Consider the following 72,089-nt stretch of genomic DNA (forward strand, 5'->3'; position numbering starts at 1 on the left):
AATGTGAGAAGGCTCAGATGGGGGCCGGCAAAATAAATAAAACATACATACGGTTTTAAAAACAGCTAGATTTAAGAATTTATTCCCATATCTCAAAGTCAAAATGACAATGTCCCCAACTTTTGCAAAGTGTATCGCACAGATTTTAACTCACACCGGCACAGAAGGGCACACCGACCATTTTGACCTTCAAAACTAAAGGACGGAAGAGACAAAACCGTGTAACATGGTTTAGGATTTAAAATTAGTAATAAGTAAAAACAAGCCACGTCGTTATATCCTTTTTTTTTTAAAAAAAAAAAAAAAGAACTTTTTGACAATCTCACTATATTTTGTACAAGTAAGTATTCCTTGTCTGAAATGAGAAAAACAGCTTTTCTGCAAAGAAGACTGGGAAAAATCGCATTGTTGATATAAGTGAAGAAGACCCACCTGTCCACACAGACAACACTGGATGTTTCGCCCCCATGTGGGCGCTGTTGATATTATTGTTGCGGCTCTATACTGCACGAACATGACGTGCGCACTGATCGTGTACAAAACAGCGCACACCGCCCCCTGTTTGACCAATCACAACCTTTTACTCTTCATGGAGGCTGCACAGAGTGTTCTCACTCTGCCACTTTTTTCGGGTACCTCAGGGAGTCGACAATATTCTCCTTTCCCCAAAGAGCCTGTGTAATATTTTAGACGGCTTTATGTAAGAAATTACAATATTCAAATAAATTACCATCAACAAGTAGTTCTCAAAATACAAAGATGTATTACACCACATATTGTTCGAAGCCTCAAAGGGATATTATTTTACATAAAAACGTATTTTATTTCGCAGGTGCGAACACAGCGCTGGTCAATACAGCAGTGAACTAAACATTGGATCAGTCCAAACTGACAAGGTCCGGACAAGAAAGAGCAGTGAGTAGGTTTGGGTCTGGGCTTGATACCGGAATATCTTCCCACTTGAGGGCCATCGCTTTACTAGACGATCTTCACTCTGTTCATTTTGTCCTTCCGGGCTGGTTTGTCATAACAACAGTGATGGCGGCTGCTGCTCGGTTCTTTATCCGAAGTGCAAACTCAAAACTTTCCTTCACCGGTTTTGGCACCGGGGGTCACAGCGGTTTTGGAGCAGCTCTGCTGAAACTGTGGCCGAGCTGCAACTCCCGCAATAAAACACAGCGACGACATGTGGCGCACTTCAGCTTTCAGCCCGACCCCGTTCCGACACAATATGGTGAGTAGAGGTCCCGGCTAACGCAGGTAGCTAACACTGCGGTGGGAGGAACAACTGGAGGGTGCAGCTAAGACTACTAAGCTACTAAGCTAAGCTTCTCAGAGGTCACCAGCACTGTGAACACTTCATGGCTGGAAGAGTTGTGTTTGCATCGAGTGCTCAGGTGTCAACATGAACACAGACATTAGATAAGACCCGGGTTACCGCTATGTAAGTCAGAAAACTGTGGTGTTTGAAACCCAGCAGGGAGGCAGGACCTGAACCACGGTGTTGGGAGGTTCTTGGCTGAACAGCATGGACTTCTGTAACTTTGTGGTGGTAGAGAAATAAAAAAGAAAACAACTCTATAGAAATATCAGTAGTTAACTTGCGATGAGAGGTCAAATGGGCTTGCATTTTGGAGTTAAAACAGATTAGTTCTGCAACTAATCATCTGCACTGGGGATGGTACTGTGTCCAGGTGACCCACATAGGGCTCCCATAAATTCATGGAGGGGAAGAAACGAGCAGCAAAAGTTGACAATTCTGGCTTATCCCACAAAAAACCTCAATAATGTAATACTAATGTAAAGGATACTATAGCAACAAGCATCAAACACTATTTTCCTTATTATTATTATTGTATTGTACCATAAACTATATACTATGCATACACACACACACACATATACATAGATGCCCCTGTGTTTTATCATATCCAAAAATTAGCATAGCTACCCTCAAACAGCCAAGACCAACATTAATTTATACAGATGTATGTTTTCCAATCTTTGTGAAATAATCTGATCATTCATATTACATTCCTAACACTTTATGGAAGTCCACTTAACTTCTTAAGTGGACTTAATTGTCCACAAAACACATGTAACCTGGATGGACAAACTCCCATGACCCCTCCAGTAGCCTTGCAAGGATGAAGAGTTGGTCCATTGTTTCTTGGCCAGGGTAGAGACTCTTTAAAATGTGTGTTTCATCATTATTTCTTTTAACTTGTAGGTCCCACCCAGAAAATGAACTTGTTCCAGTCAATAACAAGTGCCTTGGACGACACTCTTGCCAGTGATCCTACAGCAGGTAGGATGGGACTCCTGATAACAACCATGCAGTCTTTGAAAGTACACATTAGCTGACAGTTGGATTGTGTATCCAAGTCCATTCTGATGTGTGAATGGAAATCACGTTATTTACACACGCTCTTCCTTTTAATGATGTAAATGGTGTTATTGTAATGAATTTGATAGCCCCATTTAAAATTTTGGACACACTTTCTGATTCAGTGCTTTTTTTCTTTAGTCTGTTGAAAAACATGAATGAGCTTTTCAACCTTGGAACTATGTGCTTTTGAGATGGTATTCTCGAGAGCCTGTTGTTGCAAAGAGGAAGAGCTGTTGTGGACACCCTGTTTCCAAAAGTGAAAATCCCATTCATGGCTTCTGTGACTGATAGTTGAGCTTTTCCTGTCTTGGGTTGCCTTGATGCCTCGTTAGTGCAAAAGATGAACAATACCTGCAGCTTAAAAGATTTTAAATTTGGATTCTGATTCAGTTTTGGAAATTAGGTGTCATGTGCAAGTTCAAAAAGGAAGTAATTTAAATACATGACTGCCTCTTTTCACATTACTGACTGGCTATATCTGCATCTCATCGGTGGGCTCTCTTATGTACTGCACTGTACACTCGGATCACTGTGTTGTCTTTTATTTTTTATCTTGCAGTTATCTTTGGGGAAGATGTTGCCTTTGGTGGAGTATTCCGCTGCACAGTTGGTCTGAGAGACAAATATGGTAATATGTTTCATTCTTCTTCAATCCCTCACCCTAATTCAAAACTCACAATCCCTGAATCTGATGAGCATCCTGTTCTGACTGTGCTATACATGACTTTGCCACTAGGTAGCAGTAAAGGACCATGAGGAATCTCACCAACAAGCTGTCTTGCAATATTATATTACTCCTCATTGTTCACCTAAAGTACCATAAGGATCTGTTTGCACTTATTTGTCCATTGTAGCAATGAAGCCTTTCATGAGCATTGTATGACAGTGCTCTTTGCTGAGAGTTTGATATTGAGTTTGCTGTTTTCCCTCCAGTGCTCTAAATATTTCCTATATTTGAAATGTAATATCCAAAATCTTCAAGTTGGCCATCTTTCTAACGAGATCGACCTCATTTTATAGTTACAGTTACTACTTGATCCCAGGTTGTGGTAATGTGCTTGGCTGATATGACTTCTTGGGGCACTTAAATACAGAAGAGCCATCCATCACTATTGTGATTTAATAAAACCTGTGCTTTGCCTTCTATGTCAGTTTTGAAGTCCCTGCTTGAAGTGTAGTTGTATCATGATTCATTATACTACAAAGTAATATTAGTTTGTTTAGTGGTGACGATACTTTCTACATGGACTTGATATTAGATCGCATTATGCTGTAAGATGCTTAAACTCTATGAAGGCTTCAGAGGGTAAATCACCACTGAGTTATAGTATATCAGGCAGAAGCGGTTACTATGCTCCGTTCTTTCTCACAGCAGACATTTTGACTTTTTATATTAGCAAAAGCACAAGTGTTACTAATAACAATATGATGGCTCTGTTCCATTTAAATGTCCTGGTAAGAAGCCGTACCAGGACATAACACCAGGACCCTGAAACTGAAGTAGCTACATGGAATTCAGCCATCATTCATTGTATTAATCATAACTGTGAGTATCCTGCTGTGATATGTCAAATGTGAAAAATGCTCATTGGAATGTAGCCTCTAATGCAACCTGTTGAGAGCAATGCATCTGCAGTTTATTAAACTATTAATTCACGTATCTGCCCAGTGTTATTCAGTGATGATTTTACTTTAAAATAAGCTGGCTGCTCCAATTTGGTTGTATAGTTGACTATATGACTATATTAAAAATGAAAATACCTTGGGCATTGAAATTATTAATGATAATGGCACCAATAATATCAAGAGGTTTCTGTGTAAAGTAGAGTATGGGTATGCCCAGAATTGGCACTAAGCAGAACAAGCAATGGTTGTACCTAATAAAAGACTTATTGAAGAATATTCAGCATTATAAATCAAAATGTTGCTGTCATGTCAAAACATTCATTTGGAAAGTGCCACTGTATCTTCACTGAAAGTCAGATCCCCCAACACCTGATTGACTAAATATAATATGGGAATTGCTATTTTTTTCATTTATCATTTTTTGTAAATGTAGTGTAAAATAATTGGATCTGAGTGTTTTATTCTCAGTGTTTTTTTTGTTTTTTTTAATAGCGGGGAGTCAAATCCATCCTACAGTATCTGGCTTTGCCTTTTGTTTTCATTGACATCAGAAGTGTTGACCTTTGGAGAGGGATCATTATTTTCCATCTCATCCTTGTGTACAGTGATGCTCTCAAAGCTGTTTTTATCCCCCTTAATATTGTAAGGGATGTTGCACACCTCTGCCACCTGCAGCCATTATGCAGAACAGAGGTTAATGCAGGGTGGACACTATATGAATGGCTTTTTTGCAAGGCACCCAGCTCTCCTGCTGTTGAATGTTAGCTACTCCTGAGTGCTGTTTCCCTGAAAACAGCAGCACAATGACTTAACTCTGTCCTCTGAGTAGGTCCCCCTCTCACTGATGTTTTTTTTTTTTGTTTTTTTTTGCTAAGACAAGTGTCTGTTTAAAATAGACACTAGACTTGTTCCAAGGCTGAAGATTTAGCACATTTGATGTCCACAATATGTTAACACTCCTTTGATTGTGATTTTTTTTTTTTTTTTTTTTAAACAGTTGACTTACTACTCATTGCTATGATGACACGCATAAGCGTGCGCAAACGTTATTTATTGTCACTTTCTCTTGAAGCTGCATATTTGGGGTTGGCTTCAGTCTGAGTGGCAGGGCACTAAATCTTGTTCACTTAATTGTTCAGTCCTCCAAGGGCTTGTGGTGCTGTGGTTGCTAATTGAACTTTCTGAGCACAGAGCAGGGCACATAAGGGCAAAGTTTCACTGCTGAGAAGAATGCTTGCCAGCAAAACAGAAAGACCGGATTGGCAAATACACAAAGATGAGAGCAAAAATAACACACTTGATCCAAATTTAGAGACCCACTCTTGCGGCTCTGTCAGATTATAGGGTGGAGAATGGAATTTTTTTTTCCTTCTGTTTTAACTCTGTGGGGGTTGTGTTTGCATCACAGACTTTGTTAGTTGGTGATGGAGTCATCAGTTTGTCACTTAATTTGGTTTATAACTTATTGGCATTTTAAGTGAGTGTATTCTTTGCAGTCGCTCAAGTGTGTGGCATGGACCTTGTTCTGTCATCACAGAAACCCAGTTACTCCTCAGATAACCACTAGATTGAGGACATGAGTTAACCCTTCACCCAGTAGCCACTAGTTGCTAACTTTGTAATCTTTTTTCCACCTGTTATCTAATTTCTCCCCAGGTAAGGACAGAGTCTTTAACACACCACTTTGTGAGCAGGGGATTGTGGGATTTGGTATTGGTGTAGCAGTTGCTGGTGCCACAGCCATCGCTGAGATCCAGTTTGCCGACTACATCTTTCCTGCATTTGACCAGGTAATGTCCAAAGAGACCTTTCCAAGGCAGCCATCTAGCATGGCTTAGCAGGACAAGCAAGGGTGTAATTCAGAATGTTAAAAATGACTGCATTCTATTAAAATGAGCTGTTTTTATTTTGTCAATGCAATTTCTTTGCTTTTCCTTTTGTGACAAGTCAGAGTACCTGCCATATAAAGGCTTATGATGCCGGATACTACGGTATAAGAATTAGTTGTGTTTGTAGAGTCAAGAAGTCTCAAAATATTTTACAGTACTTGCAAAATAACACTTGGGAACCCAGTGCTTGCTTTATTGTTTACATGGTCCAGGAGGATCCCAAGTCTTAGCAGTGGATCGCACACTGGATTCACTGGCACTTTGTAGATGTTTGGTTGGTTTGATTAAATGGGTAGGGGTTAGAATGAGAAAGTATCTTTTTAATTTCTGTTGTTTGCATGACCCACAGCATGAAATGTATTGTATTGACATACATTTTTCCTTGAGTAAAAGCAAAGGTGCAAAATCCATGGAAATTAGTTTATATAGGACCTATATATTAATACATTATATGCCAATATTAAGGCAAATTATCTCCTATTAGAATTACATTTAGATATAATGAAAGTATACAGTGGTCTAATTGTTTAAAATAACAATATACAGCCAGCCAAGACATGGAGCGACTACTTAACCTAGCCTGCTGAAACATACAAAAAAAAAGCCTTTAAATGGTGAAAGAATGTCAACAAGAAAATTCATTGGAAAATATTTATAATCTAAATTTGTGTTATGTGTAAACTTGGCGAATACAGTTTGACATCACTATGCTACTCCCTGATACTAAGATGATGCACCTGCATGAATGCAGTGTGTAGAATTATGTTTTATTTGTTGTACGTGCCTTGTGTACTAGTGCACACACACTGTTGCAGGGCTATAGACTGCATGCACCAAAGAGCGCAATCACACAAACAAAAAAGAGTAATCACCAAAACCTGAACATCAATTCAGCAAAATAACAAATTGTGTGATTATGTAATATATCTTTGGTTTGTATTCATGTTTCCTAGTACTGTTAATGGGATAATACCCTGTGGATGTGCAGTTTTGTTTGTGTAGAAATAATGAGAGTGGGAAAAGATGAAATGCTTTTTGCTAGCTTGTTAGCCAGCATGAAATAGTATGTGATAATAGAGTTGATTAAGTAGATTAAATCTGGTATCAGGTCTTGCCCTTTTGTGCTCTTGCTTAAAATGATGGAGTCCAAACTGAGCGAGAGACATAAAGCTGAATTAACAGCCCCCCAGAGTTTGAAGGAGGAAAACTTGGGACAACTTTTTGGAGGAGGCTTGTTATCAGAAACTGTAGGCGTATGTAAAGTAAAGTAGGGTTTTTCCCCAGTGTGTGTTTGCTGAATATTGATTATAAGAAATGAAACCTGTGATATGTCACAGTGTTCTGTTTTTTTATTAATTGTGAAATGTACTGCTTTTGCTGTTGAAACAATTTAGATGTTACATAAGATTCTGTAAAGTTTCATCTTCTTCTAACTTTTGTGGTTGTATTAACCTGAATCACATTGGTCTATTTTCAGATAGTCAATGAAGCAGCCAAGTATCGCTACCGTTCTGGCAACATGTTTGACTGCGGCAACCTCACCATTCGGGCTCCATGGGGGTGCGTTGGCCATGGATCGCTATACCACTCTCAGAGTCCAGAGGCCTTCTTTGGCCACTGTGCTGGCCTCAAGGTCAGACATCAAGTTTATTATACATTCTGACTTGTAATTGTTTTTCCTGTCTTTCTATAGTTTTTCTGTTAGTCCAATTTTTAAATGTCACATCTTGCTCCAAAACACATTCAGAAGTATTTTGGCAGAACGCTGAGATTTAGGAAATGTGCCAGTTGCAGTCCAAGTTTACAGTCATTAATTAAATTCATCCTAATACATTCTTAATGTAGTCTGGCAGACAGAACAGAACATTGTGCATATATACAAATGTTTGCGCCATAAGACATTGCTTTTCTGAGGCTGATAGTGAATCAGTTTTCACTGGAGTTAGAGCCTCATCCTGCCGTGCACCCAATTCTGTTTTCATCCAAACTCATAAATGCAGAATCCGACTGCATTTACACTGGAATTTCTAATTTTTAAAATACTATTTTTGACTTGGATTCACATTAGTTTTACCATGTAGTTAAAAGTAAAAACCCCTGAACAACACAAATATTTAAATCCCTTCTTCCTCTTATCTCTTAGTAAAACAGATAAGAGAATTCCATCATCTGGAAAGGAGTAGGACAGCCAGACATCCAGCTGAACAAATGGTTATTTTATGATTGTAATGTCATCTTGATCTGGAGTACAATATGCTCAGAACACTGATGGTGTTACAGAGATTGAATTAACAGCATCTGCTCAGTGTAAACAAGTGGAAGTTGAAATGCCAAATGCAACATCCATCGCTGATTTTTTTTTTTTTTTTTTTTTCCTTCCAAAATACTGTGCAAACATTTAATCATCATCATAAACGTTTCTCACATCATGGACCATGAAGGATTCTATAGTTTATAGCTACAGTTCATCTACTGTAACCAGTACTGAGAGCAGTGAACTTCTTGTCTCACACTATCAGCATTGTTGCTTTCATCAGATGGTCAGTCCCACACAGCATGACAGGCCTGTTACAGCCTTGTCCAGTATTACCACAATAGCCCAACTTTGAACCAAATGCCATTCAGAGGTTTGATATCTAGTCATCAGACTAAAATAGGATGCAAAAAAAGAACAAATATTGTTACAGTAAAAGACTTATGGAGAATTTGTAGTCACTCGCTGATTTTGTGTTAATCTATGTTAGATTTTGGGTTTAGCTTTGATATTACTTGTTATTGTCTTTTTCTGATTAGAATTAAACATTTATGAAACCCATCAGGACACTTGATATTTTTCTGCAGTATAAACTAATGAATGTGTCTTGTGTTCCCCAGGTTGTAATACCTCGTGGTCCTGTGCAGGCCAAGGGTTTGCTCCTCTCCTGCATTGCTGACAAGAATCCCTGCATATTCTTTGAGCCCAAGATCCTATACAGAGCAGCAGGTGAGATGGGTTGTATGTGAGTAGAAATCAGACGTCAACATGTAACTGGGGCCTTGTTAGCTTTGAGCATTTGCCCCCCTCCCTAATGTTCAGCTTCCTCCAGCGTTGTGTTTTGCTGGCCCTGTAATTATTTGCCTGCTTTTCCTTTTGAAAGCAAATGTTCTCCCTTTTAAAAGTGTGAGACAAGATAAACAATATGCCTGGCTGGAAACAGTGTGAGAGAGACCAGTAGGATTACAAGTGTGAAGTAGATTGTCTAAATGGGCTGTAGTGTTGACTGTGCAGACCTGAATCCTCTCCCCCTCCTCTTTCTGTTTAAAAGGGGCATTAGTGCTTAAGGTAGTGTGGTTAAACATGGGCAGTGTGCTGTGCAGAAAAGGTGTCCAACAAAATTGAATAAACTCAGAAGAGTTGTTCGCAGCTTTTGCAGAACAGTGCTCCCTCGGCTACATAAAATTATTGGTATTCACGGTTAGGACAGTGTTGAAGGATTAAAAATGATGTTTAAATTCATTATTCTAATAAAAGACAGAACAGGAACAGATTTGGACTACCAGCTTCAAAGCGAGGCCTCTCATTTTGTTAGTTATCCTCTTTGATAAGAGCCAGATAAGATTGTGAAACGTTACTCCTGACATTGTTTCAATTATAGGAATAGGTTTGTGATCATTGTCCAGAACATTTTCTCTGTTATGTTGTAGCCTAAAATTAAAGCCTCTCATCACCTCTCAAGCAATGACTCCATTTACATATCTCTCATATTGTTTCTGGAAAATTATTTTTTTTTAATAAAGGCAAAGACAAAATGGTGAAGATTTATGGTACATTTACATTAGAAACGCTAAATGTATCCACATGTACTAATGAAATAAGGGCTAATAACTAAAACAGTGGCAAGCTTAGAAAGCATTGCTCACTTTGTCCAACAAAACTGATAAATTAATTACAATGGGCCCACAATAATATGAAACATCTTGCTTTTTTCTGCTTTCTTTTTTAAAACACACTCTGAACATAAAATATAGAACAAAATGTGGAGGCACACTAAGTTGTATTTAGTGGCTGTGAAAGAATTGACATTTGATTGCTTGCATTATCATCATATCTTCAGAAAATAGGTAAAGCACTGCTTCATAGCAAGTCTTTGTGAATCAAATATTAAATGACAAGCTTCATGTCTCAGAGGTGATGTGGTTCAACAGGGCAGGTGTATTGAGTTCCTGGCAGCGTTTCTATTTGCATTCTTGCTTAGTTGACATTAATATTGGTTTATTAGTCCTTTGGGGAGTGATGATTCAGTAAATCAGTAATGTGCTGTATGTAAAGTCTTGATTACTGTGTTATTTCTTGCAGCATATCCAGATGGAAAATTTTAAGAATAAAGTAGATACATTTTTAAGAATTAAGATGAGGGCTGGCTAGTGTATGAGATTCTATTTTTTACTTTAAAATCAATAAATTAAATTAAATCAGTAAATTATTTTATAGTTCCACCCTCATTATTGTATAGACTTTGCTTTTGTTTCTGGTTATCCTTTTTTTTTTTTTTTTTTTTTGGTAATTCATTATGTTTTGACTTGTTTTTCCATATGCCAAATGACTCATCTGTGTCACATGATAGGTAAAGTAGTGGTAGCTTTTCAGATGTTATTTTGAGGAGCAGAGTGAACTAGCTCTTGTGCCAGGTCCACACTCTAATGATCTCTGCCTGCATTATGAGGTCATGTTTTTAATTGCAGAAGCCTTTTTCTTTTCTTATGCAGATGTTAAAAATCACAAAATTGTCTCAAGGCCATACTGTCTTTTCAACAGTGTTTGAGATTCCACTTATTAAACCATAATGTAGTTTTCATAATTCAATTTTAGCATTTTATGAAATGCTATTACTCTACTCCTATGGCATATTTTTTTTGTCTCGCCTAGAAATCTTAACCAGAACACTGAATCACTGTGTTGTATTAGCATAGTAACTGACTGAGATCTGTTTTTCTTTCCTTTACGTCTTTTCTATTTTTAAAAGGATCATTTAAGCCATTCAACGTGTGTAGAATGGGCTCCATGTCTCCCCACAGTGTAGCTACTCTACATTATTACAATTTTGACTTCATGCGTTGTCGTGTAAGAGTGCTTGTAGCTGTTCAGATCCCCCAAAATCTACTCTCTCCTTTATCCTGCAGTTTTTTGCAGCCATGAAGGTGAATGAGATTCAAAAAGTTATTAAAATGCTGCATATGGTACATTTATACTGTGCACTATAAATCTTGCTACATGATTAAAAGTGATGGCAATTTAAGTGTATGATAAGTTTTTGCATTGTAATAATTTCCATGGCTGTACGTCAGTTTTCCAAGACATTATTAACTGTTATTCAAACCATATACTTACGTGCACTCTGTCCTGGACTTTGTTTCGAAAATAGGTTGGCTGTGAGGCTCTACCATGTTTGGTCTGATATCCTATTTATGTGGCCTTTTCTTTTGATGGATTGATATTTCGTCCCACCAATGTCTTGTTGTCAAGATTAATCAGGGTTGTGGGCTTGTAGCTGGCAGAAGCTACCATTAGATCATCCATTAAATTGTGCTGATAAAAGCACACTCTCCCTCTAGTGAGAGATGAGGTTCTGGAAAAAGCATGAAAAAGAATTTTAAATGGGCCAGATTAAATGTTCTAGAGTAGCAATTTGTGTTCTTGGATGGTCTATCATGTCACCAGTTTGTCAGAGGTCTGGTCAGTTTGGAATCTGAGGATTTTACATAAAAACCACATGGTACATAGTGAAATGATGGATGAATGTGTTCACAGTAGATCCTCATTTGTTTTACATGTGACTCCGGCTTCCTCCCATAGTCCGAAGACATGCAGGTTGGCGTTAGGTTAATTGGTGACTCTAGATTGTCTGTAGGTTTAAATGTGATTGTGAGTGTTTGTCTCTGTGTGTCAGACTGGTGATCTGTACAGGGTGTACCCCACCTCTCACCCAGCTTAAGTTGGGACTGGTTGCAGCCCCCTCTGACACTGAAGAGGACTAACTGGTATAGAGAATGGATGGACACTGTGTACAAATGTGTACAATGTGTACAAACACATCTGTTACTGTGTGTGTTCCCTCAGTGGAGCAGGTTCCCGTGGAGCCCTACACTCTCCCACTCTCACAGGCCGAGATCTTACAGGAAGGAAGTGATGTCACCCTGGTTGCCTGGGGGACTCAGGTACGTGATCTCACACACTGACATACGCTCAGTGGGTGACCTGAACAATTTTATGTTGTCGTCTATCTTTTGATCATTCTCCATGGTCACTGGAAAAAAGATGCCCAGTCTCCTGTCCACTAAAGCCACAGAGGAAAGCAGTGGATTAACTTTAAGTCTGTCACAAGCCCCTTCCATCCCAGCAGGGTCCTTCAGTCGGCAGACTGCAGCTGTATTGGCTCAGGCATCTCTATAATATCAAGGCTGTTCTTGGCCTAGTATTAACACTAGGTCTCTGCAGCAGAGTTTCTAGTGTGGCCTTTCTTTTCATCTAAGAAATTGTATTTTCTCAAGCTCTCTATCAAGGTGCCTATAACTCAACATGAGTCATCCCTGACTTTCATTGTACCTAGCCACTTTTACATGCTTATCCAGGGTGTAATGTACCTGCAGCATGGGAGGGGGGTGGGGGGCAGATTACTTTCAGGGGAAAACATGTCCATTAAAGCTAGTATTATTGTTGAAGGGAAGAGAAAGAAGGAGAAGAAAACAGATCCAGTAAAGTAGTTGTAAGTGTCGCCCCTTTTCTGAAATGCCACTCTTCTTTCCTACCTCATTACTCCTCTTATCTCTGAGGAGATGGGGATAAAGAAAACAACTTTGACAGAGTAATAGGAGAAATGCCTATTTTTCAGTGAAGATTTCTGATCACTCAAACAGAGGAAGTTTTTCCCAACCAATATTAAAATTTTCTTCCCCAGAAGTGTCCTTATGTGTCTGCTGACAATTATGTAATGGCAGCAAAATAAATGTTTGCAGTTATTTCATTTATTTGTTAGATGGAGGCCAAGGCCTGTATCTTTCAGACAGGCTTGGCCGTGGAAAACTGTTCTAGTTCTGATGATTCAGATATATCACAGCAGTTCTTACTCAGCATCAGCCAATATCGCCTGCTTATAAAGTCTTACTTTGTGAAACACTTTAGTACTTTTATGATGAACTAATGGGCCAAACTCCCACTCCACGTTTTAAAGTTTAAAATAACTTTTTTTTTTTTAAAAAACCTCATGCTTACCAGTATAGTACTTAAATGTCACTAATGTAGACATTACATTATAAAAATAACAGTTTGAGAAAGGAGTTTTTATGGCTGGAAGTTGAATTGAAGTCATACTACTATGACTTTAGAAATTATTCACTTAGCATCACTTTTTACAGACTTTGTTGTATATATTATTTTAAATAGATAAAAACAGTGTAGCCAACAGTCTACACTCTGAATCTGAAATTTCTCATTAATAAAAGAATTCAGAGTCTTTGCTGTTGCACTCCAAATTGTGGTTAGATACAACTGTTTGCTTTATGGTTGAACTTCGGCTGAAGTCCACTGAACCGATAGGACATAGTTCTAAAAAAGACATATACTGTACATGTGTATATAAAATACCACAGTTCACACTGCATGACTAGGAAACTGGTCAGAACTGAAGGAAAATTGACTGCAGACAAATACAGAGAAGAAAATCTTTCCCAGAGTGACCCAGCTAAGCATTATACTTAAACCCCATTAGGTCCCTAGGGTGAATTCTGTATACACATCACACAATCATCAATTTTGTTATTAAAAATTTTGCAATTTCAGAGCAAATCTGCATGTCACTTATGTATTTGTATCACCTGAGTTTATACTATATTTATATTATATAATGATTCATTTGTGTATTGTAAATTTGGCAACAGCTTTGAAATGTATCTAACACTCAGAAGTTAATGCATGAACTGTGGTGCTTGTGTTGCATTCATCACCTTAGATTTTCTTAGCGTAAGCCTATGAATATCTGAACATATAATGCACAGTAAATGTAAGACAGAGCTTATTTTGTAGCATAGATAAAACCTAAGCTTTATTGTAAACTGAATTAGCTATTTACATCTAAAAGCATTCTGCTTTTTCTTTTACCATTTAGATCCATGTAATGAAAGAAGTGGCCAACATGGCTCAGGAAAAACTGGGAGTGTCCTGCGAGGTTATTGATCTACAGACCATCCTGCCCTGGGATATTGAAACTGTTTGCAAGGTAACACAGTCACGCAGCCTTAGCAAAATAACAATAATAATAATAATAATAATGATAAATAATAACAATCATTTGAATGCATTGAATTCACATTTTTTTAGTTTGACACTAAGATCATCATTTAGCATAAATGCTGTTGCCGCCCTCTTGCTACTGTAAGTGTGTTTATTGTGGTGCAAAATGAGGCAGCATTCCTCTGGACAGTGTGGTTCTCTTTGGTGCTTGATAAACAGGATTCCTTCCACAGCTGTTAAGACTCGACAACTAGTTTGGGTTGTCTCAGCCTTACACAGGCTATGGCACTCAGTAAAGCAAAATATTTAATTTGGGAGGGCTTTGAGAAGGGAGTTGCTTTCCAGTGGGTGTTCCATCTTTTTTGTGTGTGGGTGCTAAGGCAGACCATGTATGCATCTTCTCCACTGGCTGTTACTTAAATGGCCCTTGAATATGTCACATGCCATCTTTCTTTGTCAGCAGGTTGCTCTGTTTCACCAGATGCATTTTAATTTTGCATACTTATTGTCCAATTTTTGCTCTTCTCTGCCAAAACACACAGCTTTGTCAGTGATCACTGTGCTGCACTTGCCCGCCAAGCAAATCTTATAACCGACAGTAAAAGCACAGGATGGAATTGCGGTGGGAGGGTAGTAATTTAATAGGAGTCTATTGGAACTGATGGCTAAGAATGTAGTGTTGTGCTGGAACTAAAAAACTTGCAACATGAAATGTAGTGAGTTAAAGATTGTTTCTTCAAAAGAGGAGACTTCTCAAGTGAATATGGTAATTTTTTTGAAGTAGTGCCCATTAAAACAACTGCCATGAAATTGAATGGTGTGTTTATGTGCCACTTTGTGGGCTTAAAGCCAGGCCTGCCACCTCGAGCTTGTCAACAACATGTCTGCTTGTGATTTATCCAACTAAATGCCCCCTTAAATGTCTGTCAAGCCCATAAACCAATTTCCCCACACACATACACAGAACATGTTCCCTCTTTTGTTTGGCATTCAAGTCACTGTTGCATTATACTGATACACTAATATCTCTAGTGGGTGTTTTTTTTTCTTCCACTGAGACTGTTTTTTTTTCTGGTATGTTCTGCTGGCTGAGCAGAAAAAGAGCCTTTTTAAATCAAGCTTTTATCAAATCCCAGCAATGGCAGAGAATTAATTCCAGGCTAAGCCATTATTATTATCACCAGAACTAATGCATATGAATACACATTAAGAGCTTTAATTTTAGCTGTTGATGAAGCAGATGGCAAATACAAAGATGCAACTTAATCAGAATGAAAACAAATACTGATTACTGGTGAAATAATGATGCATGAAAGTTTTTAAAGTCATGATGGAGACATGACCTGTGGTTGTTGAAGAGTTTGTTTCTGTGCTCTGTCTGTTTAATCTGTTGTACTTGCAATGAAAGTATTCCTAAAAATTAATTATTTGATTTGTGACATTTTAGATATTGCACATATTAATCATTGAGGGGAGGGGAATGGAAAACTCTCAGAAAAAAGTATGTAGAGATTATTAACATCTTACTACAGGTTACCAGGATACAATTTAAAATGAACTGTTTAAGACTCTGTATCTGAAATACGTAAATGCATTGTGCACAGAATTATTTTAATATCCCAGAAATAGGGACACAAAAATCTCCCTAATGACTTTTTGAACAATGGAAAGACAGAAATGCATAAAATGTTAAATGCTGCCCTGCGTGTCCTCAGTAACCCTACACAGTGGTGCCCTAACTACTGGGTGCTACACATCTCCTTTGGGCTGGCGTGACATCTATATGGTTCTGTGGCTGCAGCTTTGTTGGTGGGTTTGTCACACTGCAGTCCCATGCTGATGCATGTTAAATGGAATATTATGTAAAGCACTGTTCATGGCTGAAACTAACAGTTAATTTCAGATCAATTTGCAATTAACTTTTTCATGATGTAATCTAAAAAAATGTTACAAAATTATGAAAAAATGCCCATTATAAATTTATTTACCCTGAGGCCATGTTGTTAAATTATTTGGTTTTGATTCTATTTTTCACAGATGGAGTCTTGTAATATTCTCAATTGTACTGCTCTGGCCTAAATGTTAGATGGTCGTTTTGCTGACAAAGCAAGAATTTTAGACATAGAAGTAAAACATTAAGTGATATTATTAAAGCAGAACCAACATTTGTGTAGCTTGTCACAAACTCTCCTGTCAGGCTGCTGGAATAAGTCAATTATTTTCATTGTTCTTTAAGCTCATCTGTGCTAGCAGTTTTCTTGGCTTTTTGACTGAACTTACGTCCTGCTATGTAATTTCCAGTTAAAAAAATAATTAATTAAAAAAAGAAATCTTGTATTTAATTAAATATGGTATATTTAAACTATTATTTTGGGCCGCAGCTTTTCTTTAGTATTTGTGTCCTCACTGCAGATTTACTGTAGATTAAAGGAGGAAATGAAGGAAATGAAACACAGGCTACGTTTTTTTTTTTTAACAACCACCAAGATTAGCAGTAGTCTAGGTTATAATTTCATCTGAATATTGTGTCATTATGTAGTGGTGTTAAAATCATAGAATTGTTGACAGCTGTGTTTTGGGGTTACTGGAGCTTTTTGAAAATGGTCTTATTCTCTGATTTGAATAATTTTGAGACCAGTGCTATTCTTAGCTTTGGAGAGGGTGTAGCCAAGATATTGTATCAACTTCTTAATTCAAAGGATTGTTTACTTGGTGGCCAGCTTTTGTGGCATGCACACATCCCACTAAAGCTGGCCTTTTATAATGCTTATTAACTGACCGTCAGATGCAGTGAGTGTGCAGACACACATCCGGCTACTCACACCCAATTAAAATTTTTCATGTCCTGTGAGTCACACTTATCTTGCATATTCAGCCAAGGATGTGTGTATGTGTTATACGGTGAGCTGATTTATATGTAGCCATCATGTTGTTTTTAAGTGTGGATATATAAAATAAGTGAAGACTGATGTCTTTCAGCATGAGAGATCATTAAGGTAATTCTCTAGAGGCACATGCTGTCTTTCTCTTTCATCAGGGATCTGTTCTGGCAGACACCAACGATAATTGGATCTAAATATATTCAAACCTCTTGTTAACAAAGGCATTCGTGGTCAGAAATTTCTGTAAAAGTAAAGAAAAAGTGAATGTGTTTTATTTTGTCCTTCTGTCTACAGCAGCCCAGTGAACGTAATAGTCGTTCTTTAAGGTATAAACAAAATGGCTGGTTTACCTCTGCCAGACCCATGGCTCAGATGATATGCTGTGGAAAGGCTCCGTTGTTGTGCTTGGTGCATGCTAGTACATTTGGATGTAGTTGTATATAGATGCTCATGGATTTTTTGATTTGTCACTGAGCGGGGTGCTTCAGTCTTGATAGTTTAGTGGCTTTTCTTATTTTTCATATGTTTTGTATGTTGTTTGGCCAACATAACTTGGCTTTTAAGTTCATCAGTCAGCGGCACAGAAAACAAACCTATTCCCATTATTGTATTAGTCCATCGGCTGTGATTCAACATTTTTCTCAGGTTTTCCAGGCTCCAGATTAAGCCAGTGAAAAATCGGAGTGGCTTGCCAGGGCCGGTCTGCAGTATAGCCACTGGTTCTTTAACCATGACTGAGGACGGCGCTTCACATAGCATTGCACAATTCCTGTTGGGCAAGAACTCATGTACACTGAGTTACCTCATGGATCTCCACAATGGGCTAGTTTTACCCTTGCTGTTTTTGATTGAACATCCCTTGTGTTTTATTGCTTTATCGGGCAGTATGCAGATCTTCTCAAACCTGCTGGCAGCACTTGGCTGATGTGGCCAAAATGAAGTTTCGCGCATGTGTTGACAACTTGGGTTGTTTCACTAATACTTTTAGTAAAAGATAACTGCACAAGATCCATTAAGCAAAGCGACTGTTAAGAGGTAGTATCTTCTGGGGAAAAATAGATTAAAAATGGAGTTTTATTGATTAGGTTGTGTTGCCATGTCTTAGTTACTAACTGAACACAAAGATTATTCATTTTTCTGCTTGTCTACTTTTAACAGTGGTTTTCCCTACTCTGTGTTATTGGACTCTTGAACTTTTTTATCATTTCCACCACTGGGAATAAGTTAGTTGGGACATGTCCTCTTAACAAGTCTGTCTATGAGTTTGCAAGTCCTGCCTGCTCCTATAAAAGACCAAAATTATACTCTGTGCAAAAACTGCCTTCTTAGTATCAACCCTATGTAGACTTAAAAGACATCTGTAACAACATTATTTCATCAGTATTAGCTGCAATCAGCTTGAATGAATGTCAGTTACAACTATTTTTTGATAATTTAAGACAAGTTTCAGAGGGTCTGTAAAAGGTCAACTTCCTCATACGTCATGAACATCTCTGCTGTTCACCGGTGTGTTTATAGTAGTTGCTGGTAGTTTCACAGGTGCACAGGAAGAGAAATGTGCGGCACCACCACCCATTGGGTCAGTGTTGACTCCTGTTTTTCATCACCAAAAATATAAAGTTTTTATTGAAGATTTTGTTTTTAGACAACAAAAACAGCATTGTAGGGAGGTTTAGTCACAGTAATTGTTTCATGACAGTTCTGTCATCTTGGGGGAAAAGGGTTGCTAATGATTATATTCTATCACAATTTCTGCAGTGCATGGCCTTGTTCTCTCAACATGAATCTCTGGGGTAATGGTTGTCAGGAGACTCACTGTATCAAATTTGTGAGGCAGCAGGACCTTTTGCAAAGACTTTTCATAGAAACAAGATGGGTTGAAAATGTGACACATTGAAATTGCCGTATAATTCAATTTGTTTTTAATTACATGCTATTGGTGCCAGCAGTGAGTGTCCCCCAAGGACTGAGCAGAGTGAAAGAACAGTCTGGCTCTGTGTTGGAAAAACTGTGGCTCCATGAGTTTCAGTTTTTGTTCCTATACCAAAGTATAACGCTTAACATGTGGTCTACAAAATAAAGAAAAAACTTAAATTCTATGAAGACACAACTTTGAATTTGCTACTTCAGGTGCAGACGCATCAAATCTTTCACAGCCTCATGACCATAATGCGATTTAACAGGTATTACAAAGTCTTATTTCCTAAGTTGAACCTGTTGTTCAAACATACCAACATTATGACATGAAAAATCAGTTGTTGTTTCCACACAGGTTGTGTTAAAGGGCATTCTTATGGGCTTGTCATTAAAATGATATTGATATTGGCATATTTTGATAAGCTGAACCAACTTTAGTGCACAGGTATTTGGGATCAGATGCTATGATGCTGTTACTATACTGTCAGAATTGGTTATGGCCCATAGGTCCCTAGTGTGTCTGGTAACAGGTCTCCCCAGTTCATTGTCTTCTCTTAAATGTGTGTAAACTCTCTTCCTCTCTTGATGTGTCTCTTGGCCTGTACTCGAACTGAAGTCTCTGTTACTGCTGCACTTCCTGGATTTCAGCCCTCCCAGTGATGCAATCAATTTGGCTGAACCTGTTCAACCCTCAAAACACATGCAGGAGGAGTCACTTAAGGACTTTTTGAGTGCACAAGTGCACGGATGTCTGAAGTCTTACAGCATCTAAAAAAATGTATGCCAGTCACAAATGAGAGCAGAATTTAATGGATGGTTAACAGAGGAGCAGCAGCATCTGTTCTGGTTCTTGGAACTGATGCAGGTTGCAATGTCTGTGTTTTCTGAGAGCTCTGGAGTCTGTTGACTCACAGTACAGATAAGACCTCCTTATCAAGGCTCTGCTCACCCCCTCAATTTCTCTTAATGTTTTCAAGCTATAATGTGTGTCCTGAGTCAAAGATGGCACGTAATTAGAGTATGGAAGCAGTTTGTAGTCAGGCAGGACACAGTACACTCAGATATGTTCATTTGTCATTTACTGAGGTGGAAAAATACATGAAAGCAAATGGTCTCGGGGCGCCACCAGTGTTGTCTGGTCAGTGTCAAGTTCAACATGTTGTTCTCGTCTGTGGTTATTGTTTTGAATACCACCTACCATAATTATATGGGGTGAACAATCTGTCATTTTAAGTTGCCATAAGGAGAATTCAGCAAAGCAGAGCACCATGGGCTGGTGGAAAATATTTTAAAATTGCCACCACACGTTAATATGGAACATTAGAGTTAAAAACATACTTTTAAAAATATTTGATTGACTGTATTTATGCAAAAGTTATCTTGGCTTCGTAAGATGAAACGAGATAAAAGCAGTGTAAACCATAACTTTATTTAGACTACTAAAGCAGTCTGGCTTTTGCTTTCGGTGAGAAACCAAACAATAACAACAGTCTGATTTTTACCCCCAGCCTTATTCTTCTTAACGTCTTCTGGACATGTTTAGGAAAAATTGATCTAATATCAAAATGTTTGAGTGTGGTTAAGTGAGCTTTCAATTTGATGATCAGTTTTCCTTGTCAGGAGTCTGCCAGGGGTTTTTCCATTTCCCCAATTTTGACAGAGGATTGTTCTGCAACATCTGGCAGCAGCATTTTTAATAACACCATAATAAACATCATGAGTTTTCCTCTGTGCAACCAGGGCTTGGTTACAGAGTAAACGACAATGATGTCAGCTTACTAACCATTCCGCAACTTGGGGCTGTTCTCTTTTTGTCAGGTGGGCAGTGGAAAAAATAATCTGATTTTTTTTTTAAATTTGATTAACAAGCCAGCAAGAAGTGACAAATTTATATTTTACAAGGACTGGACACATTCCCTATCCCACCATTTAAGAAGTCTGCTGTGAAATGTACCAGTCAGAGCAGCCTCATTATCCTTGCATTTAGACGCAATCATGTTGAGTTACGAAAATGTGTGCAGTCTGTCCAACGAAACCAGGTTTCTGAACGGCCACATGGAAATTCGTTGAAGCAAATATGCTGGCGAACGCTTGTTCTGAGCATACTTGATTCAAATTAACATGTGAACATGGCACAGCAGGTTTTATTAGGGGTTGTCTCAGCACTGATGATTCAGAAACACAACCAGACCTGTTCACTGATTGTACCCCACCAACAGACACAGCTCTCTCTCTCACAGGTACAATATCGCAGTGTATCCCTTCAAACAAAAAAGCCAAAGGCAGACACAACCCGGTGACATCACTTTTCATTTGCATCTGCACCTGTTGCTTCTTAAGAGTGTTGCATTTCCATCAGAGCCAGCTGAAGAACATTAAATAGTGGCGTGTCCATTTTGGCTTTATTTTCCAATTTGGAGAGGAGACTGGAGCTTGTCATTATAACGATGTACTATAGATCAGCAAATCATGGCTACCAACAGGTGGCCTCCAGATGATTGGCCAGGATCTGCCCATTTCTTCTGTGTCTAGGAGGATGTACTTCCACTATATTTTATATTAGTGTTAATGGAATAAGAGCAGGGCAACAGGAAAAAATATTTACAACACTACCTGGACAGTAGTAATGGCACCAAAATAGGGAATTTAAGCCTACCATATCCTACACTATCTCATGTCCTAGTTCAGCAGCTATATGACTATTTTTGTGCATGATAAAATAGTTATTCTACAAGAACAACAAAAATGAACACATGTAACGATATATGACACACACGTACACACACACACACACACACAGATAAATAGATAATTTGTGGTTTCTCTTTTTCAACTTTTTTAAACCTGAGCTAATCTGACATGATGTCCGATGGGAGCGTCCATGTTTCCGTCCATGTGGCTGTTCAGAAACTGGTTTTAGTTTCTGGAACCAATCAATTTTTTGGTCATTGTTGCTTTAGCTGCTGCATACATTTTTGTGGTTTGACTAATATATTATTCAACTAATGGCTATAGATGTAAACAGAAGGATAATGTTAATGGAGATTAAATAGTGTGATGTATGGTATGTTAACACGACAGATGTTTGAGAATTCAAGAATTGAGAATTCTACATCAACAATATGTTGGATTTTGGGAGTGTGAGAGAAAATGATGTGTGCGACGAATGGGAACCCCTACTGTTTACCCGAGGATTATTCCCAGGCAAAAATATAATAGACACTATGCTTTTAATAAACTGGCTGCTCATCCAATTAACTAGAGATTGTTTGAGATTGAGTTTTAGTTGAAATAAAAATGTCGAATACTGTTTACATTCACACCTATACCCATTATGTTGCCTTGTCCTTGCCTTGGTGATACCTGTCCAGTTTTGACACCCAGCTCTTAGGCAATCTGATTCTACTCTAATCAGACTCTGTGGTCTGGAATGAGCTCAGACTGCTAGTGATTAGCTCACAGACGTACTGGACTCAGGCCTGTGTTTCCCGTTCAATGGAGAGGTTTCAGCCAGTATCTGCTCCCTGGCCGCAGCACTCCTAATATCTTTGGCCTGCTATCTCTCTCACACACACATACACACACGCACACACTGGAAACAATCAAAGTAGAATAAAATGGTACAAAAGTGGCTAGAGGTTTTGGCCCCACTACCCACGTTCTTATTATTACAGCCCACGTCTGTAATTACAGTGTTAACACCAAGGTCTGTGGACCCAAAGAGTAGGACTTTGTGGAGGGAACGAAAGAAAAGTGGGGCCAGAAAGAGCCAGATAAAGATTAGAGTCAGGAAGGGAAGGGAAGGAGGTTATACATGCCTTTTGCCCAATGTGTGTGTCATAACTCTGTCATGTGTCGTGCTGCGGCAGTTTTTCAGTGGTTTTATCAGTGGAAAATTACTCATGGTTGTTTTTCGGCGATGGATCCATCTCGTTTTTCTCTTTCCTGGTGTCGCTGGTGAAAAGTAGTAAGGCCTAATGCTGTAAAAAGAAAGATGCCTTGACAGAACCAGAAATTATCAAGGTAATCTCCCTTTGTGTCTTCTTCAATCCTCTCCCATGTGTCTGCTACTAAATTCGTTTCCAGTTTTCCCTTCTGGCAGTAGCTACTATTCACATTTTAAAGCTAGGCAGTGGATATTTCTAAAATGTTTCTGTCACTAACTGTAGGAATCTGGCAGATTCACACAGAGATACCTTGAAAAATGTATGTAGTTGCAAATTTGAAAAACATCGAAACATTTTGTGAATATTAGCCACGGTTGGTGGTAAGGTACTACTTACCACAGATCATCCTGCAGCATCACTCACTCTAGGCTTTGTTCCATGCAAACAGATCAGATTAATTACTGCAGAGTTTAGCAAATAGGTGCAAAAATCTAAATGCCTCATTTAGATTTGGAAAATTCACACATTTCTGTTCCATTTACCTCATGCAGTGAGACATTTTGGTACCAGATGATAATGATGGCATTGACCATTTTTGTTAAAAGCGAAAAGCACTTTAGATTGGACCGGTTGTTGCTTCTCTGGGCCAGGTCGTTAGATTTCTACTGGAGGGGACGGTTTAGTAGAGAGGTCTTGGCCAGGGGTCTGGGCAGATTGAAATCATCGAGGTCAGCCTCTAGGCTGATAGTAGAAAAGGCATAAAGACTGAGAGACATCCAAGAGGTCGACTCGGATATAATCGTCTCCTGCCCAGGGATTCTTCAGGTCTTTTAAAAATCATTTATAAATCATAAAGTCAGTTTACATAAGCTGAAACCAAACCAAAAAGTAATAAAAAATTTTCATCAATCTTGAACAGAGGTTTTTATTTTTTTCCTTTTTCACATCAGCTCTTTAAAAGGAAATTTTAACAAATGTACTAATATGTTGTGTAATTTATCAAATTAATTTCCAAATATTATTTTGAATTATTAACTGTTTTAACTCTTAATTATTTTTTATCTTTGTTTTGGACACTTCACTTGTTCTTTCTGATCTGCCATTGGCTGCACTCAGTTTTGACAATTTTTTGACTGCACTTCACAAAGTTCACAGTTTGGCACACTGATGTGTTTCTTAAGTTGAACTGAAATTTGAGTTGTCATCAATTTTTTTTGTGGGGAAATATAAACTATAATGATGTAGTAACTGTGCACATGGTGAAGAGGATAAAACATTGCTAGAAACAGCATCTAGGCTTTTAAAGATAGGTTGGGGATTTGTCAGACCTGTCCTAAAACAATACTCATGTGTCCATATTTGCAATGTGCGCAGTTGCAAATGAAAAGCTATTTCATGTAATGCTATTCCTACTCTCCTCAGTGTGGTGAGTAGAAATAGAGTGACCTATATTCTCACATGAATACACTGTATATATATCAACATTGCTTTATGGATGATTTAAATCCTACTCTTTAAGCTTCTAGCTTCCATGTTTCTCATGGTTTGTCTGATGCTTGAAAGCTAAAGTTGTTAGAAGAAGCTTTACTTGCAGTTCAACCTATTATTGTGTTATACTGAGAAATGAGAAAGTTTGGCGCTCTGGAACTAGAACCCTCTCACAGAACTGTTTTACAAGTTCACCTTAAAGAGATTCACTTTCTATAAATGACTTCATAAATTTGGGGCATGAATCACAGTATCACTCAGTACTCCTGTTCAGGTTCACTGTGCTCCTGTAGGAATGCCACAGGTTCCTTTTGTGGAGGTTAGTGATGCGGCAGTTTTCTTTTTCATAGATTCCTCAAATGTTGTTCTACCTTTTGGTGACTTTTAATATAACCTTGTGATGCTACAATAGCCATAAAGCACCACTTTTTAAATCGTATTTGCTGCTGATTATTTCCATTGTTGTATCCTTAAAACTTGCACACATTGCACACTTGTTTTCATTATCCGGCACTGTGTGATGGTTGCATGAATAGGAGACATTTGTTACATCATCTTAGATGCTAGGACTGTTTGTCTCTTTTATTTTAGTGTGGTGACAAGAAATGTATTAAAACCATATGAATGTTTTTGTTTTGCGTGTATTTCTGAGGCACAGTTTAATTGTGGCACTAGTTTGTGTAGGAGTGAGTCAACCTAAATTGCTGCAAACTCAATGCACTTTCTAAAGTGAAAAATGACACATTATGAAGTAGGGTTGTTTTCTGTTTTACCCATCTTCATTGCTTGTTTTGTCCAACCAACAGTGCAGAACTTTTGAAATTTCATTTACAGTGATTTGGAAGAGCGAAAAGTGGAGAATTTCACACTGACAAGCTGCAATCTGAATGTCATTTTTCATCTTATTACAACTGTTAATAATGAATTGTCTCTCAGCCAACTTGTCAACGAATCAACAGACTTTTGAATTATAATAGAGACAAATTAACACTTACATAACTCATAAGGAACTTCAGTGTTAGATCTGTTATGAGGCTATGGCACTGGATCACTGCTTGTAGTGAGATAAGATGCATGGCCTAAACAATAAGGGCGCTGTAGACGTGTTCTTCATAGTGACTAACTTTGGATGAACATTGTAAGTCAGAAATTACAATTTATTTACTTACAATACTACAGTATTTTCTGTGTGCTGAGTTAAAATACAAGAATCCCCCCCCCCCCCCCCCCCACACACACACAACTTTAAATCGTTCCTATTTTACCATTTGCTCATACATGATACATGCATCAGTCTGTGGGATGTTAACAAAGACCTGTGATGAAGTTGGAGTGTGTAGGAGCCATGTGTTCACCCTATTTCAGTGTCTGCAATGCAACATGGTTTTGGGGCAGAAAGGTTTTGTGTGTGTGTGTGTGTGTGTGTGTGTGTGTGCACGCATGTAGTGGGAACATAAATCAGTTTACACAGTCACATTGTAGGGAATGCCACAATGTCCTTATGGGGACAAGAATCAACTTCCCAAGATGTAAATCAAAATCGAATGATTTTTTTTTTTTTTTTTTTTTTTTTTAAAGTTTCGAGTAAGGTGGGGGTAAGGTTAGGGTTTGGCAAGTAGTGGTTAGGGGTAGGTCTCCAGGAAATGAATGTTAGTTGTTAGTGTAATGTCCCTGAAGTGATGGAAACAAGAGGTATGTGTGTGTGTGTGTGTGTGTGTGTGTGTGCGTGTGCCTGTGTCTGTGTGTCAGTCAGGGAGTAATTGAGTTGAGTTGGTTTTAATGGGTCTTTATTGGATGTTGGGAGTTATTTCTGTCTGAGGTCTCCTTTGGCGTCCTGGCTCCTCTGGAGGTTGGCTTGGCCCTTGCCCAGCTCACTCCTCTGGCCTTTCTTTCGTGTGCTCGCTCACCCTCTCTCTCTCTCTCTGGTTCTCACTTTCCCTCTCTCATGAGAGAACGCAAGTAATTGTATGGCAGTGAAAGAGTGTTTGTCTTTCCTCATGCCCTGCTTCCCTCTGAGCGCTGTGATTTAAAATGGCCTCCGGTTTGGGTGAGCCCTCACCCCCCTCTACTAATCGCAGAGTGCCACTTTAAAGGCACAAGCATGTAGTCAAGCCTCATCCTGACCCTCATTTGTCATGGAGATCACATGGTGGGGCATGAGTTAGGACCCTGCAGTGGCCTCACAATTACAGGGTCGGCAGAAGGGAGTGAAGCCAGTGGATCCGGCGACTCCTTGGTGGCGGCGGCAAACTAAACTTTCTCTTCCTTTTGCACTTTGATGGACGGCCTGAGGAAATAGGCCTGAGATGTGGAGTCACTTACAGACTAGTGTGTATACTGTATGTGTATGCATACAGTACAAGCACAGTGGATTATTGTTATTGTCATCACCAGTATTTTTAAACAATTCTCAACCAATTTAATGGCACAAAAATACAGATTCATCATATAACCTTTGGCAACTTCTTCTGGACAGACTCTTGCCTGTGTTTTGAAAACTTAGGAAGCACGTTATGTGATTTTGCACCAGTGAAACCACATCCCAGTTTAGCTTCAAATATGGACTGTTTTTATTCACTTCTCGTCCCCATAGGCTGTGCACTCTGCTTTTTAGAAAGTATTAGTGCTCCAACTATCCACTGCACAAATATGTTTTTCTCAGGTCTCAGTTTTTCTGTATGCATGTGTGTCTCCTCTTTGCTAAAATGATATTAAGAAGTCTTGGCTAGGGGTGTGGGTGTATATGATATATGCCAAAACACAACAACAGCATTAGCAGAAAGAGGCAGCTTGTGATAAGGAACTTACTGTCACTGTTAGAAAATGTGAATGTATCAGTAAGCATTATATGATCAGTCATGTGTGTCTACATGCATAGAGTTGTACTTGCACACACCCGTACACACACCGTATACCCATGCGTGTGTGTGCCGTTTTCAGAGCCGCCTCTGTTGCTGTTTGTGTGATTATATACACCATGGGAGAGTGACAGCTCTGACCTTAGTCTGTGAGGCCATGCCAGGTCACTGGCCGCCAGCTTCTGTGTATTGAGACCACACGGTCTATGAGCACTGGGACTGAGAGCACAGGCTTCATGAAAGCAGAGTAGGATAAATAGATGGTTTGAGGGATAGATGGAATGAGGAGCAAAGCGAAAATAGGTGACGAGGTAAGACTGACCGCACCATGAAGGGACGATGGAGTATGGAAAGAAGGCAAGGAAGGACATAGGAAGAAACAGATTGAAGAAACACTGAGGACAGAGTACAAGCTCCATGCTGCTTAGGTTTGGGTGTGTATGGGAATGGCAGTAAACATGACATTTCCCCTGCAGCCAGCGGAACGACTTCGGCATCTAATGATAACCCTGCAGTACAATGAGTAGTAAAGCTCCAGCCACCAGAGCTGTCACCCAGCCCAGCTACCACCAGCCACTACCAACCAGGAGCCCTCATTTTGACTCAGAGCCATAGCTAGGGGAGGGTTCAGGATGTATTAAGCTAACATCTCACAGAAGTGAGATGCTGTCTTTGAAGGCCATTCCAATAATGGACCTCAAAAATTCCACCAAGGAAAAGGTCTGTGTCTGTGTTAGCCAGTTGCTATAGGAAGTAGGGCCCCAAATGTTGGTCTGAAGTCTGAAGTCAGATGTTGTATGAAGCAATTAAAATTTAATCTACCTTATGTTGGCAAGTGTGCACCTTCCACTGAAATGAAACTAGTGTGATTGAGGTGATGCCACAGCTGGCACTTAAGTCAAGCATGGCTTGGGGTGGGTATACTTGTTTTGTCATGTAATTATTGTCTGGGTGAATTTTAGTAGTTAATGATAAGTTTACTAATTTATAGCCTGACTTTCTTGGAGATTGTTGGTTTTTCTCAGAAGCTAGACAGTAATAGGAAACTTTCAAAACTCATGCTTCAGTCAGTTTAGGAGTATTGTGCTGTACAGTAGCAGAATCAGAGTGAAGAGTAAAAAATAAAAATGAAGCACACCCTAAAGTTAATACACCAATTGTAAAGTCATATATTTGCTCGACAAATGCTGTTAAGGATCTCAAGCATTTTATATTTCACAGATTTTTTTTTTTAGTTTCCCATTCCCAGCATCTTACCCATTTCTGTTCCTATTACTCATTACCCCCTTTTACAGTAAAAACTCTTTTTGGTTATTCTTTGACAGACCTCAGCTTGACTGGCAGAACAGGAGCTGTTGAGCTGGTGTCAGTGGTGTCCCTCTTTTCCACTGTCACCATCTACCTTAATAACTGTACAAAGTCTACTTCTCGTCTAAACAACCTCTTCACACTGCCCCTATTTTGGTAAGAAGATGCTCTTTGATTCACAAGACATGAGTCACTTAGTAATAAACTCATCAGACACGTGGCCATGGTGTAACCATAACAAAGAGATCCTTTGGCCAGCATGTCTTTTTGAGGCTGTGCTGGAGGATATATGATATGTTTAATCCTCCTGTCCTCACTCAAGGCGTATAATTTCTACCCTTAGATACAGCTATCTGATTATCTTCTTACAGTGGCCAGTGTACTGCTTTGGTTCCACCGCTCTGTTAAAAGTAATGTCTATGCCCCCTCTGTGTCGCTATTTCACTGAAATGAAAGCGGGACTGTCATGGTCAAATAATAAGATTGGATGACTCTAAAGAAAACCACACAATGAGTGTGGATCTTTCTGTCTCCTAAAAGATCATCTAGCAACCGGAAGCAACTGGCCACAATTACTATGTAGAAGTTATAGCACTGTCACAGTCTTCCGTTGGAAATGTAAGGACAACTGAGTATGTGTGTTTTTTATGTCTCTTTAATGTGTTTTTTATTTGTGTTTGGGTAACACCTAAGGTGAGTTAAATGAGAAGCACAGCTGAGATGTAAACCCAGCCTCATATAGGTTAGAATCGAATAACTGAAGTCATTAGATATGTTTTAAATTGGGTCTCCATGGATCAAGCTTGTCTTTTGTAGCACATCTACTGATGCCTGATCTGATTGAGTTGTGAGGAGCTTGGAGGTCAAGGCATCATCTTGAACTCTATAATATTTCTTAAACTACTCCTGAACAGTTTTTTTTTTCAATGTTGCGGAGCGCATCCATTCTAGTGAAAGAGGTTTGCATTGTGCATTCCATCCTACAGAGGAAGTCTGAACCATTATCATTAATTAAAAATACATTGTCACTTTTGACAGTGTGTTGGCATGCACCACTATCTCTGAAATAATCTACTGAAATAACTTATGCCAGGTAGTGGACCAGTCACTTGTGTTTAAGCAGCATGGATTCCGGACAAGTATATTAACTGGGCCATGAATTTTCCCCAGGCCCCAGAATCTGAAACTCTATGCCATGACATTGTAAAAACAGTGGCAGGCTTCCTTTGAGTCAAAAGCATCTGAAGAATGCGCTTCTGATGCAGCGAGCTCTCTGACAGGTCTCCCCTCAGAGAGATGACCGACAGGGAGATCATGGTGATATTGGTGTCTCCAAATCATGTTAAGGCTGTCTTTGAGTGTGTGTGTGAGTGTGAGTGTAAGTTCAAGAATGGGTTCAGCATCAGGGTGAGGCAGCAGCTCTGTTTATTCACCGGACCTGTATGAGTCATTGTGCTAAGGCAAACCTAACAGCAACATGTCATATCAAGACTCTCAACACCTCGCTTGATTCCTGCTCACTGTGCAGATTGCCAACTGTTGTTATTGTCTTCCAATGTTGTTATTAACTTCTGCATTCCTGAAGAAAGTGTCATGTAATCAGTGAATTTTGCACAGAGAACTCATTCACCTCACTGGTAAAGCTCCCTAAATATGCAGCCTCAGTGACAGGCACAGAATTTAGCTGACCACTGGTATTAAACTCTACGAATATTTGAATTCTTCTAAATAGCTTAGCACATAATACAGTGTTTCCACCGTGCGCTGACGCATGTTGGCAACATATCAAATATTAATGTCACAGTGCGGACTCATTTAGCCCCCATCACTTGTGAGTGATAGTGGTTCAGTTAGCCACAGTTTTTTAGTAGTTCACAGCCAAACCCAGGACCTCAGGAGTGTAAACATCTGTCTGTTTAACATCAGAATGAACTCCCAGAAAAGCCCCTGTGTGTGTAATACTGTGTGGTCCTATTGGAGGGAAGAATGTCAGCCCTAATTTACAGTGGCATATAGACATGTGAGGCTTATTTATAGCGGGTTGTTTATTTGCAATGGCTGTTGGGTTTGTGGCTTTGATGGACCAGAGAGGTATGTGGTATTTACACCGTGTACTCAACCAAAGTGTATTGTATAGTGTTGTAATTTCAATGGACAAACATTCATAGACCAGGAATTCCATTCACATATATTAGTAAATCCTACAGAGAGAATAACATTTTTAATATAACACAGGCAGCAACATGAACATTCATAGGTGTTCACACAGACGAAATGACAACTGGTTAGAGGAGAGAAAAGGTTTGCTGAGGTAGCAGAGAACAGACATAGCTTTGGTCTGGACCAGTGGCAAGTGGATGAGATTATAGTATAGTATTGGTTTTATGCTGTGGTAGATAACGGGTGGAGTAGAGGCATCCTTTTGCAGTAATGTCAGGTTACAGAAAACCCAAAAGCAAATGCCTGGGAGACTGAGACCTCTAATGTCCATGATTGTCCCGTTGGCTCTGTGTACCAGCCTAAATCAGCCCTCAAGCTCAAACTGTTGTGTCATATCCATTTTATATGTACACTTGCACATGGACACATAGAGTGAGACAGCCAGACACACATGCAGCCTGTGGGAAGTCAGAAGATATAGCATACCACACCAGGCACTATGTGTACAACTCTTAAAAAGCACCCGTCTTCCAGCCCATAAACCAGGGGTGGGCACCGAGGGCCACTGCCTGCTTGTTTTCCAGCTGTTCCTGCCTTACCACTGCTGATTACTTGGAGTGTGTTCTGCCAATCAGAAGCTAGAAGGTACCAATTCAGTTTGTCTTGCCCCACTCCACCCTCATCTAAGAAGGTATGTTCCAGCTTCTGATTGGCTGAGCACACCTGATTCAGGTAGTGGGTAGAGCAGGGATAGTTGGAAAACAAGCAGGGCAGTGGTACTTGAGGAACATGGTTTGCCCACTATGTCCATAAACAGCCTCAGCAATTGCACCTCCACTAATTCAGTTCTCGCCTCTATAGTGCAATACACAGAAACACTCACACACAGATTTGTGTATAACCACACTACTGGTTATTTAGAAGCTGAGTCATGGAAATTCGATTCCTAGTTTGTAGGTGGAAACGTTTCACCACTAACTCAAGTGACTTCTTCAGTCTAAAGCAAAGCTGGCAGGAAACTCAAATTTATCTTTCAGGTTGGTTTCACTCCACCCCTCAGCTAAATAGGTTTGTTAGGTGGACTATGTAAATGGGGTGAGAGTCACTACTGGTTTGACATTAGAAAGGAGTCAAACTCTGAATCTTCTGTTATCATGAGTGTGTGTCTTTGTTTTGCAGTCGGTGGTAAAAACAGGACGTTTGCTCATCAGTCACGAGGCACCAGTAACTGGAGGCTTTGCTGCTGAAATCAGCTCCATAGTACAGGTGAGTGTGTGCTGTCTGTGTATGAGAACATACTGTGTTTGATGAGATTTTATTGGGTTTTGTAACTCCTAGAGGTAGGAGGTAGCCTTCAAAGCTACTGGTCAAAATAGGCTGCAATGGTTTTGTCAATAAAAGTCCCACTTTGTAATAAAGCTGAAATAGCCCTAAGAAACACATGTGCCAGTCTGTAGTCTGCTACAGCAGTGGGAGTCAAACTATTGACACCGGGACTGAATTGATAAATGTTCCAGTTGGTGACCAGAAAAATGAGCAATATAATTTAGGGTTGCAATAAACAAATATTTTAATAATCAATTAATCAGTCAATCAATTAATTAATGTGTTCAATTAATCAGATTTTTACAAAGGGATATAGAGAAGTCTTTTTAACATCTTATTGTCAAAATATGAACCTCAAAGTTGCAATGCATGTAATAAAAAATAAAACCAACTCTTATCATTTTTATGTGATAAGATTTAAACACATATTAAAATTTATTACCTTAGAAAAGGCACTTAGAGCAAAAGTGGTTTTATCTATGAGCACTTTCAGTACATTTCTGACTTTGGTGCAGCTGAGAATGTATTAACAGGCAAAATACAGTTTTTAAAGAGCATGAAACCTGTGCTAGGTCATACATAATCTCCCAGACAATTTGGTGGAGTTTCTGACTAAGTTTATGCTGCTGATCTTAGAATGTCCATACAGTGGGTCTAACTAACCCTGAATGGTTTATGAAATATTGCTTGTTCCTGCCAGTAGAAAACGCCTGGCCATTGGAACCAGCACATGCCAGAGACAGTGGGTGACAAAGTCTTAGATAAGTGTGACGCATGACTAAATGAAAAATCCTCCCCTCCCTATCTTTCTAATTACATCTATTTTTGCATGGTGACATAGTTATCTTCATTGTGCAGGGAGTTTTTTTCCATGTGAATATCACTGTCAGAGAGGATTGTGTCTATGCAAAGATGCCTCTCCCCTTCATACCTGTCTCCACAAAAGTCATCAATTAATTGTGTGTACCTGGAGCAGTTTCCTTGTTAAGGTGCATGAACTCTAAAGTCAATCAATCCTCCGCTCATTTACTATTGTTCAGATGTTGACCTCTTTCACTATCAGAGAGGGCTTACAATGGCTGGTGAGTGATCCCCCTCCTTCCCATGTGTCTATGTTTTCATATTGGGAAATATGTCTCTGTCACACTGTTAAAGTCTGCACTATATTATAGTTACTCCTAACTTCAGAAGGTGATGTGACAGCTTAGTCTTTCTCACTAATAATAAAAGGCATGATAAATTACAGTAACCTCGAGTTGTTGCTGTATCCATTTCTTTTAAGTGATGTGTAATGCCATTAATGTTTATGTGGCATCTCTTAATAAACCATCTGCATTACCTCAGTATCAAACTTTTCCATGATATGTTTTTTAGCTATCTAGCTTGTGAGAGGCATAGGTGACGACACAAATGGAAGTTGTGTGTTGACCATAATTTGGCAAACATACAAATGTTTGGTATATACCAGGCATGTGGATGGACAAAATAGAAGTGTATTAAGCTGCTTGACTGCTTTGAGAGAATTTTTCTGGCTGTTTTGATTGTTTTTCCTTCATCATGAATCTGGGTCACCATTGGAATCTTATTATAACTGCGGTGTATCCAAGCTGACTACAGCCACTACAGGTTCCAAAGGAGCAAGCTAAATTAAGTTTTTACAGAACATCTTTGTCTACATGTCTACTGTGGGGTTCATACTCAGTGAGTCAAAATTCTGGTTTAAGCTTTGTTTTTAACTTGTTCCAGATATCATAGTGAGATCATAATGCCAATGCTGCACATTTCTAGATTAAAAAAAAATACAATAAAAAACAGATAGAGATACAACAGCACTAAGTGATGGTGACATGTATTTTACAGTGTTTCTGGTATATTTTCTTCCATGAAGTATTTGTTTGAGTAACAATAAATTATTTTTATTGTTGCAGTAATTCTGCAATGCATTTTTAATAACCAGTTTAATAGAACACAAGCACAACTTGCTAACTAAAACTAAACTGCCATGATGCTATATATATATTATATATATATAACATCATGGCAGTTAAAGCATAGTAAATACTGTTTATAGTTGACAAACACATCACTTGGTTTGTGATGTATATTATAAAATCAAAAGAGAGGCCGAGAACAGTCTCAGATAATCAAATGACTATGAAGCCTTGTGTCTTTGGTAACACAGGCTGATTCTTTTATTTTCCACTCTTGTTTTTTAGCCATGACCTGAAAACAGACAAAACAATTTGACCCTTTTTTAAATAAATGTTGTTTGACTTTAGCTTCCAGACAGTTACTCTTCTGTCTTAGACACATTAAATGGTCACTATGTTTCCTGAGAAGTGCATGTCAAGTGTTTGGACAGTTTTGGAAGGTATTGGGGGTTGTGTTTGACCATTTTTGATCCTACTCTGGCTTCACACTGGGATGGTCAGCTGTGTGGAGGTTAGAACGTACGCTGGGCTTGAACTTCTCTGTGTAGCTCTCTTTTTATATTTTTTATTAATGGGGTGTGGATGGGAGGTTTGTTATGATTTAGTAATGTGTCATTGGCTGGCCATGTGCATAGCGTTTGGCTGATGACTGAGTAGAACAGAATAGGGCCAAATGAGATGATGCTGAAGACAGTGCTTTTATGGACTTCAGGGATGCACAGAGAGAAATGGGGAATAACCGTCCTCCGCTTAACTTTACGAACCACTACAGACATGATGTTAGCTGTTTCCAAAAAGTACAAGCTTTGGCTGGTCAGTTGGGATTTGGACAAACATCATAAGTTTCCACTGCTTGTCAAAAATAATGAAATACTCTAACTGTGAACATAGTATCACTGTGTATCATAAGCACTATCATAAGAAGTACTGAGAAACTTTTGGTTAGAATAACTGGGTTGAAAATGCAGATAGTATACCAAATGTTCAATACAGTGTTAAAGATGGTAGTTTTGTAACAAAAATAGTCTAAAACTACAGACTGTTTCCACACACACTACATGTGATAACTCAGACTCTCTGTCACTCAAGGGTCTTTGAGTTATCCGTGGGGCACTTGGATTGGCTCCTTATAGTTTTATTGGTGGTGCTTTCCATTATAGTTGTGTAATTTGAACTAACAGAGTCCAGCATCCAACCCAAGAGCTTCCTGCTGAATTGTGGTACTATTCTGGGACATGGTTCAAAGACTATCGACTCTACTCTGGCCCAGTTGGGGTTAGCTGAGAATGAAGGCTTTCACATTTTTTGCCATAAATGCCTTCTGGATCAGCACAGCACTACTGGTTCCCTGTCAGGCTTTACTAAATGGAAGGAGTGAAGGCCCAAAGCCCAGGGTCCACTGTAAAAGTCATGATTGGGCCTGTGTCTTCTCCCTGAGTGGATGCAGTAAACTGTCCTCAAAGGGCAGTGTTTATAGTTGAAACCTGAGAATAACATACAGGTACCAGCACATTGAGTAAGAAGGTTATATAATGCTGGACTCCTGCAGGTTGTTCCCATCAATTTCTTAATTGCTGAAAGCCTGATTCACTCATTAGCTCTTCTAACTGCAATAATGGCAATAGCCCCCCAAGCAATAATTCATTTTACTGTAATTTAACTGTACATTATTCAATAGTTTTAGGAAAGTGCAGACTCAGCTTGTTTGGGTTGCATCGGCGCAGACAGTAGCTGTACCTACCTGACTTGACTCATCTAACACTGAAGATGTTTGCCCTGAGTGCAAAACATTACATTACGCTTAGTGTTGTGAAGAGCAAGCTGGGAGGTGGACCCACATGAGTAGAATGAGGAAATTGTCAGGTAGTCTAAGAAATGTTAAATACCAGATCATGTTCAGGTGTCAGTCCTTTACCGCCTTCAGAGCCGCAGCAGAGACACATGATGCCTGTACCACTGCTAACTGTTTATCTGCCTGAAATGTGAGGTCTTTTGTTCATAGTTTGTTGGTAGTATGCTAGCCTTGGAGTATCTTTATATTCTTGTCAAAGGGTTGGTTCATGTTCAATATATTTTAAGATATAATTAATATTTATTTAATATTTATTTATTTACATTCAATGGACATTTATTGTATTTATGTATATTTGTTTAAATAAAACCGGCAACACTGCCACATATGCCAGCTACCTGAACAGCACCTTTAATAAACCAGCATTAATGTGGATATTAATGTCTCTTGTGTCTAACCGCACAATATAATCATTCATTAAGAAACCAGCATCCATCTTAACTTATAGTACCAAAGAACAAATATTTTCCACTTAACATGTTAACCCATATAAACTTGCAAAGTAGTATTTTACCATCTAGCATGTTGGTATTGTTTGCTTGATGATAAAGAGATACATTAGCTGCCCATCCCCTCAGGCTACACATCACATCTCTAGCCTCAACATCACTGAGAAATCTTTCAAAACAAACTGCAAAATTTAAAACCAGTTTCAGCCTGTTCTCAGTTGAAATCACGCTGGTTTGTGCGGGTCTTTCTTAGCTGATATAGCTTGTGTTATTGCCATTTTCCCATCCCGTCTGACTGCAACCTCCAATCTGTGGGATTTTCTGACAATGTCAAATTTTTGTGTCACAGGACACATAATATCATCAGTGCAATTCAAAGTCCTTGTCGTGAAGTATTTTTAACTCCTGTGCCACTGCAGGATGCAGGCTCTTTGGCACTGGCATCCTGACATATTTTTATGCTAACATTTAAGTATATTATATATAATGATGCACTTCCCAAAAGATAAACACTGATTTGAATGAAATCTGAGTTGTGTGGCAATCCCCTGTCCAGCTGTGGTGGCAGACAGTCAGACTACTGTAGTTTTCTCCCACTTTCAGTAAATGTATTTAGAGGAGATTACAGATGTGATCCAGACAAAAGGGCAAACTCCCTGGTGCTGTCTGACTGGTCGTCTGTAGTCGGGCAGAGAATAGACTTTGAGGTTGTAATCTCAATTGACATGTTTATCACATTGTCAGTTTTCCTCAATATACTGGGATCAAAATGAAAAAAAGAAAATCAAAAAAGTGTACCTTGCAGTGTAATGCTATTTTGGTAGGAAAAGTTTTTTTCCCCTTCCAGTCTCCTGCAGAAACACTTACTATTTCATAAATACTTTGGACTAAGGCTCATTCACTGCATATCATGCTGTCAGATGATGATAGAAAAAGTAAGGGTTTTGAGTTAAGCCTGTATAAAGAAAATTTATAGAAATCCTGTGATTTTATTAATCTAGACCTGACAAGACAAAATCCTCTTATACTTGTAATGTTGTAGGGGGTTCCCACCTGTCTGTCAGTTTGAAGTATATGACATCGAGCTTTTGCTCCAGGCCCATTCAATTCAAGTACACTCCTGTTTGACTTTTACATTCCCAGGCTGACCTCAGTTACCTGAGTGAGCTAGATGTCATTTATGACATGTATTTCAACAAATCAGTTGTAGCCTGCTAGGGGCTATCTAAAGAAATAGAAAATGTGTCTACAGTCTGCACCATACTGCAACACCATTCATATTTTCAGATTAAACTTTTAAGAATCCAGAACTAATTTCATTTTTTAAGTGTACACACATGCACTTCCTAGGACCTAAGGTCATGGACATTTCCCAGCAGATGAAAGTAAGTAAAAGAAGCAAAAGAACCAAAACGAGAAAATATCAAGTTTAGGTTTTCATACAACTAGTTCTACCGTGGCTGTTGTCAGAATTTGCCACAGCCTGTGAATCAGTCTCAAGTTATTCACAAGGAGGGAAGAAAAGCAGGAGTAAAGAGGGAAGAAGGGTTTGTTGGACTACTTGTCTCCAGTGTACATTTATTAAACCTAACCACAGTTAATCAGCTAGGTGGAGCAGGATGCCAGTCCCAGGGTGCAGGTGTCCAGCTGCCAGATAACAGTACCAGTAGTTCTGTGTCCTGCATGGCAAATCAGGCAAGGCTCCTCCATAGGTTCTAAGAAATATGAAAAAGTTCCTCTGGTCTGAAAGCTCCTTCTTAATAGCATCAAAATGTAAGACCTCATGACCGCTGTGCTGGCTTCAGGTCATTGACTTTACTGGCTTTATTGAATGATGTGACTGGTGGCCAGCTGTTGCTCTTTCAGAAATTCAAATTTGAACCAATTTGAATTCATTCTATGGCAACCCGCATGTAGCAATGCCTTTATAGAAATGTTTGAATATTTGAATTTCAAAGTTCAAATAGACTATTCTGATATCTCTGACTTCCCAGCTCTCCACCTATCTTTGAGATGTTTTAGCTCATCCAACACAACGCTGTACAGTCAAGGCTGAGATCCTGCTTTTAAATAGCATCCAAAGCATCTTAAGCTTCCACAAAGTAAAATATTTCTAAGTGAAACAAAATGTGTTGGTAGGGTATTATATTTTGCAGCAGGGAAATGTTGACCTCCACTGACACCTGTGATTATGAATAGGAGGATGATGAAGAAATACATAATCAGACCACAGGCATGTTTTATTTTAAATGTAACCCAAGTTCTCACTAATTCACCTGTCACCATTCTGCTAGCTAATACAACTCACAAACTAATGATAAATCGCTGGTATATGTGATGGGCCAAATAGCTCCAACTTCTGATTTGTTACATGCAAATGCATGTGAGTGCATGTTGAGTCATCAAAACACTTCAAGCGCAAGTAACAAGAGAAGGATTGAGTTACATAAATAGTTAAGAATGCTCTTATAGCATATATTTGTCATTTTCTATCACAGATAACAGAACAACAGGGCAAACTGATGATTCATTGTTGGTACAGAAGGAGATGGTTTGGTTTGTATTAAAATTTTGTCATCTAATCATTAATCCTATCCTTATCTCCACTGCATCTCTTCCTGCCACACAAACCGTACCGGTATTCTCTTAAAATCTCTAGCTGAAATAGGTTTGAGAGTTTATCCTCCTCAGCTGTTACATTAATTGCTACATCCATCCACTGTTTATAATTTTGGAATTGTCTACCTACTTAGCAATCATTTCAGTATAATAATACATCCCAGGACCTGATATCTACACTGTAAAGCTCTCAGCCATGTCAGCCTCACAGGGACACAGAGCAGCACGTGTCTGCTACAGTTCCTCTCTCTCCTTTTCTCTTGTACTTGTATTTTTATAGGCAGTAAAAGTACCAAAGCACAAAAGGCCTCCTCATCAAGTCTGACATTCTACTGGACTTTGCCAGCTGTTTTATAAGAAATGAAAAACAGTGTGAAACATTCAAGTCCTGTCCTGCCAAACGCCACACTACTTCATGGCAGCCAGTTGGTGGGTTTGTAATGTGGGATTACATGGATGGCTGTTAGTATCACAGGAAACAGGTCAAAGTGTGTTCTGTGTCTACACACACAAACAGGCAAAGCAGAGTGTGCTGTGCAACTTTTGGTTGTAGAGGGTACTTCAGGTTTGTTTCTGCAAATGTGTGTGCATGCATCCGTGTGTGCTCAATTAACTCATCAGGGGGTTTGTCCCATTTGGAGTGTTTTGGCCAACTTCGTCCTGCCCTGTCTCCATGGGAAAAGGTCAAAAGCCAATGTCGAGACACGAGTCAGGGCTTGTTTTGCACTTTGGCCAAATTTCCGAAACAATGTCCTTCTCCAGCCTGAATGAACCACTTTGGCTTGTAAAATGAGGTAATCAAGTTGTTTGACCACTTCTAACATAGTTTTCCTGCACTTGATGATCTAATCAATATCACAAATCCACTTTGCATAGTCGTGGAAAGAAGGTGTACAGTGGGTACGGAAAGTATTCAGACCCCTTTAAATTTTTCACTCTTTATGTCATTGCAGCCTTTTGCCAAAATCAAAAAAGTTCATTTTATTTCTCATTAATGTACACTCAGCACCCCATCTTGACAGAAAAAAACAGAAATGTAGAAATTTTTGCAAATTTATTAAAAAAGAAAAACTGAAATATCACATGGTCATAAGTATTCAGACCCTGTGCTCAGTATTGCGTAGAAGCACCCTTTTGAGCTAGTACAGCCATGAGTCTTCTTGGGAATGATGCAACAAGTTTTTCGCACCTGGATTTGGGGATCCTCTGCCATTCTTCCTTGCAGATCCTCTCCAGTTCTGTCAGGTTGGATGGTGAACGTTGGTGGACAGCCATTTTCAGGTCTCTCCAGAGATGCTCAATTGGGTTTAGGTCAGGGCTCTGGCTTGGCCAGTCAAGAACGGTCACAGAGTTGTTCCGAAGCCACTCCTTTGTTATTTTAGCTGTGTGCTTAGGGTCATTGTCCTGTTGAAAGGTGAACCTTCAGCCCAGTCTGAGGTCCTGAGCACTCTGGAAGAGGTTTTCTTCCAGGATATCTCTGTACTTGGCCGCATTCATCTTTCCTTCAATTGCAACCAGTCGTCCTGTCCCTGCAGCTGAAAAACACCCCCACAACATGATTCACCCACCACCATGTTTCACTGTAGGGATTGTATTGGGCAGAAGATGAGCAGTGCCTGGTTTTCTCCACACATACCGCTTAGAATTAACGCCAAAAAGTTCAATCTTGGTCTCATCAGACCAGAGAATCTTATTTCTCATGGTCTGGGAGTCCTTCATGTATTTTTTGGCAAACTCTATGCGGGCTTTCATGTGTCTTGCACTGTAGAGAGGTTTCCATCGGGCCACTCTGCCATAAAGCCCCGACTGGTGGAGGGCTGCAGTGATAGTTGACTTTGTGGAACTTTCTCCCATCTCCCTACTGCATCTCTGGAGCTCAGCCACAGTGATCTTTGGGTTCTTCTTTACCTCTCTCACCAAGGCTCTTCTCCCATGATTGCTCAGTTTGGCTAGACGGCCAGGTCTAGGAAGAGTTCTGGTCGTCCCAAACTTTTTCCATTTGAGGATTATGGAGGCCACTGTGCTGTTAGGAACCTTGAGTGCTGCAGAAATGATTTTGTAACCTTGGCCAGATCTGTGCCTTGCCACAATTCTGTTTCTGAGCTCCTTGGGCTGTTCCTTCGACCTCATGATTCTCATTTGCTCTGACATGCACTGTGAGCTGTAAGGTCTTATATAGACAGGTGTGTGCCTTTCCTAATCGAGTCCAATCAGTTTAATTAAACACAGCTGGACTCCAACGAAGGAGCAGAACCATCTCAAGGAGGATCAGAAGAAATGGACAGCATGTGAGTTAAATATGAGTGTCACTGCAAAGGGTCTGAATACTTATGACCATGTGATATTTCAGTTTTTCTTTTTTAATAAATTTGCAAAAATTTCTACATTTCTGTTTTTTTCTGTCAAGATGGGGTGCTGAGTGTACATTAATGAGAAATAAAATGAACTTTTTTGATTTTGGCAAATGGCTGCAATGACACAAAGAGTGAAAAATTTAAAGGGGTCTGAATACTTTCCGTACCCACTGTATGCACAATCATTAAGAAAGACTTTAAAAAGTGTTTGTATTTCTGTCAAGGGTAGGTGGCAAAAATGGTTGTTTCTTTGTTGCCACAGGAAGAAGCTTGATGTTAGTTTGGGACAAATTCTGAACTGTGGAGCCAAACAAATCCCTGTTTGTATGTAGCAGAGGGTAAAAATTATGAAACCCTATGAACTTAACTTAAAGTCTACAGGTCCATAATTTCACATACAGTTAATTTAGCATGCTGTATGCATTTTGATGCATAGTGACCATGTGCCTGGCAATGAATTTGCTTAGGTCTTTGCATATAAGGTACATGTAGCAATTTACTGGCTTGTTATAACTGGGTAGTGGAAATGAGCACCACATGTTTGGTTTTTTTTTTATACTCGTGCTCATTGTATTGAAAGGACTGTGTTGTCTCATATGAACTAGCCTTAAGGATTCAACCCATGACTTGTCTGGTCATACTCATGACATGCTACAGCTCATATCGAATCTCTGCTGTCACTCAGCTAAATGTGTTTAACAGAGTGTGAGACACTTTAGGTATGAGAACATTCACAGTCTGAACATGTTAGCTTGGCTTCCCTGCCAGAATGAATGATGTCTGAGCATTTACGTTAAACCAGTAATATGAGTCCTCATCTGTGTTTTTGTTTTGCAGGAGGAGTGCTTTCTTAACCTGGAGGCTCCTATTAGTAGGGTTTGCGGTTACGACACCCCTTTTGCCCACATCTTTGAGCCCTTCTACATCCCAGACAAATGGAAGTGTTTTGAAGGGATCAAGAGGATGATCAACTACTGAACCCTTGTCAGGTTGGACCTTTGAAGCAAATTTATATAGTGACATTATTTAGACCAATTTTCATCCACTTTGTGTACATTAAAGCCTGTCAACAACTGTCCTCTAATCAGCATTATTTATTGCAGCGATGTGGTTCTATAGACATGAAAAGGAACCTACACTTCCTTATTGACCATCCAATAAGGAAGCAGAATCCAGATGGGCTCCATGTCTCTGTGTGTCTTCCAGCTAAAAGACTATTGCAGTACCATTCTATATGATGAAACTGCTTTGGCTTAATAAACACTGAATTTAACTATATGATCACCAGCAAAGAACTATTATTAGAGAGAGAACTTTATTGTATACATTTCTTCCCTACCCTACCATTAGTTTATTTTATCAGGGTGCTTTTAAGACATTGGTCTTACGTACATCTGAAAAGGCAGTTTAAAAAGCAAATGAGATGAATTTATTGGCAAACTTACGTTTTTACTTGTTGAAAGAAATGACATTTAGTCATTTACTCTAAACTGTGCATCACGCCGCAAAAACACCCCCTTCACATAATACAACTTGATGCTTGCTGCATAGGTGCAGGCTGTAAAAATGACTGTGACTGGAGAGTTAATGGGGAATGAGTGAGGCCTTGGGTTACAGTTTTATTGTAATTGTCTCCAGTGATTATTTTCACTGTGATTATCTCACTTATCTGTTTAACAAAATGCCTGAAAATAAGTCAAAATTTTAATAATAATACTTTCACCGTTTGCTCATGTCCCAGGTGACGTCTTCAAATCAGCACTCATTTGGCCTGATCAACAGCCCAGAATGAAAAGATATTTAGTTTACTGCCACATAACATAAAAAGCAGCCGGTCTTTATAACTAACTGGCACAGAGGCAAACATTCCCCTGTTCCAGTCCATTTGTCCTAGAAAAATAACTTGAAATGATAGTGAAGGATTATGAAAATTGTTTCAGTTTTCTCAACTGACATATCAGTTTATTGTTTGACCTCTTAATTTCATGTGGCCTGCTTATTATTCAAATTGCACCCCTGTACATCCAGGACCAGCATTTTATGGTGAATCCAGTACCTTGATGACTCCAACAAACTACTCCAGGAGAATTGACCCTGTTACTTGGTACTTTAACTGTATAGTTCAGAATGGAAACAGATTTGGCACACTGAAATCTCAGTATTATGTAGCCCTCAATTAGAACCTGAAATGGTGTAGTTTTATACTGGGGTATAGACTTTGTAGACACTGTAGCTCCATTCCTCATAAGCCTGTTGAATGGCCTTAACAATGCATTTCATATGTCATGTAGTACATATTAGTGGTAGACTGCACCTACGAGCACTGGTCTCTGAATTACAGAGGTCACTGATAAATTTTGATACATCTCTCATTCCTACAAGCCTTCAGTATGCTCGGGGATGTGCACTGTATGTGGACGTGCTCTGACACTGAAGCCCACTCCACTTACACACCAATGTGAAGCTCAGAGATTACGAGGATTCTATAGCCTCTGTTTTGGATAAATTTACACCTGTATTTTGTTCTGCTGACTTGCAGTTAGACCACCGACGACTGATTTACAAGGCCTACATGTTATGGATATGCCCCACTGAGTGTAATCTCATGCTGCCGTCTCATACTGTTTGATGAACTATTGTCTTTCATTAGTTGAAGAGCTGCTGAATAATCCTTTGAGATTGGACAGTCAGCCTGCTAGACTGTTTCATATTCCCTTTTAATTGTCTTAATCATCTTGAGTTATAGTGATTAAAATGTTGGCTTCAATGAATAAGGAGCCAAGAGCATCTAATAAATAACTTAATTGAATCCTCTCTTCTTTCCTGCTCACCATTTCCATCCAGCTCCACTTTTCCTCTTCATCTGCCCTTCACTCTGGATCGCCAAGTTATTCACTTCAACTTATTGAACTCTCTGCTTTTCTAGAGCCAACTTCTGGTAGCCTTGAACTCCACACTCTCCCCCTTTTTCCTCTTCATTCATCCAATCAGAGGAGAGCAGCCAGGAAACGACACTTTGTTGACCATCCAATAAGGAAGCAGAATCCAGATGGGCTCCATGTCTCTGTGTGTCTTCCAGCTAAAAGACTATTGCAGTACCATTCTATATGATGAAACTGCTTTGGCTTAATAAAATGCACATTCTTTTACCTCTGAGATGAAGTTGCGTATTGTGGGTAAATCTGTACTTGGTTCCATTTGTCATTGGCTGCTTTACTTTGCTGTTACTTTACTTTATTGAAGTTGTCCTTTATTTAGTTTGACATAAATTGAACCTTATACTCCTAATGTACTAAATATGGGGTTTGTAAGGAAAATAAACTGTTCAGAATTGGTGAAACATTTGCCATGGTGATTTGCATTGCTTCAAAGTTGTTGGCTTTCATTTTGGCAGCAATAAGCAAACTTACATGATGCATACAGGTTGCTCCTGGTCATGTAAATCGGAGTATAACGTGTCAGAGGGACAAAGTCTGCATAAATATTTTTCTAATTTTACAGTTCCAGAACATATTTTACAACTTGCTGAACGCATTTATTTATAACGAGATGTTCTGCCAGCTGCTCAGCCCAATCTCTCTGTAGGGAAAAACAGAACAAACGTTGTTTCTTTAAAGTAGCACTCTGATATAAAAATATAAGATTTATGTAAAACTGCAGAAAAGTCATAGAAGTTTATAGCATGGCACCAGTTTTAACATTTATCCTGTTCTTTTTATCTGTACCCATACTTCCAGAAGAAAAGTGGCTTCTTGTATTAAACTATTTCTATCTCTCTCTCAAATTTTAATACAAGAGTCATGGAAACCACTGCTAAAACACTGGGCCCTTCTGCTGTGTATATATCTGATAAATCTTCAATCCATTACTTTAATGACTATGAAAAGTGAGTTTTCTGTGATGTATGCTTATGGGAATACTGGTGACAAGCAATGGTGTGCTCAATTGCTCTGCAACTGTGTGTGTGGGGGGAACTCAAGTGTGTTAAGAAAACCAAGAGTAAAACTGAAAATCTATATTCAAGATTTATCAGTGAATATGAATATCCACAACAAATTTTCTCCTTACGAACTAGCATTGTTTTATTCCTTTCTTATAATGTTGTTATGGGCTGTTGGCACACTCTTGCCTGATTGTACATCCTATAAACATAGAGAAACATTGCCATTTATTTAGAGTTGGTTTTCTGTCCACCTGACAAATACAAGTCTAATTTTCTCTGTTCATTTATCTCATTTTTGACCAGGATATGTCCTGTAATCACACATAAAGAAGATCTCTAGAACTGCCTTCTTTCATTTGCACAATATTGCGAAAATTAGGAACATCTTTTCTCAAAATGATGCAAAAAAACTAGTCAATGCTTTTCTTACTTTTAGACTAGATTACTGTAACTTGTTATCAGGATGTCCCCAGTAACGCCATAAAAAGCCTCCATTTAATCCAAAATGCTGTAGCCAGGAATGAGCGAGGGATCGTATTTCTCCTATTTTAGCTTCTGTTTCACTCCCTGTAAAATCCAGAATAGAATTTAAAATGGTTTCTACAAACAAATATGCTAGTTGCTGCTGATATAGTTTTGACAGCTCATTGCTTGTCCTGTATAGTATTTTCAGCCCTACAGTCATTTACTCCTCATACAGCTTAAGCCTTTGGGGGAAGAATAATCAGCCTGCTAATGAAACATTTGAAGTTGAGTCACATGAGTGAGACCAGCTACACCAGATGGCCTGATGTCTCAAGGTCTTTACTTTTAATTTCCATCTCCTGTGATGAACTCAACCCATCAGTAGGGTTAAAGTGAGAAGGACTTCAAAGTGTGACTAAGAAATTATAACAGCAATGTGTTCCGCATGATGCAGACAGGACTGTAGCACAAATGTCCTGGTGACCCTGAGCACCAGAGAGAGTCCCATAGTGTTAATGTAACAGCATACAGACAGACAGAATACAACAGTCTGTACATTACTCTATTTCTTTACATTATTTACAAATATTTTTAAACTGTAGATCAAGATATATGCTGCATTATGCTTGACTCATTTTTCGAGCAAGTGCTTCCAATATGTCACTTTGTAAACAATTTGTGAAAGTGATGGAAACAGCTTTGTGAGCGGTAGAATGAAAGTGATGTTTTGGCATACCTAAGTAATGCACTCTGTTGTTAAATAAAACCAGCTGGCAGTATGTATTCCCAAAATGTGGGTTGTAAAAATAAATACATTTGGAATGGTTGTCACAAAAAAAAATGAATTGTACTATTTCATGGTAACAATGACCAGACCCTATCTGCAATGCATGCACCACCTGAACTTTCAAAGGGAGATATTTATAAATGTCTGCTTGAATTGGTTCAAAGCTGTTTGCCTCTATGTAAAAAGCCTCTTTCTGTTTTTTATAATAGCTGAAATATTTTGTACTCCCTCTCATCTTGCTGGTGTTTGAGCAGTTTGCAGCGTCTGCAATCAGCAAAGACGGCAAAAGTGGTCAAACCATGTACCAAATGTAAAAAATAATAGCAATAATAATAAAATAAATAATTAAACAGTTCCACTAACTAGCGAATATCTGCTAAATTCTTGTAAAGTTTCAGATAGGATTCTCTGCACTCTCTACCATGAACCCTGGGCAAAATGTAAAGATAAAATCCCGTCTGTCATTTTGGTCTGGGTGAAAGCAGGGCCTTTAACCATGGTGGTGAGGCGGCCCCTCCTTTGGGCGGGGTGGCAAAGTTGACCTCTGCTTGGTTTCTAAGGCCATAATAGCATCTGTACTCTGACAGTGTGTCATTACACACTATATTTACATGAAACACGAAAACCAGGGGTTGTAGGTCAAGACATGAAGCTGCGGGGGGTGACGATGCTCTGATGCATGTCGACCCATACAACCAGAGATTACTGGAGATTAGAGAACCACTTAGTCTGTAATGTGGCCTGCTGTGCATTTTAATGGTTGCTGGGGCATGTTTTACAGCATCATTACACATTCTTAGGGTTGCTATGACTGTATTTATGCAACATCCTCTGGATATTTTATTTAGTTAGATAATTATAATTTGTTCTGTGGTTAATGTGGGTAATGATGATGATGCTAATATAAATCGTGTGGTGGACAAAAAAAACACCTGGTGGATATAAAATCAGTTCATTTCAGCTCAGCATCTCTGCATTTTTTTTTTTTTTTTTTTTTTTTTTGCCCTTTCCCCACATCACTGCTATAATTGAAATTAGGAACAAGTTCTAAATAGAAATTCATGTATCACTAAATAAAAACAGATTACACCACACAAACTAGTTCTTATGGAAGGACTTTAGTAGATATTTGACTCTTAACACAAAAATGACACAACACATGAGTGGGAAGACAAATCTAAATAATCTAATCTAAATAAAATTTTTTTAAAAATAGAATGTGACCTCAAAATACAAAATGTTATGCAAAAAACCTTTAGCAAATATATGCATAGACATGCAATGAGACATGATCACTTTGACATTTATTCCCTACAACAATGATTTGGCACAAGTGTGTTTTCTTCTGAGCTTAAAAACTCACCCCAGACAATTAGTCATTTTTAAGGATGTTTAAGCGAACAGGTTTCTTCCTGTATATCCTCCATAGAACTGAAATTTTCGGTAGCAGTAGTTTTTCTTTACACAGTTGGCTTCTATTGGACTATGCTACAGAGGTTTCCTAGTAGCTCATTTATACACTGTGAATACAAATTGTGAACCCAATATTGACATATTATCTTTGAGGTGGATATTGTGAACTTTGTATAATAACAAATATCTATTACATATTCATCACTTACATTTACAGATTAATATTCTCCATTTGAGTCATGTTTATGGCCACCTGGCTAATAATCCAGTGTTAACTCTGTTTAAGCTCTGTTTTGGTGTATCTCAACTCATGAGAGAAATATGTGGCTATTTAGCTTCCAACTGCTCTGTTATTTTCACCAGCTAGTCACTAAATGTGTGTGTGTTCCATATTTTATTGTAGAAAACAGCTGCCTGCTGTCTCCAAAATGATGTTGTGCCAGTGGTGAGAGTGAACTAAAATAGTAAAGTTCTAACTAAACGGTGAGCTGTTCTTGTGATGGGAATGCTCAGCCTTTGCTGGGACTGTGCCTTGTATTGCACATCTTGATATCGTGTTGTAAAGAAGAGCTTGTGATGTGTACAAATCCTACACTTGCGTTTGTGTACCAGTGTCATCCTGTTAGACACAGAGGGTAGCTCAGTCTCATCTGAAGTATGTAAGTGCTGCTAATTTGTGTGGCAATGAAATTATTTCCAGCCCTAACTGAAGGAGCGTTGCATGTCAGGCTCACATTCTTACACCCTCAATGACAAACAGGGAGTCTGTCACTAAGTCATGCAACAGTTCTATTCTCCAGCCTGGTGGGAGCATCACGTTATTGTTTGTGGAAGTTTATATGACACAAACGCAAACATCTAAGTATGGGACCATGATGCTTGTAAAGCTCTAGCTCCACGTTAACCTTTGCAGACATAAAAAGTATTTTTGGGGAGGACGTCATTGGCTGGAACAGAAACATGTTCAAGTCTATATTTGCACTGGTTTCTTGGTGACAGAAATTTGGTGTCTAGTACATACTAAGGAAAACATGCTACTTACTTTTTGAAAGCCATGTTTTTAAATAAAACCGCTTGTTTTGTTAATGTAAATTATTCCCTTTCCTCTTTCACTGGATCCGTCTTTCTAATGACCCATGACAGAAGGGAGGAAAAGCATACTAAGGTCTACTCAACACTGTTGGGAGTTTGTCTGGAAAGAAAGTCATCAGAAGGAAGATGAAGAAAACTTTCAACAAAAGGTTCGTAGTAGCCTGTCTGCTCTCACATTCGTCATTAAATGACTAATCAGGTCACTATCTGTGGAGCAGAATGGCAATTCAACAAGCATGCCGTCTTTTATGCTGTAAGCACCTCTATCCCTATTTGTACGCTTCTCAATCCTCATATGAATGCTGGCTTCTCACCTTGTCTTCGTGTGTGTACTCGTTTGAAACAGCTATAAACACAAACCCTTCGTGTGACAGTGTGTTTCAGGTCTACCTGAGCCTGAGGTCAGAATAGGACACTTGGCCTTTCCCCCCCTGCCACAGATTATCTGTTGACTTCCAGTGAAGTCGGAGTGGTTGATATAACATGATTAAAAAAAAAAAAATTAAAAATCATCTTAACAAGATTACTGAAATGAACCTGTTCTGGTTCTTTGTTTGAAGTATACCTGGGCTCCTTAAGATCTGATTCATTACTGTCTCATTACTTTACAATGACCAGTGTTTTTGTAGTCCAAGTAATCTGAATAATCTTCTTCACATAACTTTCTCAATTATTTTTTTGTATTTTACGTTCATGTATAAAGCAGTCATATTTTGTATAAGGTAGGGTAATAATACAAGCAGGCCTATAGTTTTTGGAACTTTTAATGCCTGATACTGGAAAGGAAGAAAACTAAACAGGCTATGTTATTTCTTTGTGTCCTATGTGTGTAGAACGTTTATTTTATTGTAGCATCTTTAAAAGTATTAGGCCATCTGCCAAAAGAGGTGGAGTCTCTATGTTACTTTCAATACATTTATCTTGGGCTTATTCTTCTTTAGTGCTGCCAGTGGGTAGAGCCAGAGATGGAATTGTTCAAATTGTTCATTTGGTGGCTTTAAATCTGAAACTGTCACAACCAGTTTTTTTTTTCTACACTTTATTTTCCATTTTGTTGAATACTTTTTGTCGTGTCTGATTTTTGACAGACACGCGATGGTTCCAAGAGAACATAAAGTGCAGATGATTACACCGTTTTAACTTAGAGTGACAGATGGGCCGAACTCAGTGAGACAAGTCAGATCCAAAGTGAAATCCCTAATCGAGCTAGTTCACGCTTAGGTTTCACTTTGTAATTATGCATATGAATGTGGGTGTGTCTGCAAATGAAGCACTGCCATATTTTAAGTTTTTATTTATTTATTTATTTTTTAGTTATTATTATCCTTTACATATACTCAATCAGGGCACTGTGAGCTGTGTGTGGTCAGCTGGTGCAGACTCTGTTCCACAGCTGGTTGGAGAGAAGTTCAATATAGGTAAAAGAGAGCGGATGTGATCGATCAACCGGCCCCACTGCTCTTCATCTCCATCCAGCCCTTTGATGTTCATCAATGTTGATGATCACATTGTTTAGTCACTCATATCACTCTTCACATAATGTGATTCCAGTCGCGTGTCCAAGATTTAAATTTGTGGATGAACAGATCTGCAACTTTCTGCACTCCACATATAAACACAGATAAAGAGCTTCCTCTGGGAAACAGCCTCATTCCACATTGTGTAGTTGTTCAGCTCAGACATTATCTACAAAACAGGAAAAGGCAGAGTGGGAAAGTTCATTTTTCATAAGGCTTCGAACCATCAGCTGTAAAAGCTCCAGACACCAGTGCTCTTATAATTTTATGACAAATTTTAACGATGCCCAGCACTCATCACTATATGTTCAATTTGCTTTATAGCGCCCATTAACAAAGCATGATATTAACACATGACTCTTGGTAAGCCTACCGATTCAAGCTTTATAAATATGCTGTTATGCTTTTCAATTTTTGTCGATCATGTGTCCCCACAGTTTGAACATGCTACTTGGGACTTTCATTGTTCTGCCTTTGACGCACTCTCTCTTTTCAAAAACACTTGTAGACACAGAGCACTTAATCCACTCTTGGTTCCCAGATGTGTCAGATGCACTGTTGAGCGGCGGTGCTGAAGGATCTCAAGGAACGCTATTTTGCAGGGAGGGAAGAGAGGAGTCATTTGAGGTCAGCGAGGGGGAAATGTGTGAACAGTAAAACATTTCACCTTCCTGGAGGCTGAGTCAGAGCACTTGAATCTGAGCTGGGAGCGAGGCAGGAGTGAGAGGGACCGGTGACATGATGGTTAAAATGATGGCAATTGACTGACCCCTGACACCGCTGAGATTGCACTGGAGGAGTAAATTAGATTATTACCCTTGTGCTACTACTCAGAGACAAAAATATAAACCAGACTCTTTTGGAAAAAAAACCCCAAAAAAACACTGCAGACCAAAATGCCTCTACTGTCTGAGATGCCAGGATTATTGCAATTATAACGGATGTATTTTTGGGTGAGAAAACATACAAGTGTTTGTGGAATTATTTTAGTTAGAAATTTGAAGCATTCCCAGGGTTTGGAGTTTCACTTGAATAATTTCTCATTTCCTAGATTCAGTTTAGTTGAAGAAAATCACCAGACATACCTTGGTATGCTCCTGCTAAGAATGTCTTTAACTCACAGTGCCAACTTTCCTCCGAGGCATGTCATATGAATTTGAATCTGGCACTGGAATGCAGGGATCCATCCAGAATGAAGGAATTTCACAGACACATTTTTGCTCATAAGTTACTTATATAATATCTCATAATACATGGTAGTGTGAGATTTTTTTTTTTCCTTTGTAAGGAAATATGACACACAGAAGAATATTAGAGCACAGCAAAAAAAAATATATTTCTGATTTTCTCATTGCATGTGAGGATTAGAAAGCCGTTACAGCTGCAAAACTCAGTTTTTTATATATTCATAATAAATCAAAGGACTATGTGTAATGTCAAAGGGGTTGTTTGTAGAGACAACCACACAGAATCTGGACCCAACCCTCACATCTACGGAACAATTTAGCCTCTTTCAGCCCATTGTCTTGGTTTTAGGACCCACAACATAACTGTTTTGTTTCACTCCCACCACGCTCAACAACTCATTCCCAGCTGTAGCAGGCAGCTGTTTTCAGCAACAAAAGCTGTCATAAATACACTATGAGCTGTCAGTCCAGCAGCAAATGGCAGACAGAAAAATTTGTATCTAGCAACTGGCTCAATACAAAATACTCATCACTATTAGCTCAGCCACATTTTCAAAACTTGTGTCACTGCTGTATTTTTCCATCAATAAAACAAACACACACAAAAAGTCACCTTTCCAGTTATATTTACAATTTTTGTCCACGACTTTCTGTCTAAATGTTTATAATTTTGCATTTGGAAGCTTTGCTTTTGTTTTGGTATATTTAGCCATCCCTCATCCTGGGCTCAGTGCCCACTTGACAGACAGTCTCTAATTAGCACAGCAAAAATACATATTTAGAGCTGTGTGGCTTTGGAGACTCTCTTTATTTAAGTCACCAGGGAGAACAATGGAGGAAACAATGGCTGCCTGCAGCAAGCAAGGTCTTCACAGCACTCGGTGCAAATCTTTTCACTGTGACAGTCCAGTTCAAATTGAGATAGTGTAAAACACTCCACTCAGTGCAGAAACTCAATGCTGGTTTGATTGTCGTACTGCAGGGTTTTATGAATAGCTGTGATGCCATGTCTGCTAAAGATTTTGTTTAAACAAATGTTTTGGCACATTTGTTGCATAAATAATAATGAATCATAGCTTAAATGAATATTGTGGCTGCTAGTAATTAAGACAAGTGTTTGTTCCCCCAATCATGTGTGACACGGGTGATTTAAGGCATAATAGTAGATATTTTTCGGAACAAACTGTTCATTCTCCCTGTGGCAGTGTTGATAAGAGGAAGCTATGTCTTAATACTGATAGCTGTTTTGGGTTTGTGTCCTCCGTGGAAGCGGGCTTGAGTAGGAAGTGTGGGTGCGGCTGGCAAACATTTCCCTTGGCTTCCCACTGAGACGCCTTTAAAACTGAAACTTGAATTAAAGCCTCTACATGTTCATTTGTCTACACTTTATAAATGAGTAAGCAGTGGAGAGCACCACTTACATTGCACTATAATCTTGTGAATTAATTCACATCCATTTTAGTTTTCGTGAAAACTGTATGGCAACCATGCAGTATATGATACCCCAAATAGAGCTTATAATTTACCTCACATCCTATTCATTACTCCATAGAGAAAAGAACTGCTCTACTGGTAGTTTTAAAATGAATACAAAAAAATAATAAATGAAGTGCTCTCAGGTTGTGGCAAGGGACAAAAGACATAAACAATGATTGCTAAGCTCAGTCAGTATTAAAAAAAAACTTCAGGGGAACCTTCTGCATGAGAAAGTATTTGTCAGGGAATCAACATGGGTTGGTCCCTTATGCCTTAATAAAGGAATTTTATCAGCTGTTTCAGATTTGCCTGGATTGCTAACCTCAAAGCCATCGACTGAGCAAAGTGAGTCATTGCCTTATTTCTACTTTATAAGTACTTGGAAACAAAAAGAAAGTTAATAGGTGGTAAAGTTTGTTACTATAAAATAAATGGACTTCTGGAAAGGCTACTCAAACCCAAATTTTTAAAAACAACTCCAAGGCTATGTGAGGGTGTACTCAGGCATATACAGTAGAAGCTCATCATCCGAGTTTAGTGTGTTTACTAATCATTTACTTATCTTAGCTAAACACAAAACACAGATGAGGTGGGTATAGAAGTGGTATTTGGTCACAAAGTATGTCTCAAGTGAATGTTTGGACCTGATGAATACACTAAATGAAAAGTCATCCCAAGTGGGACATGAATGTGTGTGCCAAATTTCATGAGAGTCCATCCAATTCCTGCTCAGATATGTAAGTCTTGGCCTAAGACATGGACCCACTACCTGTGTGACAGGCTGATATTGCTGTAGACAGTAAGACTCAGAGAAAGGGTTAAAATCTTCACATGGACAGAGTCAACTTTTCAACTAAAACAGGAATGGAATCAATCACTGGTTGGGCCATTCATCCTCCTTACATCTAAGAAAGAAAGGTTTTAGAACAAAAGCTGTGGCATTTCCTCAGTAGATAATTTTATTGTTACTCCAATTGAAACAGAAATTTTTTTCCAAAGTGTTTACCTTTAATGTTCACTGGCTGCCACTTGGTCTACATGTGTTCTTAACACCGACTGGGTGAATTTTTCTGTGTTGACCTGTTCTTCCATGTTCCCCATCACTCAGCAGATGGCGACACGGCCCAGATGTGTAGGTGTAAACATGCTGGCAATTAGGCCAGAACTTGCTCTGATCTCCTTTCAAAAGCACTGGCTCGCTACAGACACGCCCTCTGTCTCCACAGCCCCCAACACTGACCAGCCCTACACCCAGGGCAAATATTTGGGGAAATTGTAATGAACCCTATGCTAAAGACACACAGGCATGCATGCACTTTGTAATACTACACTTGTGAGAACCTACCACTCATCATTCCTTCATCTCAAATTGTTATGTTACTCTAAAACCATGAATTGGCTGGACCAGGCGAAGCTGAGCTCGGCTGTCGGACGTGATGAAAAAAATGAAAAAAAAAAAAAGGACCAGATGAGAATTTGTGAATGTAAAGTTAAAACCTTTACCAGGAATGGGTTGTCATGAACATTTGGGTCTGTTTATGTTGTCATGAAATCCCACATCTAAAGTTCTCAGGTTTCCAGTATTTGGAGAGAGATGGTTGTGTTGACAATTGTTGATTGGACTAAATGAGATCATATGAATTACAGTATATTCAATGTGACTGAGAAATTTAGCTTGTACCCTTTGGACTTGTATTCTATGCCTGTTTTTTAAGGTAATGATATATGACATTTCCATCTAAATAAATATCCATTTTGTTGTTGCCTGTCTTTGACCTAAGATACAATAAGCTTGAAAAGGAAATGTTCCGAGTCCCTTGAGAGCTACTGTTGTGTATTCCTTGAAATAGTGCCTTACTGTGTGCTTATGTACTAGAACTATATAAAAAACTCACATCATAGCTTTAGTCTCCTGTTTTCCACAGTGTTTAATATAATAATAACCAAAATTCTCATTTGTATCCACATGTGCACTTTTCTGAATATGTATGAGTATGTTCACATTAATTGTGTCATGAATGAAACCCTCTGATCTCTTTCCTTTTGGTAACTTCTGTCTGTTTCCTCTGCTTTTTAGTTTATTCATGTTTCTCCTTGCATGTGTGTGTTTATCCACTGACCAGGGTTACTCTCACTGACGGCTGTTTCTCATCGCCACATACCCTGTTTGACACATGGCTAAATACAGCTGAGACTGTCTGTATTTTCACCCCTATCTGCTCTCTCCTCTGTTCAAGCTTATCTTACAGCACATTACAGTTATTAGTTTCTTACGGATATTTTGATCCAAGCAAATAAGACCAAATGCTCTATTCCTTTTTCTTTTGAAATTTGAATGTCTGTTTCTCTTTTCAGTGTGATATCCGCTCATTTTTACTTAAGGACACACTTTTGATTTTCAGCCTGTCATAAACATTCACATACTGTAGATAGGCAGGGACCACACACACACACACACACACACACTGTGCATATGCCCCATGATTGATAGTTTGACTGTGGTGACATCAGTACTTTCCCAGCAGTAATCTTGACACTCTTCATAGAACCTGATACCCCCAAAATACTTTACCCAATAAAGCAGGGAAAGAAAAATAAAACTTTTACATATTCTCTAAAAATTCAACCTTCACCACCCACTGAGCGGATAATGTGAAAATAATTTTTAACATACTGTATTATTTAGTTTTATAGTTTTTTCCCCTGATCCCATAGATTTTTTGTGTGACTCCCCAGCAAAAAACTCTCCCGATTCCCACTACAGTTCAACAAACTGTAAGCCAAGCAGCCGTCTGATTAAAAGCACAGGTACAGTAAGATCCAGGAAACAATCCAGCATTCCAGGTTTATTGGGAATTAGTACCTATTTGGATCTCTAGCCTGATCCTTCCAGCTGAGCAGAGGAAAATATAGTATCATCTGATGAAAAACTCGCTCCACTTTTACAATTCAACATCAAATCTTGGCAGAATGATGAACTTGTAAAGACACAAATCAAAGACAGAAACAGAGGTAAATTTGTGACCACAGGTGCCAAATATGTGAGTTCATTCCAAATACAGAAACAGGCCAAATTACAGGATGATTCTTATCAAATTGTCATAGCTGAAATCTCATTTATGCAATTCTTTACATGTTTTTGGACCAAACAGCTCTAGGGAATTTTAGGAACTACCCCACTAAGGAATAGACCCAAGAATTACAGACCATAAGGGCCTTTTTTCTGTTCACATTCACACCACCAGCAGGAAAGCTGAATGAACATAAGCCTTTTGAGTGTTGGTATAGCAACATCGCTTCTGTTCTGACCAACATTCAGCAACAACAGCAGCAAAAATATTCACATTTCACTTTAAACCATAAGGATTTTCTCTGTTATCAGCCCAGACTTTGGCATCAGCAGCAGCAGCAGCAGTGGTAGTAGTACGAGTAGTAGTAGTACTACACTACTAAAACTAACCTTTAAAATGGCAGTTGTTGGTGCTGCATTGCCTTAAGTTAGTGACTGATGAATCAACGACACTCATGTTTTTTTATTGTACTGGCAAATGACCAATTCTGAAGTTGGAGTTGAAAACGTTGCCAAAGTAGTGTTCTCAGGACTATTATAGTTCCAAGTTCCTGCGGTGCAGACACATAAAAAATATGAACTTCCTCACCAGACCTAAGAACCATGAAACAATTGCTTTGGTCAAAGTCTCCAGTCTCTCGTAGAACAACCATGTTTTCTAAAATTAAACCACAGATTTAGAGGAGGTGAACACCAGGCAGGTATCCTGGCACAGTCTATCATTCAGTCCTATTACTCACCAGGCAGCACTGCCTTCTGCTTTCATGTGACACAGAAAGTGTTTCACCCTGAGATCAATGCAAGAAAGATATGAAGACTGTATTTCATTTTACTGTTATTTTACTGGCTGTTGTGCTCTAGCCCCAGGTTGTTATTCACAGATGTCTGGAGATGAACTGCAGCCATTACCACCACACTTGTTTTTGCCTGTGGATTGCTCATCCATGTTAAATTATTGTGTGTTTTCCATTCTGAGACCTTGGCCAGCACCACAATGTGCCAGTACATGTACTGTATGCTACAGCACATGTCCTTATGTGACCTCAGCAGTATCATGCGATATGACTTCAAAGGCCATGGCAGTGATGTAATTGCACATCTGCTGTTTTTATTTTATTCTTTTATCCTTAACTCTCATTTTTGCCATATCAAATATTTACTCAGGTCAGTCGTAATGACAGTGCGGCTGGTTTGGGTGCTGACCTATACGTAGCGTGCTGTACTGTATTTACGTTTGCAGATGGAGTAGGGATGCATCACTGTGTCGCAGTTGGCTCAGGACGTTTGAAGATGGTTGGGTGAGTGGAAACATCCCAGTATGTTGTGAGAGGTTTTGGTGTCATCTTGCCTCCTCCATAGGGAAGTACACCCTGTCATTTTACCCTATTCCCAAGATCCCAGAGATTATATCATATGAAACTGTATATGCCTCTCTTTTTTGTTTTCTGTTGTACTATATGTAACAACTATGTGCTACATCCTCTGTATATTGTACTTGTCTTATGAAGCATGCAGGTTCAACAGGATGAAAGCCCTTGTTTTGACATAATAACCTGCTCCAAAATGACCCAACCAGTGCCTACAGTAACTTTTCCCAAACACACTGTTGAAAATGGACCTTGAACTACTGACTTGACCCTCTGGACACAATCAAACATGCAGGCAGCAGCCCTGTAGTGAAACCTCAGTTGCTGTACCACCCTGTGTGTTCCTCATTCCAGCCATGTAGTCCCATCTGATCCAGACAGACAGCTGCGCCTTTACTTTCCCTGTGATTTCAATCTCAGAATTTGACCATAAATTAGGTTCCCATGTGAAGGAAAGGAACATCCACCCCATGTTGATGTAACCCCAAATTACAATTGATGTTTTTCCATGGATTCTGACCAAAAGTTTGCACTGCAGACATTGCAGACAGCATGTATATGACAATCTTCGTCGCTGCAAATGAATTCCGATCTTCTAATGGGATTTTCCTGACCAATGCAGCTCAGGCAGATGATATGATTCTGATTACTAATGATAGTCTATTATGTTGCTTCAGCCTGTCTCCACAGTCTCTGCATTTGTGTCCTTAATGCTCTGATCCCAAAACTCAAAGCCATCAAAGTTTTCAATTTGAAAACATATTTACTGTATTTAAAATTTAATTTATATTTAATGCTTAATTCTTATATAATATTGTAGCGTATCAAATAATCTCATGTAATAAGACCATCATGACCAAAAACACAATTTTAACCCAATAAAACCTAGGCCTATTTTTTAGAACTCTGCTCGAAAATTGTATATTGACACTATATACCTATATTGAAATGAGTATATCTCCGCAACCACAAGGTCTATTTGAATACTTTTGGTGTCATATTGAAGGGAACACTTGAGATTTGTTCAGCTGTGTAAATATCAGTATATGTGTTACTGGTGAGGAGGAAATGAAGATGGCACGCAGCAAAAATTAAAAAAATTCAGCCTCGCCTAACAAAAAAAAAAGCAATGTTTTAATGAATATCTCTTATGTCAATGAATATCATATGTCATCGCCCAGGGCTGTATCTCCGCAATGGATTGGCCGATTTCAGTAACTGACACCTTGTTTGAATCGTTAAAGCCAATAGAATGACGCTATAGTTGCCAAGAGATTGACAGCACGGTCAGCCAATCATAATCCGCCAAACACAGTGGTGGTGTCTGGACTTTAATATAATATACTTTGCTACCATCACCCAGTGTCTTTAAACTAACTTGCAACCTGAAGCATTTAATTGTTCAGACTTATTTTGCGTGGCAGCCAGCATTGGAGATTCAGGGAAAAAGCATCCCTTTCAGTTCTTCAAGCAGTATGCTATGAAAACACTGTGCCGCCAGAGCCACATTGTTAAACCTCTACTCTTCCCTCATGGTTGCTTATTGCTATTTTAATTGCCCTAAAAACTGAATAAGGCTGTTAGATGTACTGTGCACATGTAGATTTTAGACTCTCGAGAAAGCACTTTCTACTGTACAGTATGCCACCGTGCTGTGACTAATGCCCATAAACAGATGTCATAAGACTTACAGTGGGTACGGAAAGTATTCAGACCCCTTTAAAATTTTAACTCTTTGTGTCATTGCAGCCATTTGCCAAAATCAAAAAAGTTCATTTTATTTCTCATTAATGTACACTCAGCACCCCATCTTGACAGAAAAAAACAGAAATGTAGAAATTTTTGCAAATTTATTAAAAAAGAAAAACTGAAATATCACATGGTCATAAGTATTCAGACCCTTTGCAGTGACACTCATATTTAACTCACATGCTGTCCATTTCTTCTGATCCTCCTTGAGATGGTTCTGCTCCTTCATTGGAGTCCAGCTGTGTTTAATTAAACTGATTGGACTTGATTAGGAAAGGCACACACCTGTCTATATAAGACCTTACAGCTCACAGTGCATGTCAGAGCAAATGAGAATCATGAGGTCAAAGGAACTGCCCAAGGAGCTCAGAGACAGAATTGTGGCAAGGCACAGATCTGACCAAGGTTACAAAAGGATTTCTGCAGCACTCAAGGTTCCTAACAGCACAGTGGCCTCCATAATCCTCAAATGGAAAAAGTTTGGGACGACCAGAACTCTTCCTAGACCTGGCCGTCCAGCCAAACTGAGCAATCGTGGGAGAAGAGCCTTGGTGAGAGAGGTAAAGAAGAACCCAAAGATCACTGGGGTTGAGCTCCAGAGATGCAGTAGGGAGATGGGAGAAAGTTCTACAAAGTCAACTATCACTGCAGCCCTCCACCAGTCGGGGCTTTATGGCAGAGAGGCCCGACGGAAGCCTCTCCTCAGTGCAAGACACATGAAAGCCTGCATAGAGTTTGCCAAAAAACACATGAAGGACTCCCAGACTATGAGAAATAAGATTCTCTGGTCTGATGAGACCAAGATTGAACTTTTTGGCGTTAATTCTAAGCGGTATGTGTGGAGAAAACCAGGCACTGCTCATCACCTGCCCAATACAATCCCTACAGTGAAACATGGTGGTGGGAGCATCATGTTGTGGGGGTGTTTTTCAGCTGCAGGGACAGGACGACTGGTTGCAATTGAAGGAAAGATGAATGTGGCCAAGTACAGAGATATCCTGGAAGAAAACCTCTTCCAGAGTGCTCAGGACCTCAGACTGGGCCGAAGGTTCACCTTTCAACAGGACAGTGACCCTAAGCACACAGCTAAAATAACAAAGGAGTGGCTTTGGAACAACTCTGTGACCATTCTTGACTGGCCCAGCCAGAGCCCTGACCTAAACCCAATTGAGCATCTCTGGAGAGACCTGAAAATGGCTGCCCACCAACGTTCACCATCCAACCTGACAGAATTGGAGAGGATCTGCAAGGAAGAATGGCAGAGGATCCCCAAATCCAGGTGTGAAAAACTTGTTGCATCATTCCCAGGAAGACTCATGGCTCATGGCTGTACCATGTGATATTTCAGTTTTTCTTTTTTAATAAATTTGCAAAAATTTCTACATTTCTGTTTTTTTCTGTCAAGATGGGGTGCTGAGTGTACATTAATGAGAAATAAAATGAACTTTTTTGATTTTGGCAAATGGCTGCAATGACACAAAGAGTGAAAAATTTAAAGGGGTCTGAATACTTTCCGTACCCACTGTATGTTGACAACCTGTCAGCTGCTTGTCTGTGCTACAACCCAGCACCTATTGATTGTTATCCTTTAACCTCTGACTCCCTGAGTGATGCCTTGTGTCTCTGGCAGTGCTCTGGTCATGAATTTGTGACGATGTGAGTCACAGGAGTCACAGTTTTAGCCCTTTTTGACATGCAAAGATGAGCACTCCAGATTTTGAGAAAATGAGATGTTGTGTTAAATGCTGAATGCAGGATTATTCATTACTCATATGATGATTAAGATTAAATGATTTTGAAGTCAAAATGTGTCCCTGGCAAAATTGGTCCTTTAACCTTTTGTTCATTCATTGATATCAGTTTTATTCTGAAGAGGAATCATTTTCATAATCATTTTCTGTGATTTATTTTAAAGACTTTCAGTTTATTGACTATTAGCCATTATATGTCAAAACATGGTTTAGTAGTTTAAATCATGATGTTAACACACTTTGTGAGGAAACAAAATTTTCCATTGCATTGCCCTCTCTTGAGCCATGTGCGCTCACATGGAATGGTTTTACTCACATGGATCTCATCCTAAAGGCCACATGAAACAGTCCTGTATACTACTGCATGTCTTTGTTGTTGTAATCACTGCACCCTGTTTCACAGTAGGAGATGTTTCTTATACCTTCACCTTTAGTCTTACACCCTCACCTGATCTTTGATCTGATATTTTACATTAAGTTAATAGTGAATAGCTCCAACAGTGTAATGATATTGAATTCTCTCTTCAAACTCCTAAGGCTGATCTCCAATGACACAGGCCTGCCAGACCTACTGTTTGAGTCAGCATGGTCCTGGTTGATCTATGCCAGATAGGAATGCAATATCATCCCACTCAACTCCTCTCCTTCATATCAGATAAGGTAACCAATTCTGTGTATTAAAGTAGTATAGTGTAATATTTATACACAGTTAATGACCCCCCTTTGTTTAATGGGAGCACTTAATCAAAAATAATAATGGAATGGAAGAAAGTGCACCAGTGGCTACATTGGTGATGAAACATCTAGAGAAGTGCGAGTGCGACACACATGTGACAGGGCCAGCATCCAAACAAAACTATTGATGTGCTGGCCCAGGCAGAGTGATGGAAAACAGCTTGATCTAATTAGATCCTGACCGGTGTGTGTGACCCATTGAAGCCAGAGCCGTGACAAGTTGACAGCAAATGCAGAGCTCACAATATGACCATAAATTAGCTGATCTATCCCCTCTGTCTCTCTCCAAATTGATAATCAAGCTTAGAGAAGCAGCAACAAAACCAGCAGCAGAAGTTGTCCAGGGAAAGTAATCTAGAGGTGGCAACTGGACTTTCAGTTCTTTAAAAGTGATGAAGCCACTTGGATGGGTGGCGAAACATTTCACTTTTAAAGAACTGAAAGTCCACTTGCCATGACTCAACCTCTAGTTGAAAAGGTTATGCATTGATGAAGTAATAAAACTGCACAACAGGCAACAGTGAAAAAGAGAATATTATAAATTCTTAATTTAAACAAAAGCAGGCCAGACCATATGGATCACATATTGTTTGACTCAAAACCTAAAACCACAATCATATGCTGTTTGGAGCTGAGATGCAGATCTTTATTCTTAACCCAGCCATGCACCCTGGGCTAATGGTTTCAAGACATACAGCACATCAAAACCCAACACTGTATATCGTTTATCCCAAAACATACAAAGAAATATAATTTTATCCTTTCAAGTAGTATGCATTTAATTGAATCCCCAATCTGAGATCCAGATTTCATGACTGGGGGAATCATCCAAACATTTTATTGAAGTTAGGGGCTGACTTCCTGCAGGTGCTATTGGATACCTGTTGGAAAAAACATATATCAAATACTGACTTCTGGCATTTTAATGCTGCAACCACTTCGGTGTTGGGTAAAGATGGTCCAGTACCTTCTGTTTTTAACACACAACATCAGATAGACCCAATCACTTTGATCAGTGTGATCTCATCCAGCTCCAAGATCTCTAACAGACTTCTTGACCCTTTATAAGGCACTCTGCAGGAAATCAAATACATCGATATTTAAATTGTTATTATAATAAGTGCTGGATATTGTATTTTAGATCTATTATATTAAACATGCAAAGTACTATATACCAGCCTACATGAACCTAACCAATAAATACTGGAAATAGCTGACAAAAGGTAATGTTAATGCCTTAATAATGGTGGCTTACATGTCCATTGTTCTTTGGGCTTGTGGATGAATATAATTACTTATTCCTTTCAAGAGCTGGTTATGTTTAACAAACACAGAGACATCCTCGCTGAAATACGTGATGCTACTTGTTTCACTGTAATAGTTTATATCCTCACTCGCCAGTAACAGTGTGTTGTACTCATTTAACCAGAGTACTGACAGTTTCCATATGCGTTTCGTCACGCACCACTACAAAATCATCATGTTTAAATTGGAGAATGTTATATATTATTTTGCTGATAACACCTTTTCCACAATAAACTTTTTGCATTATAGTTTATACAGATAGACAGGGGGCAGTTGAGGGCCGGTGTGGGGATGATGATATTAAATTTGCAGCTGTAGATATTTAAGGAAGTGATTATGTGGAATGTTCTGTTTAACAACTAACTCTGTAAATTTTCATCATCTGGTGCACACAGATCTTTTATTTTCTGTTGACCTTTTCTAACCCCTTTTCTGGGCTGACACAGTAAAATGGAAGTTTCAAACATCTTGAAACCACAAACTATACTATAAATAAAACTTTGAGGGTTTTGTGTGCATGTGTGTGTGTGTGTGTTTTTCAACAGTTTGGCTTTTTCTTAATACACTGTAAATACTGAGGGAAGGGCAGTATTACAGTAATTTTCTGGTTTTCAAGCAGGAATGGGTTTACTGGTAAAATGAATCATCATTACCTTCAATTGGACTGCCCAATAGCACCAGAGTGGGTTTGGACATTTATGACACATTTTGAGCATTATTACTTTCCCTTGAATTTAGTCATATTATAAAAAATTTGTATGCATTTACTTTGTATCCTGAATTCACTCCACCATAGCTAATCGGATCATGAAGAGCCACAATGCAGTGTTCCATCCCTCCATCCATTCATTATCTATACCCATTTATTCTCAGCCAGGATCACAGTGAACTGCTGGAGCCTATCCCAGCTCTTTTTTGGGTGAAAGGCAAGGTCACCAGTCCATCACAGAGTGTTCCTAATGTTTTAAAAATAAGGAAATCTAAAAATAAATTTGGTCTTTGCTCTATAGCCAGTCCTGCAAGATTTTTATGGGAATGTAGCGCAATGGCTACCAGTTCGAATGCTAATATAAATAATAAAGGACAAAATAGAAACCCTTCCCCACACAATGATTCTGATTTCCACTTGTCATTATTTGTGTGTGAGGATAATTATATATAAGATTAACCCACCTACAAACAGTTTCTCTGCAGCCAGAACACACTGAGAACTTTAAATAGGTAACACTGTTATGGTCTGTTATTACAAGGTTTACTGGGTTTAGGCTGCAGTGAAATCAGAGATCCTTCTTTTCAAAAGACTTTGCAAATATATTGAAGGCTGAAGCTATTTGTCTTTAAATTTTCACTGGTATCACATCTGGGCCAATGATGCCAATGATCTGTTTTCATATTGTCATTAACTAAAGATATTCCCTCAAACCTTGGTGCTAAGCAGAGCATCCGCAGTTCATTATTTCTGCATGATGAGCAATAGCAACTTTCCAGGTCTCTCTTCTGTGCAATGCCTGCTAAAGACAGAAACTGCTCTTGAAGCACTGAGTTCATTAAACTTTGTTTTTAACAAGAGGAGCTTTTGATGTATCCATTGTTCCATAGTTTTCCGACTTGTGTGCTTTAAGTCATCTGGACTGGTAAGGATATAAAAACAGCCCTTGTGTTTCGCCAGCAACTGAACAGAAACAGTCATGTCAGTTAGTCTTACCAAATTTCCAAAGACAGCTTTTGTTGTGCACCCAAGTAGCCAAGCCCTCATAGAAACTCACAGGACTGATCCTTTAAGAAAGGGATTGGTTCCTCAGGCCTGGTGGCTCTTACCACAGACATTTTATCTGTATAATTTAGGAATTAAATGATAAGTGTGCGTTGTTGGATGTAATCTTCTTACTGACCTAGTGGGCTCTTTCCAGAGTTATAAAGCAGATTGTTGTGGTGTCAGTGCCACCAGTATCCAGTTTGCCTAGAAGGCACAGGAGTCCTGTCCCTCCTACGTTGCAAAAGTGCAAATAATAATCAGAAATAATAATCAGGCCCATTGGTGGGCCATGACATTTGGGTGTTTTTATTAAATGCATTATAATTTATGATGGTCATTACAGATGTTGTTATTCAAGTGACCATTATCTAAGAGCAGTAGGAGCAAAACTCTTCTTGGTGCTGAGTCAGGTGATGCTGTGCTGACGGTAACAGATCATTTTCATGTTGACTTAACCCTTGCAAACATTAGTTGCACATTTTCCTCTTGTGCATTTAAGGTTTCTTCATAATAATGTCAGTTTTGAGCAAGACAGTTAGCTGCTGGATCTCTATCCATACCTTTTCACAAGGCTGAGTACATGCACAACCTCTACAAGGCCCAAACAGTATCAGGCTTTCAGTTGGTGTAGACCACCATTTTATACTAAAGTCGTGCTGTGGGGAGAGGTGGGGGGAAAGGGGACAGAGTCTGGTAGAGACAGGGGTGCTTTGGGGACATCAAATAGCACATTAATCTGTCTTATTTTATGTGCTGTGAGTAAATAATTCTCCTTCAATGTTGGCTCGTGTTATCTTGGCAAATTACTATCTATTCTCTGAACAGATATGAATCAATTCTTTTAAGACCTTGAATGGGGTGAGAGCTTCCTTATGGACAATCAGCAGTGTGGAAAACAATTCAGGCTATAAAATGACTTGATTACATTTTGCTTCAACAATGATGTGTGTTTGGCTCAGTCAGGCTGAAATGCAAGACTTTATTGTACAGCAGCAGTGACAGTACAGAAATGAGGAATTAGTTAGTAACAGGTGAACAGTGTAATCTAAGTACAGTCTGTAGTACATACACTAAATTGACAATTTATGTGGTGCCCACCTAAAAGGGGTGGTGTCCAATCCAACAGCTGTACAATAAATTCTACCTTCAGGTATCTGATTTTGATTTATCTTTATTAATTATAGAAAAGGCCCTGTGTACTTTTTTTATTTTAAAGGTAGAGTATGTGATTCCTTACAGAAACATTTATTATTACATTTCTTGAATTTCTCTTTTTATCTTGATGGCGATGAAGAAATAAATGACCTATGACAACATAAAGAAAAAAACAAAATCCATCTTCTGTGCAGCAGCAGGGCTAAAAAAAAAAGCCAGAGCAATCATTGTACTTGACCTGATCAGAACCACTGTAAGGCCGACCTGCTTGTCAACCTACTCCTTACGTGCGTACACTCTGCCCTTGCACTCGATGCACAAGCCAAGACTCTCCCATAAGATTGTATTAATTGTATTTGCAAACCTAAAACTAAAAAAAAGTTGGAGGTTGCATGAACTAGGACCAGAATAAATAATATGTGTTATTATGTGTTCTGGAGTGGCTTTGGAGAGAAGTCAAAATGACTTTGTTTGGTTTTCCACTTTCAAAATCAAGCTTCATAAGCATAGGATTTGTTACTGTGGTAAATATAAGGCTGAAGTGTTACATACAGTATATTAAAGCAATGTGCTTAATTTATATGTGTATATTATATGAAGATTAGCTCAAAGATCCATTGATCTGTGTGTGTGAGCCGCATCATCTGTGAGAGTCAGCTGTAACTGGATACTCACAGTCTTCTTACCTTGGTGTGTGTAAGTCTTCATTGATCCCTACAGATTCCTCTGTTCACCTAATTAAAAAGCTTCCACAACCACTCTGCTATTAGCCATTCAGGTAATAAAAAGAGTCTAATTATAAACAAAAGTGACTACTATAATAGAGCTAGTGCCATCGATCTTACTGCCAGAGCTCAGCAGAGCATCAAATACTGATTGATTAAGTCAGGGTTGATTCCCAGGAGGATTCTGCAAGCTGTTAAATTCTGACTCATCTTAAGCGGTAATGGGCCACTGCTACTCTGCGTCTTATCCATTTTCATTTGTACACATTTAATAGAGCAGTGGAACAGGTGACATCAAAAAATTGTCATACCAGGAATCCAAAGCGAAAAGTGGATGGTGCCTAAGTGCAAGCAAAGCATTCAGCTCATTCAGTCTGTAAAGTCTCTGACCTCTGTTCTGTGTCTCTTGTCAGAAGCAATGTGTCTGTCTGTCAGTCTGTCTGTCAGCAGCACAGAGGAAATGAGAGGACAGCAGCCAGAGAAGTTGTCTTCACCAGCACTGACTGACAGCAGAAATTTACCAGATAAAAATAGTTTTTGTGTAAGCCCGGGCAGAACTCAGCAGTATTTTTATGTATGGATGGGCCATTTCGATTTTACCTGAGATTCCCTCCCCAGTACAGAGGGCAGGGAGGGGCCCAGGGTGATATGCATCTCATGCACGTAGAGCTTGTCATTACCTTTGCCTGCTTTGTGGAACCTTGTGGCAGATAGTGTACTGTTGGTGTATCACAGCTTTTTTTTTCTCTGAAAACAGCTGCCTGCTGTGTCTGGAAGCATGACTGAGACTGAACTAGACCAGTGAAGTTGTCAGTCAGAGAACCAAAACAATGAGCTGAAAGGCACTGCAGAGTTGGAAGATATGCTTTGAACAGCCCTTTTCCCAGTAAATTATTGATAAGTGCAGCTTTATGCATTTTATATGCCTGTTTCCTTTTGTTTTAGAGCAGCGAGTATAAAGCTGTTGGGCAAACAACATGGCAATACTGTGCAATATAGGTGCTCACTGAAATGACAAATACAGTGACCCCAGGCTACCTGGATCCTGGCTGGTATGATCCTGGTATGATTTTTGTGTAAGCATAAAGTATTATGTTTGAAGAGTATAAGGGTACACACATCCTTGATGTGTGTGCTACAGTATGTAAATATCGTGTGAAATTACAGTTATAGGAAAATAAATCTTTGAAATCCTGATCTTATAATTTAACTGAAGGTTTGAGGTCCCTTCTCAGCTATGGAGCACAATGACATAAAATAAGAACGCAAGGAACAAAATTTATGAAAACAAAACAAGCAAAATCTAAGAACCTAGGGGCCTATAGTGATCAGTCTCACATGGCATGTTTCTTTGCACACAGGCTTGTGCCAAGGCTTGCAAGGCTGTGGTTGAAGTAAAACACTGCCCAATCAACAACACACCAGAAGAGGACAAAGCCACAAATTTCTAAAATATCACAACAATGTGGTAAAAATTTTACTAAAAGGGAACAAGTTTTGAATTGCTCTCCACCAAGCCAACAGATCACTGCTGGTTATGATGTCTGTTTTAAATTGGTAGAGGAAAAAAAATGCAAATGCCTATGTCTTCCATGTAAAAGATGCTGATGTTTTTCAATACTGTGAGCTAATATCATATGCACTGACAGTTTCATTGCTCTGATCTGTCCTTTTGAACTCCAGGATCATGTGAGATTGGAACTGATTTGTCCCCAGAGGCAGCCCCACTGCAGGTATGTACAGAACTGAGACATTTGAGCTCATGACATGTTTGCACATGATAATAGCCCAAAGTGATGACACTGGATAACTAGATAATAGCTGAATGCCACCTGTGTTTTTTAACAGAAAAATAGCAAGAACAACAGTATCATCTATTGTATTGTCTAATACAAATAATGAAACATAAAGTGAATAACTCAAAAATAATTTATACAGTTAATTTTAACATTTAAGCTGGTACTGTTACTAATATAACAAATACTGTTTTATTTTCTAAAACAAAAACTTGCAGAAGTAGACAGTTTGTTTATAATTATTTATTTATTCTTGGCCAATTGCACTGAATCCAAGAGCTGAAGTGTTCCAATGAAAACATTTTTTATGATTCCAAGTAGAGTATGCACTCATGCTAGCAGCTCACTGAGGCTGTGCTTGCTGAAAGCTCATAGCAGCATGCTAACATGCTCAGAATGGTAATGTTTAACATGTATCATGTTTGCCATCTTTACCATCTTATTTTATCATAATCACCTACTAACATTTGCTTATTAGCACTAAACACAAAGCCAGTCCAGGCTGACATTGGGCAAAGCAGGGTACACTCTGGACACATAGAGACTGTCACACTCACCTTCACACCTACAGGCAGTTCAGAGCAATTTAGAAGAACAAATTAGTATCAGAAATGCTCCAAGTTTAAATGGGATTCAAACCTGGAACCTTCTCGCTGTGAGGCGACAGTGCTAATCAGAGCATGAGCAATCTGCCACTAAACTCAGAGATTTTTCACCTGCTGATGGCACTAGATGAAAGGTCATTAGAGTTTATCCTTAAAAATAGCTGAAGCTGATGGAATACCTGCAGTGCAGGGTAGAGGATCACTAGAGGCCACAGGAGAAAAATGGACTGACAGAAATGCATGGATGAGATATTAAAAAAAGGGCAACCAGGCAAACCCAGTTTGACTTGGGAAAGAAGGACAGAAGTATCTTTGGTCATGTATGGAGACATCAAACTTGTAGGGGATTTGAAAGCGTGGGAACGCAGAAGTGATGGGGAAAATTAAAACAGCCCACAGAGGGAACCGGTTGCTCCTTTGAACTTTCTCCTAAGCTGTTGAATTAAATGATTCTCTATTAAAGGGAGCACAGTCAAGAATATGTTTGCCATATTTAAATATGGGATGTGTTGATTTGACAGAGCAGCAAATTGCAAATTATACAGAGGCAGCTGTTTCTCAGAGCTTTTTGGGATCCCCCAGTAAAACAATATGATTTTTAGAAAAAAAGCACAGTGACAATTGAAATTTAGCAGGACTTTAATTGTGAACCTACAGGGATCAAACTAACATTTGCAACAGTTTCCTTCAGGTCATCCCTCATCTGCCAGCAACCCCGCTGATCAACCACTGCCTGCTTACTGTAGAGAACACTTCTCAACACATGCAGGCAGCAGACACACACACACACACACACGCACACACACACAGACAGATGTTTAGTCAACAACTTCCCATTTTTAGCAGTCTGGTTTCCACACTTCACACTAACCTGCCAGTTCTCGTCACATAGTGAACCTCCTCTTTAGCTTTGACGGAATGTGTAATTATGTCAAAGATGCTTTCAGCCTGCTCCACAAGATGCCTCTAAAACATTTACTCTCAGCAAAAGGTATATATTAGTGTCCCACACCTTGCAACATTCACACACTTACATAAACTTTACAGTAAACCTCAGCCTCGAGCCAGCCCTGCTCAGCCTGCATCCTGTCATCCTCTCCCCACCGCAGGCAGGCTCAAACAGGCTTGGAAACGTGTTGTCAATGTTCCATGGAGCATTCCCCAGATTCTGCCTTTATGGGAATGTTTGATGTACAGGCCCACAAAGAGCAATATTTTTTTATCCCCACAACTAAATACAGAGGCCCAACTGTTTCTGTTCAGCTTAAATGTTTATCAGCGAGCCTGTGCATACATGAGTTAATGGGAATCTACATGAACCTGCTCTTATGTGTGTACGTGGGTATTGTGAGAAGAGTTTTCCATATGTGTATGATATATTCACTTACCACGTTTTAATAGCCACAGGGTAAACATTACTGTTGGCCTTTATAGTGGACGTTTCCTGTACAGTTAATGTGGAACCCCAGGCCAGTCCTAATGGGCAAACCTTCATCTGTCTTTTAAAAGCCTTGGCTCTTGGCTGCACTTTAAGAGGCATTAAAAAAGTGAAAGATCCTCCCTCCAACCAGGGAAACTTAGCCTGGGGGTACTTCTGCACTTTCCAGTGTTGCTCAGTTATTGCAAAAAAAATGTATATTATGATTTGTTCACATCCTAGTAGAACCATCAAAATTAGTTGAATGCTAAATAGGCTAAATAGCTGAAAAAGCAAGAAGTAAACAGTTAACAGTTATCTACAAGTTACATGGTTTAAAAACAAAGTTACACCAAGTTGTAGTACAAAATGTGAACGTAATCAATTGTTAGCATTTCATTGTAAGAAAAAAAAAATATGTAGCAAGATCTTACTTTTATAGTATTACTTAAAATCTACTTTAAAATCCTAAAAGAAAGCAGGACAGGTGGTCTTGATGAAGGGCTGTTTGAGCTTATCCACGTGGGGGCACATAAGGCTAAATATGGTGGGAATCACTGAACTATAAGTGGCTACCCTTTCTGTGCTCAAACACATGGCAGGACAGTCAGCTGATATTCAATAATTTTACAAAAGGTTTTAACAGCAACATGTGACTAGTCTCCTTTTTCTTACTTGGCAGGCCTGACAGCCAACGAGACCTCTCAGCAGCTGTCCTCACATCCCCGTGTGCCTAAATATTAATTTGTCTCAGAGGATTTGGTTTCTCTTCACACAGTCAGCACACAGCAGTCGGAGGACAGTGTAGTCAAACCCGTTAAGGTTCCACTGGTACCTCACACAAGACCCTGCTGGACATCAGCAAATAACCGTGAGAGAATGACAATCTGAACATTCCCTGCCAGGGACAGCGTTACATGACATGCTGTACATCCTGTCATTTTCTTTTCAGAGTGATGAGAGGTACTTGCTGAGATCAGGACTGGAAACCTGAAGGACTCCCAGTGCTCCTTCCAAGTTCCTGGATGTTGTGTTTCAAGACTCTAAACACATAAAAAGAGAAAAAGTACTCTGCTGCAAGCAGAGAACTGTATGAGCCCTGAACTGTGTGAAAACTGTTCACATGGAGCTTCTTTGCAATGGATAAGTCATCCACTGTAGCATATAATATAATCTGGTTGTCTGTGCATATACTCACACCAGTGGAACCCATCAGATGCCATGATAAGTATGTAATTATTTTGTTTCATACATGACACATTCAAAACAGTCACCACAAGCCAATGAGTATTACAAATAGGTTTTTATGATCCTTGTTCTGAGCAGAGCAATCATACCATACAGCCTGTCTCTTCCACTTTATGACAAACATCTGGAAAGTGTTTCTGCAGCTTCAGCATCTTGTTTTGCAGTTGAATGCTGAAATGGTAGGAAAGCTGGTGTCTTGTTTATTACAGTTTTATCTGATCATGCTCAATAGAGTCCTGCATGTTTTGGTGGGTTGGATGTTGCCAGAGCTTATCAATGCTCTGAGCAAGAACTTAAAAGTAATACAAATGAGACATGGGGATCATGAT

At 39.1% G+C, this 72,089-nt stretch overlaps 1 protein-coding gene and 2 long non-coding RNA genes across 5 annotated transcripts in view; all 3 read left to right on the forward strand.

Annotated features, from left to right (window-relative positions):
• The first annotated feature begins 989 nt into the window (after positions 1-989).
• On the forward strand, positions 990-44,545 carry bckdhb (branched chain keto acid dehydrogenase E1 subunit beta). 3 transcript variants are annotated; one of them, XM_026293885.2, is made up of 11 exons: positions 990-1,234; positions 2,231-2,308; positions 2,949-3,017; positions 5,672-5,805; positions 7,382-7,537; positions 8,779-8,887; positions 12,002-12,099; positions 14,046-14,156; positions 31,850-31,936; positions 42,039-42,190; positions 44,046-44,545. In XM_026293885.2, the coding sequence occupies exons 1-10, from the start codon at positions 1,039-1,041 to the stop codon at positions 42,177-42,179; spliced, it is 1,179 nt and encodes a 392-aa protein (XP_026149670.1). In that variant the 5' UTR covers positions 990-1,038; the 3' UTR covers positions 42,180-42,190; positions 44,046-44,545. The 3 variants fall into 3 exon arrangements, with proteins under 3 accessions (XP_026149670.1, XP_026149671.1, XP_026149668.1); XM_026293886.2 differs by lacking the exon at positions 44,046-44,545 and adding an exon at positions 42,305-44,039; XM_026293883.2 differs by having other exon boundaries at positions 991-1,234; positions 44,128-44,545.
• A 3,642-nt stretch (positions 44,546-48,187) lies between these two features.
• On the forward strand, positions 48,188-67,543 carry LOC113122061 (uncharacterized). The gene is made up of 5 exons (XR_003294822.1): positions 48,188-48,292; positions 48,953-49,050; positions 57,392-57,449; positions 61,556-61,678; positions 67,452-67,543. It is a non-coding gene; the product is annotated as an uncharacterized LOC113122061 (long non-coding RNA).
• Positions 67,544-68,069: 526 nt separating this feature from the next.
• LOC113122062 (uncharacterized) overlaps positions 68,070-72,089 on the forward strand; it is a 5,487-nt gene continuing 1,467 nt past the window's right edge. The window contains exons 1-3 of the long non-coding RNA XR_003294823.1: positions 68,070-68,162; positions 68,378-68,427; positions 71,291-72,089. The exon at positions 71,291-72,089 is cut by the window's right edge and continues 1,467 nt beyond it. This is a non-coding gene — a long non-coding RNA (uncharacterized LOC113122062). The remainder of the gene's footprint in view (positions 68,163-68,377; positions 68,428-71,290) is intronic.

Source organism: Mastacembelus armatus, chromosome 16 (genome assembly GCF_900324485.2).
Source record: "Mastacembelus armatus chromosome 16, fMasArm1.2, whole genome shotgun sequence".
Classification (NCBI taxonomy): Eukaryota; Metazoa; Chordata; class Actinopteri; order Synbranchiformes; family Mastacembelidae; genus Mastacembelus; species Mastacembelus armatus.

Coding starts and splice junctions, on each gene's coding strand:
- bckdhb (XM_026293885.2), top strand. CDS start 1,039: ATGGCGGCTGCTGCTCGGTTCTTTATCCGAAGTGCAAACTCAAAACTT. Junction 2,309..2,948: donor TGCCAGTGATCCTACAGCAG/GTAGGATGGGAC, acceptor TTTATCTTGCAG/TTATCTTTGGGGAAGATGTT. Junction 31,937..42,038: donor AAATCAGCTCCATAGTACAG/GTGAGTGTGTGC, acceptor TTTGTTTTGCAG/GAGGAGTGCTTTCTTAACCT.